This window comes from Dreissena polymorpha, chromosome 3, assembly GCF_020536995.1.
Source record: "Dreissena polymorpha isolate Duluth1 chromosome 3, UMN_Dpol_1.0, whole genome shotgun sequence".
NCBI classification, from domain to species: domain Eukaryota; kingdom Metazoa; phylum Mollusca; class Bivalvia; order Myida; family Dreissenidae; genus Dreissena; species Dreissena polymorpha.
In genome coordinates, this window is record NC_068357.1 from 89,780,282 (window position 1) to 89,852,370 (window position 72,089).

At 34.2% G+C, this 72,089-nt stretch overlaps 5 protein-coding genes across 6 annotated transcripts in view; 3 read left to right on the top strand and 2 right to left on the bottom strand.

Moving 5' to 3' along the window:
• The first annotated feature begins 11,629 nt into the window (after window positions 1-11,629).
• On the top strand, window positions 11,630-14,507 carry LOC127873286 (uncharacterized). Its single transcript, XM_052417067.1, has one exon. The coding sequence runs from the start codon at window positions 12,353-12,355 to the stop codon at window positions 13,058-13,060; it is 708 nt and encodes a 235-aa protein (XP_052273027.1). The 5' UTR covers window positions 11,630-12,352; the 3' UTR covers window positions 13,061-14,507.
• An 18,273-nt stretch (window positions 14,508-32,780) lies between these two features.
• Window positions 32,781-34,227, top strand: LOC127873511 (uncharacterized). Its single transcript, XM_052417393.1, has one exon. It carries the CDS (start codon window positions 33,348-33,350, stop codon window positions 34,050-34,052), a length of 705 nt encoding a protein of 234 aa, XP_052273353.1. The 5' UTR covers window positions 32,781-33,347; the 3' UTR covers window positions 34,053-34,227.
• A 5,717-nt stretch (window positions 34,228-39,944) lies between these two features.
• On the bottom strand, window positions 39,945-51,752 carry LOC127872395 (golgin subfamily A member 6-like protein 7). The gene is made up of 4 exons (XM_052415725.1): window positions 51,624-51,752; window positions 45,284-45,546; window positions 44,541-44,575; window positions 39,945-41,626 (listed from the first exon to the last, which is right to left on the bottom strand). Exons 1-4 carry the CDS (start codon window positions 51,722-51,724, stop codon window positions 40,652-40,654), a joined length of 1,374 nt encoding a protein of 457 aa, XP_052271685.1. The 5' UTR covers window positions 51,725-51,752; the 3' UTR covers window positions 39,945-40,651.
• Window positions 51,753-60,844: 9,092 nt separating this feature from the next.
• On the bottom strand, window positions 60,845-66,473 carry LOC127873639 (uncharacterized). The gene is made up of 4 exons (XM_052417527.1): window positions 65,933-66,473; window positions 65,134-65,251; window positions 63,961-64,010; window positions 60,845-63,039 (listed from the first exon to the last, which is right to left on the bottom strand). The coding sequence occupies exons 1-4, from the start codon at window positions 66,122-66,124 to the stop codon at window positions 62,056-62,058; spliced, it is 1,344 nt and encodes a 447-aa protein (XP_052273487.1). The 5' UTR covers window positions 66,125-66,473; the 3' UTR covers window positions 60,845-62,055.
• A 4,209-nt stretch (window positions 66,474-70,682) lies between these two features.
• LOC127875219 (uncharacterized) overlaps window positions 70,683-72,089 on the top strand; it is a 6,579-nt gene continuing 5,172 nt past the window's right edge. Inside the window, exons 1-2 of one of the 2 annotated variants that reach the window (XM_052420081.1) lie at window positions 70,683-70,917; window positions 71,721-71,873. In XM_052420081.1, the coding sequence (XP_052276041.1) occupies window positions 71,780-71,873 (94 nt within the window). In that variant the 5' untranslated portion in view covers window positions 70,683-70,917; window positions 71,721-71,779. Of the gene's footprint in view, window positions 70,918-71,124; window positions 71,454-71,720; window positions 71,874-72,089 lie in introns of those variants that run through there. The other variant, XM_052420080.1, reaches the window with a different exon arrangement.

The following is a 72,089-nucleotide window of genomic DNA, read 5'->3' on the forward strand; positions in this document are numbered from 1 at the left end:
AATTTGTTTAGCTAAAAGTAGTAATTTTATTGATTGTCATGTTTCCTGTCGCGTCATTTAGTCTACACGATATCAGATAAAGTGCACACTCGAATCGAATTAAGTATTCCATACTTCGCTTTCAATGATCAGGGAAGCTTCGAAACATATTAAAGGGATATATGCTTATTAAAATATATTTGTATTTCCTTCACAATGTTTATGAATCTCACTTGATAAACGAGGAAGCTTCCAGTCTGAAGTAATCTCTCAAAGGTTATGATTGGCGCAGTGTGATTTATGAGGTTTGCTGAATTGTTGCGTGCTTTCTTTTGTTATGCGTATCTTTTCTGAATACATATACAAATATCTGATAACAAGGCACGATTATTTTGTCATTGGGTTTCTAAAAACGGATCTATAATTCTCAAAATTATTTTATAGAAATTTTGATACACTGAGTATTTAAATTTCGGTAGTTTAATACGCGCGTATACAGTTAAAACATATGACAGTTTTTATTGAGATATAGCTTAAAAAAGGAACGCAAGTTATTGTCCTAACAGTCCTTACATAGAAATGCGACAACACCATGTTGCACTCTGTATTTTAGTATGTACGTGATATATACTATCGTAATTTATAAAGATTCGCATTTTAAGACAAACATTATACGATTAAGTGATATAAGACAGTTGTTGTTCTCATCTTAAGTTGTTAAACTTAATTTACTAAATATTATGCGTTGGTCAACATATTATGCAATATGACGAGAAACGCCTTCCATATTGACATGTGGGCCAACTGCAAACAAATATCACAAACAATAAACCATTTTCATGGTAAAATATATCTGACCTTTGAAATCTCGTAAAATAGAAAAAAAAAAGGACATGCATACTCGTTTAAGGCTTAAAACGATTCATATCAAAGTTTCTATAATTTTTAGCAATCACAGCATATTTTTTCCGGCTTCAGACGGGCATACGGCAGGAAAGACAGACGGCTAACCTACACTCACAACAGACGAAACAATAGTATGATAACGTTAAACTATTATGAATTCAACACGAAAACATGGGACATAACATTTATAACTAATACTAATATATTATGAAACGTTTTCTGCATCAGCAGAGGAAAACCCTTATAGCTAATGATACTTTTTATAGCAAGGAACCAAAAGCCAAACATCGAGACACAAATCAAATATATTAGATGTAATATACAAGATAAGTATTGATGCAAAGCATCAAAGAAATTTCAGTGCAAAAGGCACTCAATGAAGTTACATGGAACGATTTTTCTTCTACTGTAAATATTAATATATTGGTCGATTATTTTAAACAAAATAGAAAAAGATACTGGTATAACCATTATCAATGATTGTGTGTTATAACCCCCAATTAACCATTATCTATGATGTTGTGTTATAACCCCCAAATAACCATAATCTATGATTTTGTGTTGTAACCGCCGAATATTTCATAGTTCATTTTATTATACATGGGTTTCCTTTTTTTACTGGCATCCGTGTGAAGTTTTCATTAATGAGACAGAACTGTGTAGGTTTTAAAAAAATCTGCTTCATCTTGTAAGCGTAATTTCATATTTTTCTCAACTTCAAGGGGAGATGATTCTGAACTTATTCCTACGCTGCTCATTTACGATAGGGGTTGAGTACTCATTGATATGAAAACACTGTAAAAGTTTTAATGTGTTTACGATCCCCCCCCCCCACCATCTCACACATATATTACATGGGCATAATAAAAACAAAAAATGGTAACAATAAAACAATAATAAAAATCCTAATACTAATAGTACTCTTATCAACATATTTATTTAAACTAAAATGTCTACATCAAAACAAAAATTAACATAGAACACAAATAAAATAATTTGATAATGTGATTCTACTGGGGCTCGAACCCTGGACATCTCACATGTGATGCCAGCGTGTAACCACTACACTACGGAACCGCTTGAAAAATCACCTTCTAACTAAGATATAAAGGTAGTGGGAGCCTAATGGGTACTTTTCCAGAAACACTCTTTGTTATTATTTCCACATATTAAATTGTATATCACGACTTATTGCAAAATTTTAAAACTTTTTACCAGCCGGTTAACTTTTTATACTTGGTTGAATACAACTACCCCTTGACTCGATTGGGCGTTTTCTATGGATTTACCCTATATCCAAAATATATAGTTTTTTTGTAATGGGATGTACATATATTTGACAATTAACTTAATAAACGTGCTCGACTGGATTTTGTTAGTAGATACCGAATTGAAAAAAGTGTCATTGAAAGAGAATTGTGCCTTTGATGTCCAATAATATATGCACTTATATGGATAAAATGGCAAAAACGACAACAAATGGTTCAGTGACAAGAAACTTAAATTACGTTTTATTTCACTTGTAGTGTGATGAAATGCATATATTGTACATATTTATTTAACACAACATATTTTCTACACACTGAATGAATTTCAGGAAGTTTTACCGTTCCTATCTCAAGAAATTTTACTTTGAGTATGCCTACCCCAATTCATTTTCACGCAATGAATTTAAGTATAAATTTGTATATCACTTCTTTTTGGGTGCTTTCTAGTTGCTTATTAAAAACTACAGTTACAAACCATGACATGTGAAGAAATTTAGCTAACTTTGAATTAATATTTATATAATAATACATTAACAAGAGCACCACATAACGGGTGCCACGCTCGGCTGCGAAAGCTTGTCAGAATATTTTTTTTCGAGGTCACCGTGTCCTTGACCTTTGACCTAGTGTCCCAAAATGGGTGTGGCGTGTAGAACTCATCAAGGTGCATCTACATATGAAGTTTCAAAGTTGTAGGTGGAAGTACTGTGATGTTAGAGGCAAAGTTAAAGTTTTATGTAAGAGGTCACAGTGACCTTGACCTTTGACCTAGTGACCCAAAAATGGATGTGGTGTGTAGAACTCATCAAGGTGCTTGTACATATAAAGTTTCAAAGTTGTAGGTGGAAGCACTATGATGTTCGAGTCAAAGTTAAAGTTTTAAATTAGAGGTCACAGTGACCTTGACCTTTGGCCTAGTGACCCAAAAATGGGAGTGGCGTGTAGAACTTATCAAGGTGCATGTACATATGAAGTTTCAAAGTTGTAGGTGGAAGCACTGTGATGTTAGAGGCAAAGTTAAAGTTTTATATTAGAGGTCGCAGTGACCTTGACCTTTGACCTAGTGACCCAAAAATGGATGTGGCATGTAGATCTCATCAAGGTGCATGTACATGTGAAGTTTCAAAATTGTAGGTGGAAGTACTATGATGTTAGAAGCAACGTTAAAGTTTTATATTATAGGTCACAGTGACCTTGACCTTTAACCTAGTGACCCAAAAATGGGTGTGGCGTATACAACTCATCAAGGTGCATGTACATATGAAGTTTCAAAGTTGTAGGTGGAAGCACTTTAATTTTAGAGCCAATGTAAAGGTTTTAGCACGACGGCGGACGACGAAAACAGCCGAGCTAATAATACAATCTTAAGGTCACCTAAAGTCAAAAGGAAAAGTATGAATACAGACGCAGTTCACCACAAAATGTCAAAGTTGTCTCAATATTACGTAGCATAAAGATGTATAAGTTATCATGTTTCTTTAAACATGTTGCACAATAATATACAACTTATATTTTAATAAAAACAGCCAGATTAATAACAACTAGATGTACATAATTTAGTATCAGTATAAAGCCATTGCGTGATTTTGACTGGCCTTGTGTCATTTGAAAGCCATATTACCTCGTTCCGTCACTTTTCGTCACTGAAAAACTGACCGATTTTAGGGACCACTTGAGATAAAATATGTTTTTGCGTTTGTTACTTTTGGTAGTCCCTCATTGTTTTTAGCAATGAAAGTATCTCTAAAGTCATCCTCTCCTGAACTAGATAATATGGCTTTCAAATGACACAAGGCCAGTCCATATTCCGCAATGTTTTCAGCTGTTGGTCGCTTTAGAGTTCCTCTATGCACAGCACGTCTAGCAATCTAATTTTCTTTGCCTTTAAGGCTTTTCATGACTTAAACAAACTGAATTATGGATTGCAATAACAGTAAAGATGTGGGCCATATTGTCAGTAATTTTACATGTTTTAAGCAAAGATCCCAGTGCTTCAACATCATCAGGAGCAATGTGGGCGTTGCAGGTTGCCTGGAGAACACGTTCACTAGATCTTCCTGTTTGTGTGACTGTTCAGGAAACGATTTTTGAAAACCGGCAAGGAGTCAGCAAAACCGCTTACATAATTACAAAACGTTTCAAAACAGTGTGTGTTCAGCAATGCACTAACCAAAACCGGCAAATCAAACCTGCGCCCATTATGAGCAACAAAAATGGCTCTGGGAAACTTTGCAAGCCACATCATACAATTATGTAGAGAAGTTTTAATTGATACACTATCAACACTTTCACCAATTACACGCATTAGGCCATGATCATCAACAGAGATGCCAATCACTTTCTGAGCTTCGGAAGAAATTGGCACTGTTGTCTTCACATATGTCGAGTACTTAAAACCCGTCTTCAGATGCACAGCAGCAATCTGAGTAATATCAGGCATTACTGTACCTCGAACTGAAATACAAAATTAAATTCACACAATGCTTATTTCATGAATTTTATAATTCCCCTTTAAGTTTCATTCTGACGCCTTATATGATCGTTGGTTATAAGAAAAATCAATTTTCAGCACATTACATATTGACAAGTCGTTGAACTCAACTTATCGCTTGTGAAAAAAATTCACCATTTATATGAATAGCTCAGAATTTTAATATACCTATGCTCCTTCATAAGATTTATTACTGAATTTATTTTAAAAAATTGTAATATTTGGAATAACTTTTAATATTTATAATAGCAATCACAAATATTTTTAATAATGTGCCTGCCCTGGGGTTCTAACCAAAAATCTTTAAAAAAATGTAATTTTACCAAACTATGAACACAGTATCTTTAATAAAACAATTATTATTAATATGTTTCATGTTCATCTGGAATAGGAAATAAGAAGACAGTTGATGAGAAAAAATACTAAATTTTGGCACCAGAATAGTCAATAACATTGTATTAAAAGTTAGTTTTTGCACTTACTCCATTTCTTTCTCATAAGCAGCAATGGCAGCCTTGTTAGACGACGAAGTTGAGATTTTGTTGATGGCCTCCCCAGCACGAGCCTCCATCTTTTAAAGATTTGTATTTGCAATAAGCGTTATGTTTAGAGTGGTTAAGAAGTTATTAACCTTCACCGGCCTGCCCAAACTGACTTTCATTGCTGAAAAGAGAATTGAAAATGATAAGAACATGAAAACGAAATAAGGCCGTAGTTACTTAATAATGACGTTACAATGTATTTTCATAGAATCCATTCGTATCATCATTACATTATTAAATAACATTAATGAGCAATCAATTGAATTTAACAACACAAATGCGAAACTAAATTTCAAAACTGGATATGATGGACACCGGAATGTTTCCTTATTTATTACACGATAAACAAATATTAACTGGAAATGACACTTGGAATTTTAATGGGTCTAAAAATGTGTAAGAAGTCCAAAGATCAATGGCAATTGTACAATGATTAAACATTCATAGAAATGGCAGGTTGAAAAATGAAGACATTCATACCTGTTCCAAGCTTGTTATTTACGTCAAAGCATGGCATTCCCCTGATCTTGAGATGGTGCTGCTTTCCATAAGCAACACTGTTGACTTTTTTACAGTCAGGGTTTTCACAAACAACGTACAAATAACCACTGAGCTCATTTTGTAGTTCGCCAACAATGTTATATATTGTCAAAGGAATGGGACACAGATTACAAAACTGACCATACTGTAATTTGTTTAACAAAACCTCCAGCTCAACGAGTCAAACATCCCCCACCCACTTTTGCTTACTCTTTTCATGCCATTTAGCAAATGCGATTAGTTTTTACGTGAGTCATTTTCACACAAATCGCCATCGCAGAGCTCGGTAAATGAATAATTGTTATCGAACACAACGTTGTCAATCGGTGTTTGCTTCTTTTTCGATTTTGCAAATCGCTCAATTTTATTTCGCACTTTCATTTTGCTAAGAAAATGACAGCAACCGTGACGTCATAAACACAAATATTTTATGAAACGAATTAATTTAATTTATATGTATATTGTATAGTAATTAAATCTTAAAGAGATAAGCAAATTTAACTCTAAAATAAAAAATACAAATTTATTTCGTGTATATAGTATAATTTCCGGACTTTACCGTAGATATCGCTTATAGCCGAAACGCTTTCCGAATACGGCGATATCGACCGACTATTCCCGATCTCACTAGGTACCTACTGCCTTAATAAGTGACTGTAGTGAAACGGTTATCAATAAAGCAATAAACCGTGTAATCGCGGTCGTCTTGTAAAATTGAAGAAAATACGCGTTAACCCAAACTTAAACAGCAAAAGTCTGCGCTATTGTTAGAAAAACCACACAATAAATATATTTTGATTATGTTTTGTTTTTATACAAAATCAGATTTTTTTCGCGTATTTGCCCAGTCCCTGTGATCTTTCCCCTGTGATCAGTTATTAATTAAAACAATTAGCTTTGCATTGTTGGCAATAAATGTTGTAATAAATGTAATAGGCACAAATGCAGTACTTATTTACACTAATTTACACAAAAAATCACCACTATGTAATATATTCTTAACACAAAAATATTTACATTGATCCGTAAAATAACTTCTCCTGCCATAAACGAAAAAAAAATCGCATTACATACTAGTCGCCGCACTTCAGTGCGACGCCAATAAATACAATACAAAAAATACCCACAAATAAAAAAAGCATGGGTCAACGCCTGGACTAGTGAAAGAAAAGCAGTGAGGAAATAAACCGGTTTTAAGGAGCTTCGATCCTTTCACGTGGACCAAAGTAGGTCACAATACATTATATTGAATATGACAATTACCATTAAAGTCATTTAGATTAAATAGTAATTAAAGAGCATATATTTTAATATTATAACCATTTCACTCCATAGTTGGTTGCAAACAAAAGCAACATGATTGTTATGGAAGGGAATAACCGCCAATAGTATTTATCACCAGAAATGTTGCACGTGTTGAGTATTCAGCTGATATGTCGATAGGGGTATTTCGATAGTTTTACTCTTGTAAAAATCGTCACTGAACGTTCGGTCAGACGAAAGCTGACTTAGCCTTTCTAGGTTCAAGAATTGTTTTATTGTAGTTTGTTGGCAAGTAGCCGTTCATGGTCATTTTTCGCCACGAGGCAACCTTTCCCAACAAAATGGTACATAGTTTACGAAAATCGACCGCCATTAAGGCACATAATGACTTTAAAATGTTGATGCAGGTGATTTTCCTGTGACAAGAGATGCCTTCTTTGTACATGTATATCATATGATATTTTTTTTTGTAAAACTGATGAAAAATGTTGTTTTATGCCATATTGATAGTGTTAAAGTGACTTGGCCACGCGGCCAACACCTGTGGTTACTACAATTTGTAACTCAAACACCGGTTGACTTGAAAATGGGTTGTAAAATGTTGAATTGTGACTCGTCAACATGTATTCTGTACAATTGTATAGCGTACACTTGTTAGATGCTGACTTGTAGCAGATTACTAAAACCGATCGTACAACTTATAAAATATTCAACATGCTAATGTAGTTTGTCATCAACTTACTTTCAGATGGATCTATTATATTTTATTTATTATTATGAGTCATGACTACAATATAAGGTATATGAAGATGTAGACTTTATATATGCACTTTCTTCATTTTCAGATCTGTAGTTTAAGAAGTTACATGTTTTTTTTAAACATTTAAACATTTCGTAGAATCGGAACATACACCATTTTACACTTTACAATTGTACAAAACAGATATTAAAATGTTGCATTTTAAAAATTCTTTGTTAAGCAAATGAGCTGAATATTCAACACGTGCAACATTTCTGGTGATGAATAATATTGGCGGTCTTTCCCTTCCATAGATTGTAACCTTGTAAGGCACGATGCAATAAAACAAAACCATGTATAAACTACATCTCGTCTAAAAGGCTTTAGCGACATAAAATTATAAATTCTAATCATCTGATCATTGTGTCGCAATCATAGACCTAGATCTAAAATCTAAAGCTGTAATTAGTTTTATGCCACTTTCTAGAATATTGCAAGCTATCCAGACCGTGCTTGCTTGGGCCTCGTTTATTAAATGTATGCCGATGCTAAGTTCATGTCTGTTTCGGTACGGGGAAGGCATAGGTAAATACAAGGTATGGTCTAATTTATCGGCAGCATTGTTTGTTTTATGTTTGATTAAAATTTACTGCACAATATATTAAGTTTTAACGTCAGATCAAAATACAAGTCATAGAAAACGTAAATTCTATCGACCAAAAGACAAAGACATGCAAACAAGCTTAATGGTTCCCTTTACAAGAACAAATGGAAGAAAAGGGCAATGCTCTCTATATATGAATTGAATGAATGGTCCCTTTCAAAGTTAATAACAGTTTTCAATGTCAATAAACGCTAAAAACATCTGAACCGTCATGTTCATATAATTATTGGATTGTCAACTTGCAAAGCATTCCATCTTTAATGCGGTTGAAGTTTGGTGTCGCTGAAGCGTTATATTAGAATTCCGTATACTACTTCAAGGTCAAAGCTTTACACAAACACACCGCTAAACATAACCAAATAGACATATCGGCATAAAAAAACAAAACATTCACGTTTCAGCGAATGTCAGTCACTACGTAAATGTCAGTCATAGAGGTTTCTTACTATTGTTTTATAACACTGTGTCACGGTCGCATAATTTTTATTTCAAGGAATACACAAAGGAATATCAAATTCCACAGATGGCATTATTTTTAACCTGGATTCATTGTTATATTTTCATTTGCAATTCAATAATACTCACGGTTGAAATTCATACAATTTGCCATTGAAAGTGCAAATGTCAGTTATAAGTGTTTGATTGGCGGATCGCTTACACGATAACTATACACCGGTAATTCATTTCGTATGCTATTCATTCTAGTTTGATGGGTTTAATGTATGCTATGCATTAAAATTCGATCAGTTTTATCCGTATGTGTGTGTTTTTTGTGCATTTGAGTGGCTCGGCTACTTCGTTTGTTTTGTGGCAAGGTTTGGGTCTTGGTTCATTGCAATCAATACAAGACAGCGGGGTATAATAAGTCTCCTCTCTTGTTGATGCAACTGAAGGTTCACTTAGTGTACATGTCTATGCTATTCTCGGGTTAGATTCTTAAATTGTAAAGCTAATTTCAAATACATGTACTCAACATACTATTGATATCGCATCATAATCGCTAAAACACAACCGCTTATAGCATACGATGGGCTATTGGTGAATTACTTTAATGAAGGAATACGCAGTGATGACAATACGGATTGCCTACTGATTGAACTTGAGACAACTTTTGTAAGTCCACTGCGGTTGGCGGAGTATAGGAATGTCCTTCTCCGCCACTCCGTCCGTCAGTAAGTCCGTCATGGAAGGCCTATAACAATTAACAGATTGGTGTTTTGTTAAGTCAAAACCGGTTTAATATTTATAAACACCAATTTGTTAAGGCATAATTTGTTAATGAAACCGTTTAAAGCCACACACCTTGAATTGAAGTACATGTTAATCAATACATATGGATACAATTTGAAAGTGTGCAAAATTGTCATTAATTATATAGCCTAGTTAGCGAGTAATTTATTTTAAGAAAAATAATATTAAAACCGAAAGTAGGATTTCTATACTTATACGTCCATTTCGGCAAACGCGATTTTTTTTTTTAAGTTTTAAAGCGCAAAAAAGATAGATTTCTACCTAGATAAAATTTAATCTATAGCCTAGTTAGCATGTAATTTTTTTTTCAAACGGTACCGCATTTAAAACCGAAAGTAGGATTTCTAGACGTATACGTCCATTTCGACACATACGCGATTATTTAATAAGTTTTAGAGCGCATAAGAGACGGATTTCTACCTAGTTACCACCAGATAATTCTAATTGGCATAGATAAAATATGTTTCTTATTTATACTTTAATTTACTATGCCATGTACTTTATTTCAAGGCTTTAAGCCGCAAATATAACACCGCGAACTTGAGACGGTCATATTCTTGATTTAAGATGTACATTGACGCCATGTTTATTTATTATAAATGCGCAAACTATTTGCACATACCAGTTAAAAGCACACTTATCAATAAAGAAAGAGTGCGCAAACCATGTTATGACATTCCTATACAGTAATAAATAAACCATAAATATAAAAAGAGTAACGAGTATTCGTTGGTTTTACTTATTTAATTATTAAATACTCCTGTTCACATAGAATATCAATACTTCGAGTTTCTTTTCTTTTAACATGGCAGTCTCGCGTTTGGTTCTTACAAAGTTGCCATGCAAAAATCTTGAGTAATCTTATAGCGTTCATTTTTCACAATAACCATACTCCTTTTACTAAGATGTAATGTGCCGTTTGTTTCGAGAAGTGATTTGAGTTTACTTACACACTATTTTCGCTTGATTATACGTTCAGGTTAATAAGAATAATCATTAGGACCATGTCATAGTGTCACGTTGAAAAGGCTGGTTTTAGTACTGTATACCTCTTTGTATGTTTGGTAATTGTATTAGTATTTAAGTGGTATATGTTATTGAATGGTAGTAAAGGTAACGTGCAAGTAGCTTGTAAGTAAATGAATCTTTATTTTAGTGTATGTTCTTAAAAACGAATACAATGAGAAATTTTTCTTTAACGTTATATTTTTATTCTGTTCTGTCAGGGTGTTGTAAATTTATGTTACGTTTCCCCTTTATGTACTACGTATTGCTCTTTATATCAGATCTAATCAGACAGTCGTTTACGATGAATAAGACCGCGTATTAACTTTTACTTTTTTATTTGTTTATATTAGAATACACTTACTTCAAGACGCGACATAAGCTTAAATAATAAATTCCCTGCATAAATTTATAGGCTTCTCATGTCTTTACTTTCGGTCAATTTCTCTACAAACTTTCGTATAAAGTGGGTACTTCAATGGAATTAAATGTTCAATATTTCACTTTTAATGATTAAGCACGGTTTGGTACATACTTTAAGGGATTTTCCCATTACATATATATGTGATTTTCGTTTACATTATTTAAGAATCTATGATAAACAAGACAGCGTCGGTCCGAAGAATTTTTGCTGCAACGTTAATTGTGGACTTATTTGAAGAACCGGTTTGAGTTTTTCTCAAGTACTCTGTTGATCTTTCTACTGTGATTTTATTCACTATTTAACGGACCGAAACCTTGAAAATATGTTAACGCTCTTTTTTGTTAATATAGTTGAATGACCAAAATTATTACAAATAGGTAGAAAAATATTTGATTGCTCTATCAAGGCGCTTAGCGGAAATTAGGATCATTTAAACTTCAGGTAGAAATATACGTTATTGTCGTGATTTGATATTTGTTTTACTAATCAATAAATTAATTATCGTTTTATGTCTGTGCCGATTTTAAATACTATGTACAAATAATTCACTGGAATGGAATACTGAAGGTGTGTTTTTTCTTCATTTACCAGTCGGATGGTAACCGTTGGGTGTATTTCTTTTGGCCTTATTGGTCGGCGTCTGAACATCGTCGATCGGAAGTATATAAAGCCCGATACGGTTATCACAGAGACATTGCAGTCCTTTTGAAAGAAGTCAGCTTTAAGTATTCTAGTGAATGTCGCTGCGTGAGGAAAATTAAAAGTGAATGCATCCGTGTTTGTGATGCTAATGTTATCCAGTGTAGACACGTGAAATGTAAATGGCTAGTAGATGTTCAATACAAATGTTTAACTGCTTGGTATTTAATACGGATGTGGTGGACGATGTAGCTGCATGTAGGATAGTATTAGTCACGAAATCAGTGAGTGTATTACTTTTAAGAAATGGATTGAAATTAATGTGCATTTTATGTAAATTAAAATATAAAAAAAAACATGACTTAACATACCGGATTTCTTATTAACACCGTGCAGCAACCAAGGATTGATTTACAAGGAATCTGTAATTTGTGACGTATACTTTAATTTTGGATTGTACGTGTATTATAAAACAAATCGCCATGACTTAAAACCCCATAACTAATTTGACTGAACGCGCGATGAAAATGTTTACTTATAGATTATCACGGGCTGTCTTCTGAATTAAGAAATATTCCTCACAGCAAGAATGCGTTCAATCGAATTTGTTTGAACATTGGTTGAACAATTATAAAAAGCGTATGGCAATCGGAAATACGTTGTCCGTCAGTGTGGGTTTCCTCCCGGAGGGTCGGAATGACGTTCCTCCGCCCACAAACATGGCCTGTATGCCGGACATCTTCAACAAGTTGGACGCCGATACAATCGAGAAGACGCGAGTACTCAACTCGCAACTGGAAATGCGCCTGAGGGTCCAGGAAAGGGTGCTGAGCAAGCACCGGTGCGCTGTCGAGCAGAGATACGTCAGAGAGAGGGACCGGCTGCGAGTGGATCTTACAAACATAGCGCGGCGTCTGCCGAATTATTCGTCATTGTCGCAGCTTGAGAATAAAGTTAAGAGCATCATAAATAAACGGAATCTAGGTTTCAAGAAGCACGATTGTGTTTTCACAACGGAGCCCCTGGACATGGGTGGATTAGCGGATGAGAAGACTGATAAGCCTTTCTGTGATAGGTTTCTTACGCATCATTTACCGACTAAATCCAAGTTTTACAAGGACGCACTGCCTTCCGTTAAGAAAGGCTACGACGGAGCAACGCGTCAGGGGCCGGCGTTACGTTCGCACAGAAAGGAATCGTTACGTCAGGGGAACGTTATTTTAAAAGCTCTATACGATTTTGACGTCAAGTTACGTCGGAGGAACGTTATGTTAAAGTCTTTGGACGATTCTTACGTCAAGTTAAAATTACACGTGAATAATGAAGATGACGACACGAAAACTGTTTGATAGTGGTGGTTTTATTTTTTATTTTGCTGTTTGTGTTTTTGTATTTGTTTTATTTACAGCAAACCGTTTTCTACATTTCATCTTCTGTAACTTATTCTTCGTTGTAAGCTGTCAACATAAAATTAACAGTATTTTTATAAAGTTTAGAATCGAATTAAATTCGCTAAAACCTTTTTCAAAGCACCAACTGTTTTGTTTCAGCGCGCAATTTATGCAGAAATGTGTACGAAAGTGTGATTTTAATCTGTCTTAATTTGATCAAATACGTGTTTTAGTTCTATAGCATAGTTAACGTTGTATGAAATAAACATTTAAGGGGCTTGCTTGATTTGAAATCGTGTATTCAAGACTTTGTCCGTTTAAAATTGGTATCCCGCAAACACTCTGCACACACCGTAGAGCATTGACATTTAATAAATTGACTTCGCGGTCTAATTCGCACACGATAAAATACAAATTCAATTAAAGTGGTTGTTTTTGTTATAAATCATCACCGAAATAAATTGTGTTTCGAGTTATCGCTTGGGACAGATATACGATGCAATTATCAATATTGACTTGTGTGTTTTATACAATTATGAATTATCCATGATCCTGTTTGCGGACGGATGAATTCCATCAGCATGAAAACGAATTGAATCGATAAAACGCTGCTTTTCAAACCTAAGGGACTTCGCAGTTGAATTTTAATCAGGGAATCATCAATCTGAAACAACAAACGGCTTTGGAAAATAACTAGGATAATACGTCAAGAAAATGGATATCCAAAATGTACACACATTGGATCAGAGGTCATATACACGATGCTTTTATATATTGAATATGGGTCTTGCTCTGTAATAAAGAGGATTTAATGCATGTGCGTAAAGTGCCGTCCCAGATTAGCCTGTGTTGTCCACACAGGCTAATCAGCGACTACACTTTCCGTTTTCATGATATTGTTTCGTTTAAAGAAATGGCGTCGATGTAAAAAAAAGAAGCATATAAAAAGGATATTTGAATATCTAAAAATGCTTAGAGCTTGTGCATGATGGATCCTCAAGACTGTTGCAGACGATCACACGCGAATGCATTCCAGAATGCAGAAACCGCCCCATTGAAGCAAAGCGTTTTAATATCATAGCGTATATTTGTACGAATACATTAAATAAAACACAAATATTTACATAGCACTTTTATAGCTTCAAAAAGTTTAAAGACATATGATAAAACAATTATGATTCCAAAACAATGCACTCAACATTTGAAAAAAACGTGAAGAACGTTAATAGAATCTACGAAGAAGATTGTAAATTATTTCTGATGTGTATGATCATAAACGTTTTTAAATGACGTTATAAGCATTGCGTGCTTTAAAAATTAAAATTAACCCAAAATCTGTTGGGATGTCGTAACAGATCAGATAAGGAGTACTGATCTCTGATTTGAAATAAACGATAAATTCGCCCAGCCTTGTTATATTGCTTTCCTTGGGTTCAATTCCCCACGCCATAGCAAGTTTTTCGAGTTCTCCAGCTTCTTCTCTGTGTTGAACAGCTTGTTCAAGTTGAGATCACGTGACATGTAGGCAATACAGCGAATGCATCGGCTGTCTCGCCGGCGTGCATGTATTTGAGCCTTGTTCTGATAAAACTGGGCTTAATGCATGTGCGTAAAGTGGCATCCCAGATTAGCCTGTGCAGTGCAGTAATCAGGGACGACACTTTCCGCCTATACTTGATTTTCGGTAAGGAGGGACTTCCTTGAAACTAAAATGTCATAAAAGCGGAAAGACACTTTACGCACATGCATTCTGCCCAGCTTTCTCAGAACTCATTTAAGATCGATGACAGTCTCTCTGCCGATCATAATTGAAACATAATTGTTCTAGTGGCAGTATTTGACTGTACAAGCATGGCGGGTAGTGTAAAAATATTACACTTTACGTATCAACAGAGACATGTATTTGTTTGCACTTCTTAAGTTATTTACTAGAAACTGTGCAAGACAACAATTAGACGTGTGTTATTATATAAAATACGTACTGATGTTGTTTTAATTATAGTCAGTATAACCATATAAAACGATTATTAAAGCACGGGACATGTCCGCATGGGGATTGCAAGAAAATGTACCTTATTACGTTTTGCGCTTTTCTTGCGATTAACCACCAAACCAGTATATCGTTATATTAAATTGTTTATATTTGATATTATAAGCTTTAATTAACTGTAATGCAATATTTGTAAACATGGAATATTAATAAATAAAAAAATCAGACTTAATTTCCCGATGAGGACCAAGTATTAAAATTATTGTTAATGAAATTATAATCATAAATCGAAAATCAGTATAAAAAAAACAGTGGAAATGCTAATGAGAACATCTGTAGTTGATTTTACATGCAACAAAAAAGAATTGATTCGATTCATAAACGAATATAAGTAACACACATAATTGCTACCATTGAATCTGCAATCGACTTAACATTATCAGTGGGTTCTATTTCAATGCAACGTACTGTATAAAAATCTTAATATAAGTGTTTCTTAAAATCAAGACCGAACATATTAGTTATCGCACAGGGTGTACGCTGAAAGCAAGTGTGATTGATAACTTTCCTTTTAAATATCAACACAATTATCAAAATGAATGTCTTCGGTTAAGACAAAGCAAGCCATATTAGTCATATTCGAAATTGTTCAAACAATACTTACTTAATATTTAACCCATTTATGTCTAGCGTCTAGAAAAAAAAGGCCTTGGCAAACAGTGTAGACCCAGATGAGACGCCGCATAATGCGGCGTCTCATCAGGGTCTGCACTGTTTGCTTAAAGAAATTTCTGTAAGAAATATTCTAAATATAGAAATAAATATACTAGATATCCCTATTTATTTTAATAAATTGATCCAATTTAGAAGGATGAGAGAGTCCACTAGGCATAAATTGGTTAATAGGACCCACTCATGCTCAAACGCTTTGCACACAAGAGTTCCGTCTTAAAAAAAGTATAGTTCAGGTTGGTTCACTTTAATAATGTATAACATAATAAACGCAATGCGTGCTATAGATTTGATACAACTGCAGGGATGTGTTGACTTACAATAAAGTTTTATTGTTTTAATTGATTACTTTAATTTACAAAACCTATTAGATGAAATACGTGTCAATTGATACGACTTAATACAATTATTGACTCAGGAAATACTTTCATCTTAATTAATGGCTTGAATTTACATGTAAGTAAGTGATCGTGGCCATTTGTAGCCGAAGGAAGTAATCAAAACCGTTTGTGATAATGAAAGGATTCGCTAATTGTTTCTGTAATGTATGCGATTAAAGTTGAAAAGAACGCAAACTTTAATTTATTATTGGAGAATTTATATTGAAAACCTGAACGATTGCATAGAAATCAATTGCAATCAAATGAATTTAGATGACAGCCATACATGCACATAAATATGGGCCTTTCGATATCAACTCTATCTGACAACAAATATAGCATTGATGTGAAGAAAACATTAAATCTTCAATCTAATACTACGCTGTTAACTCTTTTCGTGCTTCGTCATCACTATTAAAATGAAGACAAAAATAAAGAAAAATGAATCCGTATTTTACACTCCACCAACACAGTCCTTATTAAACTGCATTTCAGAGATGGGAGAATATAACGAACGCGCATGGGTAATATTGTTTAACTAAAACGAAACTAAGTGAACTGAACGGTAATGTTGACAATTCTTTTATTTGTCAAACTATCGTGTTGTTTACATACATTTTATCAAACAATTATTGGCGCCGTTTAGATAACACGTACACATTTTATTTATAAATCTTAAAAAAATATAAATAACTCTTAAAAATCGAGTAAAATAACATGATAAGAATCACATTTTTTATTTAATTTTTATTTCTATTTCGCATTAACTTGAGTTGCTAGTTCTGCCTGTTAATCTTATTTCAGACCATAAGCCCTCCTAATTATACAATTGTCTTATTTTAACCTATGTTATATTGTTATAGTGGTGAAATATGATGCTGTATGTTCAAATATGCCAACACATTAAATATGCCCTGCCCCGAAATTTGTTTACATGAGGTTCTTTTTTATTCTAATTCTTAAATGCTTATACTGCTAGTTGTTATTAAGCTAAGGTACGTCCTACCGGTGTCATTGAAGTATATAAGAATGCTCGCATCTCGAACAATTATACAAAGGATACGGCTGCTTAAAATTGTATGTACAATGCAAGATATTTTAACACTGACCGACCAAATATAAAGTGCATTGAAGGTTGACGTGAAGCCAACAAACTTCATGATAAGAGTTTCCGGGCAATTTTCTTGAAAATAAAATATCTTCTGAACATATTCACACTTTTTGAAAGTGTGTCATCACCAAGTGTAGATTAAAATGCGCATATTACACGCGCATGTTTTAACACTATGTATTGTTATTACAGCCTAAATTAATCTTTAAGCTTTAATCAGGAAGACGGATATTATCCGGTTGCAAATGAGCTGCTTATACAATCAATGTAACCGCGAAATGTCTGGCCTACGATGGGCGTTCATTGAACTGCAAGTTATGCTCTGTAACAGAAAAACGATTTCATGAGTACAACATCCGATCGAAAGTAGACGGATTTATTGAAACTGTCCACATTCATAATTTACTCGTGGTTTGTATTTATTTGCGTTTCAGCTTCATGGGTATTTATTTCAAGTAAAAATGTGTTTATTACATGTTAATAGTGAGTGTGTGGTGGGGGCTCATGCGTAACAAAGTACATGGGTGTGTTTATTTTATTGCTGACGTTGACGAATAAAGTCACGTGACGGAAAGGCCTGTACAGAGGCAATAATAGCCATTTTACAAACGGAACAAACATGTAATATTAAAAGATATGAAATTAAATAACGTTTACGATGATTTGACACACAACTTATAATACATTTGTTCACAATTAATATATTTATATTAAAATATTTAAACTCACGAAGTTAGTAAAAATAAGGGGCCCACATGTAGGATTAAATTCTTGATTTCGATTGGACATAATAAATGTTGCATCCGCCTTCATGGGTGAACGCACAGTGGGGAGAGGACAAAATTCCCACAGAGAGTAAATGTATATTATATGAAATGGGAGATACATGCGTCTACATTCCTGCAAACCGAACTTAAACGCCGTTTATTTGCATGCAAGTATTAGTGTAGTGATAAGATTTGAAAGAAAAAAGGGCATCAACACATATTTGTCTTTTATTTGAACCAAAGTGCAATACAAGCTACATCATAGTACATGTATTAATAACGTGGAATTTTATGTTTCTGTAAAAAGGTAATTCAATGATACTAGTACGAATGGTGGTTGATGCAACTATATTCGTTTTGTTCTGTCAAGCATACTTGTATGCACCTTTATATTTCACCATTTTCTTTAGATCCATTACATCTTCTATAACTGCGTTCCTGAATAATGGTCTTTCATCTGACTGGAATTTTCAGGTCTGCTATTTAGGGATAATATTTCTCGGGCACGCCAAGCAACATTTCTGTTAAAAATTAATAACTAACTAGCACTTACAATTCGATGAATGTTTAACTGAAATATGATATGCTGTCATGTTTATAAGGATTCTTAAAGACTTTGATAGAATACTAGAGCTATAAATTGATTTGTAATCTTATTTACAGTTGTCATGATACGATGTGTGAATTCAAACTCATATTGTATATAAAATAATCATGTTTCCATTAGCTATTGTTCCTAATGATTTCGTTGTTTAAACTACTGTACGTTGATTAAGTTACCAACATAATGTGCAGTGAGGAACATATGCTTTTAATTGACGCTACTTAGGTTGATGTATACTAAAATCTATTATTGAACAATTTAGGTATTGAATACAGTTTAACAAAAGTGAAATGCATGGCATCCTACTTGGTGGCTGGTGGTGTGTTTTCAAATAGAAAAGTTTAGTTGTTATGATTGATGCAACACCAAGCCAAAACAGATTGAACTTATCAACGTCTTTGTTTGTTTAAAGGGACTGTCCAACAGATTAAAGCGTCGTTCGACGCGAATCGATATTTTGGGAAACTACGAGGATTGCTGATATAGCTAAAAATACCTCCGCATTTGACGTGAGCGTGGATGGTCGAGTGGTAAAGTCGGGAGACATTTTACTCCAAGCTTCCATGTGGTTCGAGCCCTGTGGAGGTTAACGTTTTTTTTCTTCTTTTTTTAAATTGTATTCTTATTTCTTTTACTGGAGATTTTTAGTAACAATGTTTAAATTTATCAATATAAAGCATTTTAAGCAGTTAATGACAAGCTTTAGTACATGCGAAAATCTGTAGGACGGCCCCTTTAAGAACTGTACATCAGCAAGACACTTAAAATAGTGCTGCGTAAATTGAATTCATGTACCGTTTCGTGCCATTGTAACTCGCTGAAATACAATAGTTGTTAAATCTTACAAAAGAAATCAGCAGAGGTTTTTAAAATAACTGTCATTCGTGCAACTGTCGCTAATTCAAGCGGTTTTATAAGATTATCCAGAGAATATATCACGAACTTTATTGTTTCAATATCCTACTTTTGCCATAAGTATTTTATATTTTAATTTATTTGTCGCTTTGCGTACGAAAACAATGGTGTGTCTATTAACATGACATACATTTAAGATCTAATGGTTCATGCAATAGTTCTTTCACATTTTCGCATCAGTTTTTATTAACGATTTCGTATTTCCGGTTGTCTGAACATTTAAGATAAGCATGCTGTGCATATCACATCTACACTTTTTGCAAAACTTCATGTTTTTACCGTATTCAGTACTTCAAAATCTATATATGTATAGCATAACAACGTAATTCAACGTGCAACAAATAAATAGTAATACAATTGGGAATTACCATATCGTAAGGTTTTTATTTAAATCGAATCATAAATTAACATTAATCTAGGAATAGTGTTTATCTGTTCTATTTAAGACGAATATCTCTTCAAGAAACGCATGTATTTGTTTGAAAACAATTTAACCTTTCTAAATGTATTAACAAATTAACAAATGCCTCGTCATTCAGTGTCAAGATAGACTTCAGACCTTACTATAATGTTATGTGCGATATTTTTTAAACAGACGTGTGAAAAGATCATATGCGCGCCAACAAATATCATTTGTATCATTAAACCTTTCAGCGAACCCAGAGTATGGTTCAACACACCTTATCATTTATCATACGGTAACAAATACGATATCCCATTAAATTACCACTTGTTTCAGGAAACATCGCCGACTGTTATGAAAAATATGAATCCCATTACATGTTATGGCTGGTGCAGGTTGAATGGCTGCTGCCTGTATTATCAGGGTTCATTAAGTATTTCACAAAGTATACTTGCGTCGAGGCAACTTGCGTCGGTATACCAGACATTTGCAAACAACAGAAGCACATGTATAAATGTGCAATGTTTTAAAGTTTAATTTTTTAACATTACTTTCATCACATCACATTCAAAACAACCTTTTTGTTTTTTGTTATTTTTTTCTAAAAAAATTACATACACAGGTCTGTGCAACCAGTACTATGTATGAATTAAGACAATGTCAACTTACTTCAAAGTAACTCTGTAGACAAAGAATCAAAAATTACAATTATTCATTATATGAATATATTTTAATGAACGCTGCTCACGTGTTTATTCAGCCTGTTTTCATTAACAGGCATCAGCATACGTTTTGTAACAAAAGCATTATTTTCAGAAAAATATGCGATTTAAAACAACATTCTGACTGTGATTTTACAGCTTCAAAACATATTTTAAAACAAACCTTTTGCCTTCCGGATAAAGTTATGACGATATCAAAGCAAAAGACGTAATATTGGCGTTAATTGATGGAATGTGTTCTTTCTAAAGAATTAAGTTTTTTAATTGTTTGGTAGAATCTTAATATCATGAACTTTTGGCAAGCAGCAATAGGGTGACAGTATGTATATGTTGTAACACAGATGATACCAACCATTATGATACCACGCTTACTATAATAAAAACGTGTAGATCTAGCAAAAGATCAATTATTATTCAAAGAAAAATTGTCAATTTATAAAAGATATTAAACAATTAAGTTATCGATGCATCCACAACATATTGTCTAAATAACTAGGTGCAAGAAAGATCGATCGTAAATATGTGTCATACACATACAATTATAGCACTACTGATGAGAGCCAGTGCAGATTGAAATATGACAGCATTAAAAATGTACCATCAACTTATTTGAAAAGGTGAAGGTACCATTTTGATGAATGCTATTTGATTGTTGAACTCAAAGTTGTTGTCATTAAACTATTAAATTTAACCTACACACATTGCAGTATATCAGAGGATGGTGGAATTTATTGGATATATATTAAAAAGGGTATGCTTAACCATAATGCAATAAGAGTGGTGTGGGTGTAAGGTATTCACCGGCTGCAATTATCATTAATTATGTATTATGCTTAAATTTTAGAAATTAAGTCGAGCATAATGTCACTGCAGACTATTTAATATCGAATAAGTTTTAAGGTGAAAAAAAACCGCATGCATTTGTAATTTAAGTAATTATCTTTTACCACCTACATATATTATGTAATGCAATTCGTTCGCGTTGGCGGTCACTGCTAAACACAAAGATTTATTTTTATATTTCAATAAACTTTTTATTGAATTTATCGTATCACTTTTCATAATTATAAAACATGTTTTGTGCATTAAGTATAAATACATGTTTGTTGTAAGCTCGTAGATTGCTTGTTCAAATACAAAACTTAAACACAAAACATAATGTCCGTTCTTTTAAAAGGTATGTTAGAGAAAATGGCTTGAAATCTATGTGCTCTTTGACACCATAAACTTTGTTCAATTTCTATTTCTATCTTTAAGGTGCATGAGCGATTGAACGTTTGTTGTTTATTGGTCGTAACTGCATTTAAACAGGTTTTTTTTTCAGTTATTAACGTAGCTATAAATTTAAATATTTTAAATAGAATCCAAATATTACATAGTGCATTGATAATAAAGCAAATATCAATTTGTTATGTATTACACATGGCATCAGCAGTCTTATCCTCAATGTTCAATATTTCCTCAAATTATATAATCGACTCATCTGCACACATTTGTATATTCGAATTGATTACAAATGAATAATTTGGAGGGTATTGGTCTTAATCATACACAATATGGCCCCGTTTTCATAATACATGTTCAGATGTATATTTAATTTCAGTGTCTTGGGCGATGAAAGGTTTACATGTTGACATAAACGGATTGCCACGAGTGATCAAATCAAATACATTTCGCAAAACAAAAATATATTTCATTGAAATATTAAAAGATGTTGGTATAAATGTTGTGTCAAAGGGTTCGGCTTTTAATTAACTTAATTAATGTGTTTGGTTTCATTCGGTTTCATATTACACAAGACAATCACAAAGTCTTTTCTTTGATATATCATGCGCTTTTATGGTTTACAATCACGTTGGCGTGTTACCGATGTCCGGAATTACCGGCATTATGATCCGAATCAATGGCTTTATGCCATCATCAAAGACCTTTTCTGAACAATCAGTTGCGCTTATTTGCATTTTATGGAACTAGTTTTACGTATGTATACGTGAAGTATACCCTTGTGTATTCGCTTTAATGGATTGGTACTCAAAAGAAATCAATTAAGTTGTAGTATAGCATATTAGCTTATATTGTTATATATATAAGTTCGATATTTACGTTTAAGCTCAATAATTGGAAGAAGGAATATGTAAAGAAAGACTGACAAACAAGCAAGCTGTCATGTTACGTAGATCCAGATCTCGCATACTTAATGTGACACATGACACATGCAGACGTACGGACATACTTACATATGTTAACACAAAATTTACCAGCATCAAGTTTAATCGTACATGATCTTTATTTAAAATCTCGTTCATATCAAATAATATATAAAATACTAAAAAAATGGTTTGACCGTGGTCTATAAATATTTAAATAACACAAGTGATTATCAATATAAATTATACCAATTTTTTCATTTGTACATAAAAGTATACACTCAAAACTGTATAACTGTTGTGCGCAATAAAAAAAAGAAAAGTCAGTCTTTTGCTATAATGAATATACCATGTGTTTGTTTCCCGCACATGTCCTCGCCTCATCGAGAGATTAAGGGTAACCAAAGCAAACTGCTATATCAAACATAATGACGCAAATCCGCGATCTAGGAATAAAAATAAAATCAATGGCTTTGTGTTGAAATTTCTTCTTTTATGAGCCCTTTCATAATATTGAGGATAAAAATAGAAATTGCATACAAAACAATTACGGGTATTATCCGCATTTTTTAATATCAATAAATAATAAAAATGGAAGTCTTTGGTAAATAATAAATGAATATTCTATTATGTACATTATTGATAGATATGTATATACTATTATATTATTCGGATAAGTATAGCTTCAGTAGTTTAGTATTTGACAAAACTGCACCTTTCTACAAGAGAACTTTAGCCCTCAGGAAGTACTATGAAGGCTTATTAAAAATCTGTGTGAATTACCCATAGTCGCATTTAGCAATCAAACTTGACCTACATAATCACAGTATGGTCTATGTGTCTTTGGATACAATTAGACACACATATTAATATAATTTGTATAATGGTTTACATCAACGCCATGAGTTTGAACACATTTAAAGTCGGTATAGGCACTGTACTGTATGTACTCTTTCTTCGATAAGGCGTTGTACTTGTTGTAGGAAAAGCAACGCTGTGTACACAAAATAATTGTTTCAGTTGAAGATTCGATATACATGTATATGATGCGAGCTTGATTTTGCCAGACATACCTTCAACTGGAGAGTAGCCGGTAAAATATTAAAATTGTAAAATATTGTTCGTAACCAGTTCTTTCTTAAATTCTAGATGACCAACCTCGTTATTGTTTAAATCAATCCAGCTTGAAATGCTCTTTGAACAATATGTCTCTATGCGTAAATTTTGGCGTGTCATTTGTGCGACATATGTTGCTTTTACACTCAATTTGTAAAGGAAATCTTTAAGTGTTGTTGACCTTAATATTGAGAGACGTTACGTTAAATATCAAGAAGGATATAATTAAAAAACGTTTAACGTTTCAAACGTGATAAGTTCAAATTTATGAAGCCAATAAAATGTTTGGACAATTTGAGTCCTCCAAACTACATAATAAGAATGAGCCATCATCCCTTAGGCTAAACACATTATAATTACAAAGGCATCTCTTGATTCAAAAGAAAAACAGTCAGAACAAAACAGAACAGAACAGAACAGTACGTTATTTCTCCCAGGTTTACATATACAACATGGGGGACATATAATATACATGTTACAAAATGCATATCATGTTTCCGGTTCAAGTGTGGTACATTTTGGTGTAGGGGGAAGTCATGTAAGCAATGTAAATCACTTAGCAGTTTAAATAGATGCTTTGAGATTTTATGGTCTTTAATTCGCAATACGGTAAATATGAAATCAGCATATATTTACAGAAAGAATGTTTGATATAATGGTAAGAATAGTAATAATAAGTCGATGTATCCCTATAAATAATTATATGTGTTATGGAAATTATACTTGTTCAAAAGTGATAAATATTGTATAGAAATAAAAATCATAGAAACACTAAATGATTTTCGCATAAGGCTTATTTCAATTACATTTGGATCTCATAAGAAGGAATTGCGTTCGTTATGTATGCAATAGTGTGTCAACTAGCATTAATTAGATCTGGAGTTTGGTGAACAAACCCATTATAGCAGGCTATTTGTTTTGGTTTGATAAAATATGCATAATAAACACTTATACATAAAATAAAATGCACTAACAAAAGCGCATGTACCAACGTGGATTAAATTGACGCAATACACATGTTCTACCATCTTGTTATTGTATTTCATATTGAAATAACATTGATTGAACGATTACATATAATGGAAGACTATAAGGCACTGAGGCATTTTTTATTTAAAGAGACGATACTGAAAGAAAAGTCATCGACGGATCGCCAACGGGCGTCTGCAGCACATACTTGCTTGTTCCGGCATGCTGTCGTTGTCTCTCTTTTTTATATTAATTCTCCAAGAGTGTATTATTTCGTTCAATAAAGTAACTTGCTGTTTGACATTCTTGACTTAAGTTCTGAGTTTATGACAAGTGAATGAATTTGTATAAAAAATAAACGACGATGTTTAAATGTTGCAGTTTAGAGAGAGTAAATCTAAGGTATGTCATACGATACAAAATTCGATGTTTCGATATTTATGTAACATTATTATACAGTAGGCATATCTTCTATAAAGTCAGGTTTATATGATACAATCTTATATACGTTGAAAAAAATTCATATGTATATAATTAGGATTTAAATTATATTTTGTAATGTATATTACACTTATATATACTAACATATATTAAATTTTCTTTAGAAATATGTTTATGCTCAACAATTATGAGTATGTTAATGAATATGCGTATAAAAATTCCTTTTTATGTTAGGTATTTTTGTGGAGAACAAGGCGTTTTGTCAATAAATCATGTGACAAAATCTATAGATTGATATGTCATTGTGTTTTGTCAGGGAACTCTTAGTTTCGCAATTTCAAAACCTGCAGTAAAAGTGTAAGAATACGATACAACGCGAAGGAGCTAAATCACGAATTTGTTACATTAATTTGCAAGATCAAAAAAAATAATACCGCAATCTTATACTTTAATTTCGTGCCCCCCCCCCCCCCCTCCCCTATTTGTGTTTTCGGCAGTTCAAAAAGACGGTGCAAGCTTGCCCGGACAAGTAATATGGGAACAATAATAGTTGAAATTTCTCATTGCATATCATAATGATTATTTATTATTTTTAAATCATTCTTATTTAATACAAACATATTTTTTCCTTGGAAATGTTATTATGTTGATGTTCGCAAGCGCAAACTTTGGTGCGAATTGATAATAATGAAAACACGATGCGAGTGCACTGATAAGAACGCGAGATCGTGTTATTAGATTATATGATTTTGAATCTCATTATTACTCGACGATTGTGATCTTACGAATTCAGATGTCGCGTTCTCGAGCTTGTAATGATAGCGCATCACTGAAACACAGCAACCAAAATAGTTAAAAATTGTTAAAAATATATTATATAATACGAACCATAGAACCCGCATATCAAAATTTTACCACAAAGAAATGAAAATGCTGCATACAAAATGTTTTTACCACTTAAACGTTGCATTTTCCAATAACAAAAAGTTTTTTTTAAATATTCATCAGTATATACCATGTAAATACATATTTTACAAAACGAATATCAACTTGTGTAACCTAGAAGAAGCATTAAACCACATAAATATTTCAATTTGCTATACAAATATTACTTGTAAACCCCCAAAACATGGACATATGGGATTTTGCAACGTTTGACACGTTTTTTATGTTTGAATGTAACTGCGAATAGAATGCATTTTCACAAAAGCCTGTGTATTGCATTGTCAAAATATACGGTCACATGTGTTTGTTCAACTTAAATGCATTAAAAAAGTAATTGTCTTTTTTGAACATGATAAATGCTTTCTTAAAAAGTTAGAATGTATAGTGTTGTTTATTTGAATAAATCAACACATTTATTTATTAAAAACATTTACACTCAGGCATTTGCCATCTCATAACTCATTTCAATTTGATTGATTGTTTTAATAAAATAAAGAATTATTTGGTTTAAGTTTGAACTCAAATAACATCGAAGACGAATTATATAAGCAAAAAGTAATTGTATTGATTGAAATGTTTCCTGTCGCGTCAATTATTCTACAAACTATCAAATAAAGAGGGCACTCGAATCAAATTAAGTATTCAATACTTTACTTTCAAAGATAAGATAAGCTTCGGTATATACTTAAAGGAATTCGCTCATCAAAATATATCTGAATTCCCTGACAATATTTACGAATCTCGTATGATAAACAAGGCATCTTCCCGTCTTAAATAATTTCTTAAAGCGGGACTGCACGATTTTTATATGTTTTAAATTGTAATATATTGATAAAAATATGTAACAATAACACAAAATATGCAAGAAAAATTATACATTGAAGACGAAGTTCATAAAATGCAGCAAAGACAAATTAGCGCCCCGAGCCGATTGTGACGAAGATATTTTGTACATATTTTCCTACAATAACCGAAGCATTCGTCTTTTTATTAGCATCGGAGTTAGTGTTCGTGTGTCGTATGAATAGATATAGTTGCAGGAAATTAAAAAGACCCGTAAAACTAAATTTAGATTCACATCGTACATGCATGATATACATGCTGGCGAATTCGACTGTACAGACATTTTCGATTTCAGAATAAAACATCTGGCTTATTTTGCATTTTTCGACACATGTTCTTCTTAACTTTTATTTTAATTTATTTTGAAATATATGTATAATAAGTTTTTTACACAGTTTATATAAATTCATAAATATTTGACAAAATCGTGCAGTCCCGCTTTAAAAATAATAATCAGGGCAGTTAAGTTTGCCGAAATGTTTCGCGTATCTTTCTATTGTTATGTGTATCTTCAATGAATATAAACGTTAATCTGCGATAACACGAAACGATTGTTTGGTCATTGTGTTTCTAAATCTGCTTCTATACAATATCAAAAATATCAAATAAATAAATGTTTATTTTATTAAAATTTTGACAGTTGTATACACGCGTTAAAAATAAAACATTATTACAGCTTTCTTTTGATGTAGCTAAACAACGGAAGAACTTCTATCGCCCTTACATAACCACGCTAAAAACAAACTGTTGTACTCGTAATCTTAAAATGCTATAAAATATGGTATTTTTTAAATAAAGATTAGTATTTTAAAGCAAACATCATACGATTAAGTGGCGTTAACTAAATGACTGTGACTAATGGTGTTCTTCACTGAAGTAATGAAACAGAATTTACTTAAAATAATTCGGTAGAAAACATATTTCAACTTATGACATCGCATCTGATAAATAAAAATAAAAAGCATCTTATGGTTATATGTACAGATCATTTTGTCACGCCTTTTTATGTAGATCCTCAATAATTTTTATGAAGCTGTCAGTATTTGGTCGTGCTAATTTAGCGATTTCGAGTGTATCACGTCTCACCCATTCATGCTGAGGCCTCGTTCTCAAAATGTATTCCGAGTGTACTTTGATGTCAGTTCCAGTCTGCGGTTGGTAAAGAATATACCAGGTAAGCACTGATTGATCGACAGAATTGTTTGTTTTATGTTCGATTGAATGATAACGCACAACATTTGGAGTTTTAACATCAAATAAAAAAAGTTATAATAGAAAAAGTAAATTACATTGTACAAGTGGCAATGCCATGCAAACAAGCTTTATAATGGTTCCTTTAAAAAGAACATTTGGAAGAAATGGACAATGCCCTCTCTATATAAATTCATCGAAAGGTCCCATTTAAGGCAAATAATAGTTTGCCTTCATAATAAACGCTAAAAACCGTATTGTCTATTATGTTTATGATTGCAAACATCGCTAAGCATGCCCTTTTTAATTCCCTTTAAATTCCGGTTGAGGTTCGATGTCACGGATGCGTGATATATTAGAATTTATTTTACTACTTCAAGGTCCAAGCTTTACAGAAACACACCGCTCATCCGAATAAGCACATTGTCATTAATGACAAACATACATGTTTAAGCAGATGTCTATGCTATGGCATTGACAGTAACAGAGGTTTTTTTCTATAGTTGTGTAACAATGTGTATTTATCGCATGTTTTTTTTTAAGGAATACACAAAGGAATATCAAATTCCAAGCTTCTATGGTTACTCAAACGCTTTATCAAGTGTACAGTCACTTGCTATGTCGTTTATTTCAAGTTAACGCGTTCTTAGAGTTAAATCAATAGCTTCAGGAAATAATCACATACTTAATCTCAATTATGTGTTGCGGATCTGTGACTTAAACTGTTAATTTTCATTTTTCAATTTAGAAAGAATGTGTGTACAATACCAGTAAACGAATATTTAAAAGCTATTCAAATCCAATTTTGAACCCGATGATATTAAAGGCATAATTTGAGTACTGATATTTTACGGCGTGTGTTTTGATGCACTATAAGAAATTATTGCAAAAATATTTATGCAAATGAAATTAAACAAACCTTTAAACTGAACTAGAGCTTTCCTTACTTTGGAATCAAAATGTATTTAAACATACGTTTAAAAAAATCGAAATGTTTCGCGGTAAATATTTTAGAATAATAGTATGGTTCAAGTTTGTAGTAAGAGATTTCTTACTTGAAAATAACATACAGTGAGACATTGAAAACAAATTGAAAAACAATTTCTCGAAATAAAAGCGGTAGGATAACCAAGCAAGATGTCCATAGATAACCGGGCTATGACCATATTCATTAACTATGCAACAAATGCTTTTAACAACGTTTCATCAAAACTTTCATCGATTAGCTGTAAATGTGAAATCGTACACTTGATTTTGATATCATGTTGCACATAATAATTTTAGCAGATTATGAAGAATGGAGTCAATTCATTTACAAAAGTTATGCTTTCTACTTTTGTTATATAATCGGCTATCATTTTTTTTATTTATTAACATTCTATTGTATTCATTACAGCGATCTTGATAAAATCCAGAGTATGACGCATGTGCCTTTCTTCATCAAAAGGGATAACAAATCAAGATCAAAGAGTTGGGGTATTGTACCTACGTACAGTTGGTATTAAAAAGTAGATGTTTGTTGAGCATTTTAATTGTCAAATACCATTTGTGAATATTAACCATTGATCAGGTATATTGAATGGATTGATAATAAATGACAGGTGTTTGCCGTCGGATTATTATCTAATACATCTATTGCACATAGTGATTTTTAAAAGAATATGTCAAATCGTTCAGTTATCACATGTTTTTCTCACTCAGAAGTAAAACAACACTGAACAACGTAAGTATTTAATTGCAAGAAAACATTTATTTTAAAGTCCTAATACATAAATGTCAATACACGCTACTCTTAATAATTCTCCATGACAATTTTACGACTTTCGCTGTTGACTGTAGTTGCTTTCCGACGATTCCTGTCGCTTACATCATCATCGATCAAAATAAACCTAAACAGCACACTATGGGGGCAACGGGTGAATTGTCTTTAACCCATTTAAGGCTTGTGGACTCTCCCATCCTTCTAAATTGGATCAATTTATTTCCTAAGTTAGGGATGTCTAGTATATTTATTTCTATATTTATAATATCTCTTACAGAAATTCCTATTAAGCAAATAGCGCAGACCCTGATGAGACGCCGCACCATGCGGCGACTCATCTGGGTCTACGCTGTTTGCCAAGGCCTTTTTGTAGACGCTAAGCATAAATGGGTTAATGAAGGAATACGAAGTGATGACTATAAGGATTGCCTCCTAATTGAAGTTGAGTTCAACTTGGTGAGGCCACATCGGAAAGCGGTCGGCGGATTATATGAATGTCCTTATTGGTGTATATTGGTGTATATTGGTGTGTGTATATTGGTGTGTGTATATATATGTGCATATATATATATATATATATATATATATATATATATATATATATATATATATATATATATATATATATATATATATATATATATATATATATATATTCACACATATGGCCAGTTACGGGGTCTCTGATTTAGAAATAGGTTATGGGGTTCCCACTTTAAATACATGTATCTCCATACCCTTTTTTATCCGATATAAACACGAATTAAGGTATATAGGGGTACCTACTATTATTATTGTATATAAATACGTCATTTATTTAACGTCTTATACAAGGAAATATATAGCGAACTTATTTGCGAGGTATATACAATTTCAATTTCAGACCTGATTGTGGTTTTCGATTTAAGACCTTATTGTGAGATTTGATTGCATTACCTCCCCTACACCCCCCTCATAGTAATTAAAGGAGCCTAGATTGCGGGGTTGTATATAGACCCCGTTTTTTATATTGACCTCGTAAGTACAGTCTGAAAACTACAGAGACCGCGTAACTGGCACTATGTATTGGTATATATATATATATATATATATATATATATATATATATATATATATATATATACCAATTTGTCAATATAGAAAGAGCGCGCAAGCCATTTTATGACATTCTTTTACAGTAATAAATACCATCACAATAAACATACAAACAGTCCGCGTTCTGTTCTTACAAGTTCCCTTGTAAAAATGTGAGTAATCTGATTGCATTCATTTCAGGTCGTTTCACAATAACGAAACTTCTTTTACTAAGATGTTAGGTAATGTACCATTTTGTTTCGAGACGTTATTTGAATTTACTTACACACTATTTTTAAATGCTTCGCTTGATTATAAGTTGACATAAGAAATAATTTTTCTGGGACCGTGTCAACGTGTCACGTTGTAAAGGCTCGTTTTAGTATTTGTACCACTTTATACTTAGGTATATTTGGTAATTAAATAAGTACTTTATACTTAGGTATATTTGGTAATTAAATAAGTACTTTATACTAAGGTATATTTGGTAATTAAATAAGTATATTATATTCAATGGTAGTAAAGGATACATGCAAGAAGCTTGTAATTCACTGAATCTTTATTTTAGTGTATTTATTGTAACGAATACAATGAACTATGTGCATTTTTTAATAAACGCTATATTTTGTTATGTTCTTTAACGATGTCGTAAATTTATATAACGTTTTCCCTTTATGTATTTCGGAATGCGCTTTAAATCAGATATAATCAGGTAATCGTTAACGATGGGTAAGACCGCGTATCAACTTAACCTTTACTTTTTTACTTGAAGCAGAATGCACTTACTTCAATGAGGAGACATAAGCTAAAAGAATACGTTCACTGCATTGATGTATATACTTTCCATTTCTTTACTTTCGGTCAATTACTCTACAAACTTTCGGATAAAGTTGGTACTCGAATCTAATTAAACGTTCAATATTTCTCTTTCAAGGATTAGGGACGCTTTTTGTACATACTTAAAGGGATTGGTCAATCAAAATATATTTGTATTTCCTTTACACTATTTATGAATCTCTTTTGATAAATGAGACAGCTTCTGCTCGAAGAATTATTGCTGTCAACGTTAATTGTGGAGCGATGTGATGTATGAGTTGTGCTGAATTACTCTGTTGATCTTTCTATTGTGATTGTGTATCTTCTTCTATTCACTATTTAATGGAGTGAAGCCTTGAAAATATGCAAACGTTCTGTTTGTTAATATATTCGACTGATGAAATACCAAAATTATTAGATGATTGAAAATATTGGATTCCTCCATCCAGGCGAAAGCATAAAATGAGATCATGGACATTTTAGATAAAAAAAATATACGTAAACAGTGTGAATTGATTTTTCCCCTCATTTTCAATAAATAGCTATCACATAACATCATTGTCAAATGTTTAAATCTGTACAAATAATGCATAGGATTTGAGTACGGGAGGTGGGTAATTACAACATTAACCAATCGGATGGTAACCGTGAGGTGTATTTCTTTTGGCCTTATTGGTCGGCGTCTGAACATCGTTGATCGGATGTATATAAACCCCGATACGGTTATCGTCGAGACATTGCAGTCCTTTTGAAAGAAGTCAGCTTTAAGTATTCTAGTGAATGTCGCTGCGTGTGGAAAATTGAAAGTGAATTCATCCGTGTTTCTGATTCCAATGCAATCCAATGTGTCTACAAATGTAAATGCCTAGTACACATGTTCAATACGAATGTTTAACTGCCTGGTATTAAATACGGATGTGGTGAACGATAAAGCTGCATGTGGGAAATTATTAGTAACGGATTCAGTGAGTGTTTTATTTTTTTGGAAATGGAAGGAAATTAATATCAATTAAATAAAAATTAATATCCAAACCCCAAGAATACTTAACATAACGGATCTCTATTAATACCGTTCAGTCAACGGGGAATGGCTCAACTGGAATATGTTATTTGTAACGTATAATTCAATTTTGGATTGGATTGTATTATATCTAATCTATTGGGTGTGACTTAACAAAAAATAATATAACTGAACGTGCAATTATAATGGTGATAAAGAAATTATTGCGTGTATTCGTCCTATGTATCAATATGTTTTTGATAAATAATGTGCTTAATAGAATTCGTTTTATCATTTGTTGAACATATAAAAAGCGTATGGCAATCGGAAATACGTTGTCAGTCAGTGTGGGATTTCTCCCGGAGGGTCGGAATGACGTCCCTCCTCCCACGAACATGGCCTGTATGCCGGACATCTTCAACAAGTTGGACGCCGATACAATCGAGAAGACGCGAGTACTAAACTCGCAACTGGACATGCGCCTGAGGGTCCAGGAAAGGGTGCTGAGCAAGCACCGGTGCGCTGTCGAGCAGAGATACGTCAGAGAGAGGGACCGGCTGCGAGTGGATCTTACAAACATTTCCCGGCGTCTGCCGAATTATTCGGCATTGTCGCAGCTTGAGAATAAAGTCAAGACCATCATAAATAAACGGAATCGAGGCTTCAAGAAGCACGATTGCGTGTTCACAACGGAGCCTCTAGACATGGGTGGATTAGCGGATGATAAATTAGATAAGCCTTTCTGTGATAGGTTTCTCACGCATCATTTGCCGACTAAATCAAAGTTTTACAAGGACGTACTGATTTCCGTTAAGAAAGGCAGCGACGGTGCGACGCGAAATGGGCCGACGGCATTACGTTCGCTCAGAATGGAATCGTTACGTAAAGGGAGCGTTACGTTAAATGGTATCGACGATTCTTATGTCAATTTACGTCAGGGGATCGTTAAGTCTCTGGACGATTCTTACGTTAAGTTAAGATTAAACGCGCATAATGAAGATGACGACTCGAAAACTGTTTGATAATGGTGGTTTTAATTTACTTTCGTTGTTTGATTTTATGTATTTATATTATGCCATTAACAGTAATGTTCCTTTTTACTTTTATTTCTTCTGGTTATTCTTCATTGTTAACTGAATTATTAAATGAACAGTATTTTACACTGTTTGGAACCAAATAAAATTCGTTTAAACCTTTTTCAAAGCTAAAATGTTTTCTTTTACAAGCTATAAATGCAGACAATTGTGCGAAAATGTAACTTTCATCTATCTACATTTTACCGAGTACAAAGTGTAGTTCTATAATAAATTGACAATTGTTAAAATAAAACATTAAAGTAACTTGCTTTATTTGAAATCGTGTATTAAAAATATATCCGTTGAATATTAGTACATTTGTATCCCGTAAACACTATGCACAAGTCATAGAGCATGTACATACATTGAATTGATCTAATTGAAATGCAAATTGCACATGATCCATTAGAAATCCAATTAAAGTGGTTGATTGTAATATAATACATTAGCCAAATGAATTTCGATTGTTCGGGTACTACAGTTATACCTGGCAATATTAAATATTTACTTAGGTGTGTGTTTTATACAATTATGAATAATCCGCGATGCTGTATGCGGACGGATGAATACCATCAGCGCGAAAATAAATTGAATCGATAATTCAGTTACTGTCAAACGATACTTTTCAAACAATAAGGGACTTCACTGCTGATTTATTTTAAATCAGGGAATCAATAGTCTGAAACAACAAACGGATAGGTAAAAGGATGTTATATAACATCAAGAAAACGTATATATATACAATGTTAAAACTTTTGATTTTAAAACACAAATCTACGAAAATGTTCCCTCGACCTATAAACGCGTAATTTCTAAAATTACATTAAAATATATTTGGCATTTATGATCAAAAATATTATTGAGGACCAAAATTACGATTTTTACTTGTATTATTGCATAAACGCTATTTATAATGCCCTCTGGCGGGGTGCAGAAACTTGGTAAACTGAGGGCTTGAACGGGAAAAATCATGTATTAACAAGGCGATTTACGTGCCGTTCAAGCCCTGTTATGTGTTTTTCATATCCATAAACTGGTCCACTACGACGACTTTCCAAGCATAAATGGGGAATTTAATTAGCACCAGTTTCATCATGCATGCAGGGATAAAGGCAATAAATATTTTAATCCACTTTTCAAATTATACCATATGCACTCCCTTGACAACAGCTTTATTGTATTGGCAACGTTAATGAAGTTTAGGTTATTTAATCAACGAAATATTTACTCTGTGAAAACAATGACTCATTCTGACGATATATTAATCCGTCACGACCAGTAAATTCCAAAATAATTCCTCATTTCTTACTTTGCGCGGCTGCATTTCAAATTTTTATTAATCCACTGTTTAAACACATTTGAGATCGAAAACTGACTAACGAAGGTTAAGCCTCGTCATTTCTGATGATGACCGAGCGAGGCATATGTAAAACACAACCTTGAACTGTATAACGTCATATGAAATAATCGAATTATTTTGTCGATGTCAAATGAACAAGCCTCATTGTTTTCAATGTTATTTTAATGATTTTGCTATATGTGATTTGTTTATGCAATAATAGCGAAAATACACATTTTCTCGGACATGATCATCTGCGGGCGCTCTCAAAAGATTTTTCGAGCGCCTGCAGATGATCATGCCCTCGAAAACGTGTATTATCCCTCCCTATTCAGATACGTGTGAACGCATTATTGTAAAAAGTATGAACGTATACATAAAATGCATGTCAATCATCCTAACTTAGAGTCTATTTATGCTGGACCCTTTTTGAATAGCAAACCATAAATTTGACCAAAATTATTTAAAAAGTTATTCAGAATCATGTTTGGATTTCTGATTTTCATATTCTTCAAATTGTTCAATGTGTCAATTGACATCATAATTTTCATACGTGTTTAAAGAGGATTTTAGACAAATCTTATCTGGATGTATTTTAAAACCTTAACTCGAATCGTTTTGCGTTGTAGCTCAAACACTATTGAGTAATACCAAATTCTAAATAGGATTTGAAGGACTAATTCACTTTGAGTTATTCACATTCGTATTGAGCTTGTTGATAATCGCAATATCTTGACCAAAATAGCAGATTAGTTCTCAACCCGTTTTCATGAGGGATGTTATGTAAAAAAAAATCGGATTAAGAATGCTCGTTCCATGAATTTTTACTACGGATAAACGGCAAGGTGTGAGTGATTGAAGAATCCGTTTTTATTAATATAAAGTTTTTAAGCATAACACCTATGGGATGGTGATTGGTGTATAGCGTGTTAAGCAATTTCAAATGTGTGTTGTATTATTTTTAAGCGCTGAAATACGAAGATTGTAAAAAACACGACCATTTAGTTATTTTGATGACAAAAAACACTGTGAACTTCTGCAAACAATGTTCGTGCGATTGTAACGTTTGGTGGATTGGATGGAAAAAAAGTTATTTAAATAGACTTAATAACAAAAATAGTATCGTGTTGTGTAATATGTGAGGGTAAAACCAAACCATATATTAAAAACAACTCACTATACGTGAAACATGAATGTGTTTAATGGTAATTGCTTAATCCCATAATATAAGCGTTATTATTCGTGGTTATTAGTGTGAACGGGTGTATCTATCAATACCCGTAATGATTGGTATATTTGTGTCGGTTTATTTTCTTCATGACAATTTTCATTCTTATTAAATCCATAGTGATTGTGCACTTCAAATCGCAATCGTGGAGCCTGCAGATCGCCTTTCATTGAAGGTGGGGTTTATCCCCGTGAGTCGGAGCGACACACCACCACCCGCTAACCCTGCCTGCTTGCCCAACATCTTCAACAAGATAGACGCGAAGACGGTCGAGAAGAAACGGGTGATGAATGCCCAACTGGATTTAAGATTTAAATTGCAAGAACGAATGTTAAATAAATATAGATACGCAGCAGAACGCGCATATTTTCAAGATTTGGTCAGGCTGCGCGCGGATCTTAGAAACGTGAGACGGTGTTTGCCCCGTGCTTTGGACATGCCGCTTTTCAAAACTCGATTGAAGAACAAAAAGAGAAATAAACGTAGTCGAGAGGCTAAGGAACATGAAAATGTGGTCACTACTGAGCCCCTTAATATGAACCATCTCGCAGAGGAAAGCGATCAGCTTTCAGAAGAAATAAAATTGCTAAATATTTGAGTAATGCGAATATGCATGCTGCTTCAATGAAAACTGCTGTTTCGGCCTTTCAAAAGTTGGTCAGGTCATTTGAAGAATTGTGGGAAAACATCGGAAATAGCAAAGGCAGCGGTCGCTCAGTAACAAAAAGTCAAGAGCTTCTGAATAAAGATAGGCTTGTCATAATACGAGATCAGAACACATGCTAAGAGGTTGAACATGGTGGTTTTCCAAGACTGTAACAGAAGATCACAAGCGAGTTCTTTTCAGCATTAAATGCGTCAATATCAGATATTGATTGATATTCTCATATTGAGCACCGTTTGCGGACGGCTAATACAATGAGGCGGATTAAGAGTGATCTCATTAGCGACCATAAGATATTCAGTTTACGTGGACGTCAACAAGTCAATACAGCTTTCAATTAAGACGATTTGAAACGCGGATTAATTGCAAGTCATTATCACAGTTTTTTTTAGTATATCATGGTTTGTTTGTTTTCTCGTTTGTCTCTGTCTATTGAGCTAACTTGTAATGTAAAGCAAATTTGTGATGTATTTAATTTCATAAAAATAAATTGATGTATGGTTACATAATATCGATTCCAATCTTTATCATCGCACAACAAAAACAAGCAAAAACAATATTATTCCGAAAAAAACAACAGCATCCACTTCAATGTGTGGTTGTTCCAAATTAAACTAATTTTATCAGCCAGTGCTTTTAATAAGAAAGGTGCGCGTGTAATTGTTTGTAAACTCTTTAGAATATTGGGGAAAAAATCATTTCACTCCATTAAGATGTTCATCAATATAACCTATTAAAGGCAATCGAGGATTTACATGATCATTCCACAAATCTACTTATATCCTGTTTGCATAACTAAAGGGAAAGGACCATGTAGCAAAACACTAATATCTTTGGATTGAAATGTTTTATTTGTATTCGCTATCTTTCAATTAATGTGAAGTGTCTCTTCTACGAATACAAACAACCAAAGTTTAATATGCAATAATTCACTTAGTATGATCAAGCGCTCGTTTGCACAGTTTTAAAAGATCTCTTCGATGAAATATGTTTTATCAAAGTTGCAGTCTCCCCTGATTTCTTGAGCGTTTCCTTATATGCGTCTTGTATTTTTTTTCATGAATTAATGAGGTGCTTTCGCGCCCGAGAATACATTATGGAACAAACCTGAGTGTGTCCCAGCACTGCTACCTTGCTATCTTACTTGACTCGCGAAAGGTTGGACAAATTGTGATTTAAAGCTTCGATTTCTTTCAAATTCGGTTTTACTAAGATATATTCAATTTACGTGTGGTCTTGTGCTATAGGGGTAGGCTAGCCGGACTTTCCGACTATCCGATGGAAACCCCATCTGCCCAGTATGGCACCACTTTCACGTGGCTCAGGGAACGAAGATTGAACTCGGGTCGCCTAGGTGAGAAGTACGTGTACCAGCCACTGCGCTAACCTGGCAGCCAGCGTTATCTTATTCTTAGAAGTCTATCTTTATATTACCATTGATACTACATGATTTATGAGTTCTCATGGCAACTTCTATTTCTGCTTCCAATAGAAGTATCAGCTGATGACGTGAAGACTTAGAAAGAGTGCCACACCTTCTTCTGCGAAATATTGCACACGATTTTATTGAATGTTGACTCAAGCGTGCAAGTTATTCGGTGAAGATGTATTTTAACAATTTATGCCTAGTGGACTCTCCCGTCCTTCTAAATTGGATAAATTTATTTCCAAAATTAGGGATGTCTAGTATATTTATTTCTATATTGAGAATATTTTATACAGAAATTCCTTTAAGCAAACAGCGCAGACATCATGCGGCGTCTCATCTGGTTCTGCGCTTTTTGCAAAGGCCTTTTTTCTAGACGCCAGGGATATATGGGTTAATATGTATACCAATATACTCGGATGATTTCGCCCTTTTTCTACCAAAAACAAATAATTTAACAGATTTAGATATTACACAATGAATCAATATATCAATCGCGCGTGTGCGAAACTTGTTCACTAGCTGATTGAATTAAAAGTATACATATTCGTAGAAAACGTTCGCGGTAAAACGATTATCTCCATAGATGATGTCATAACCCTGTGAAATAGTGCGCACGCGAGTATAATAGAACGGGAATTTTACCAATATTATATTCAATGAATATACCCGTGTATACCAATGTTCTTATCATAATAAAGCTTGTTGAAACGTAAATAAACTGTTACATGAAGAAGTCTTAACGACTATATCAAACTTGAACAAGTTGTCATATTGATATACATCTTGTTGACATTTCTCGATCTGCATACACGGTCATGTATGTATGTAAATTTATATTAAAGATAAAACAGCATTGGCGTCGGTATTGTTTGAATCAGCGGATTACAGATCTTTGTTTTCGGACACATCAAATTTAGCATAATATGATGAAATAGCGCTTTATCGATGCCTATTGTTTATAGTTCATGTTAGTATACCAGCGCATATGTTATTGCAATGTTGGTTGTTTGATGTCGTGGAATGTCTAGTGTGTTGACGGTTAAAATCTATCAACAGTCGAAATCAACCAACCCATTTAATAAGACTATTTATTTCATAACTTTATTTAAAAGAATATATTGAATAAAACATAAATAAGCAGAAATTTTTGCAAACATACTTTGTATAGTTAACGTGTATAGTAACATAGCATTTTTTTTTATTTTGCAAAAAATAACTACAATGATTAAACAATTATCGTTCAAGAAAAAATGTATTTCACATTTGACATGAACGTTAATCAGAAGCTTACTTGTAGATATTTCGGCCGCGTTTGAAAATGCCGGTGTAAGCGTAAATTTCATATGCTTTAAACAAATGTGCGGTTTGTAAATTAATCGAAGAACAATCATGCGACCACTATTTAATGATATGGATGATGCGCATGGTATTGATTTTAAAACCGGACTGTCATAAGTTTATGTTTGGTTTGGTTTGTGTAATAAAAGAAAGATTATAACTAGCCAAATATGTATGTATCAGTCTCTTATGATTTCAAGCTGCCCATTGTAATAAAATCACGTTGTTACAGTCGCTTTATATTACCTCCCTGTTACTATTTTTCCATCCATGTTCTAGTTACCTCCCTTATTTCATTTTGAGCAACGGTATCGATTGGTTTAAACTAATACCAATGACTCAGCCTTAAAAACAATCACCAATGATGATAGGTGAATAAAGGAATAACTATTGCTATACCATGATTTAGTTTCAATGACGGTGAAAAGAAAATTATCACTTAAAATCGAAGCAGTGAAGATGAAAGGAAATCATTTGTGATAAGATTACAAAATGATGTTGAGTAAAGATTTATCATATGAAATGAATATAACTTCCCACAGCCTTGCTATTTTCCCTTCTTCGGGTTCAATTCCCCACGCCATAGCAAGTTTTTCGAGTTCTCCAGCTTCCCCTGTGTGTTGAAAGGCTTGTTCAAGTTGAGACCACGTGATAGGGAGGCGATATAGCGGCTGCCGCGACTGTCCGTCCCCGGCGTGCTTGGATGTGAGATCGGAGGTAGGCTCTCTGCACGCGATGAAGTGCCACCAAACGTGCCTCCCAGCGCACCGGAAGCGCCCCCAAAGTTGCTCTCAAGCCGCTGCATCTGTTCCTGCAGCATCACAATCTGCGCGTGCTGAAAGTTCAACTGCCGCTGCTGAGCCGCCATTTGATGGGCGGCTTCCGCTTTCTCCTCCGACAACCGCTCTATTTCATTTGCCTGCAGCGACATCTTCTGTGTCAGCTTCTCCTGGCCGTCGATCAGTCCCCTGTGCTCAGTCACTACACGTTCAATCATCGCGAGCTTTTTCACTATTTGCTCCTCCTGCGTTTTCATCTTCTCCTCTTGTTCACTAAGTTCCTCTTTCAACTTAACGATCTCCGTATTGCGAGCTTTCAACTCGTTCTCGATATCGTTCCTTTCTCTGACACCTTTTCTCAGCTGCTCGTTCTCTATCTGTAGCTTTGTGACTTTTTCGTGGTACTTATTATTCGTCTCACGCAAACTGGACATTGCCTTCTGCAATTCCAGATATTTCCGCTGCACTCCGACCAATTCCTCGTCACGGCTTTTCAGTTGCTCTCTAAGACTGAGTTTTTCCTGTCGTTCGCGAATAAGCATGTCCTTCGCGGTGTCCAGAGATTTCATCACCTGGACCAGCTGTTTCTCCAGTTCCTGTTGCCTCTCGACGATTATCGAGAATTCTCGTTGGGAGGCTTTGGCTTCACGTGATATGGCGCTCAGGGCCATTTTCTTCCCCTTGACACTGAAGCCGTCCGGCACGATAGAGTCCCGCTGGGACCAGTGCTGTTGTTGCAACACCTGCAAGGACAATGGAAAGTAAAGATGAATATATTCGATTTTGCGTTTTGTTTCCGTTAAATTCAGAGCATCTTCTACACTGAAAATTGATTTTCGGATAATGAACGCAGACTATAAACGACGAAAGATTTATCCTAAATGGTCAAATATAGTCTCTTCAAAACGACTGTATGTGTTTGGTCTATAGAAATATCAATATCTGCCGCGCAAGGATATGTAAGTTACATGTCTACCAGACAATAAGATAGTCCGCCAGACAAGTAATCCACCTATCAATCAATCGATAAATCTATCAATTGCATGATCCGCAAGCTTTAAACAAAGTAATCCAGTGAAATCAACCTTTCGAGATCTGTGCGCAAATATGCAATCAGATTCTGCATTTTCATACTTGCACGAAATATTAAAAACATTTAATAGAATATTAGCCAAATAGTTCAGTGGTAAATATAGCAAATAAACATATTAACGCAAAGAAAGTGCATGCATTAGAAACGGCCTCTAAGAGGCAAGTCAATACAAAATGAGTTCAATACCATTTGCAAGTTTTTAACACAAAACAAAACTTACATCCAACACACTTAAATCCAAAAGTCCAAAAATGTCTATCCTCCTGCCTCAAAAAACACAACAGTGTATTTTATTCGCAGATTGTTTTGTTGTTGTTGTTTTGTATTTATTTATTGTTGACGACTTTTAAAGCCACACACTTTGCCTCTGACCATAAAATGAAATACATGATAATCAATACATATAGATGCAATTTGAAAGTGTGCACAATGGTCATTAAATCTATAGCCTAGTTAGCAAGTAATTTATTATTTTTCAAACGGTACCGCTTTTAAAACCGCAAGTATGATTTCTATACGTATACGTCCATTTCTACAAATGCGATTATTTTTAAGTTTTAAAGCGCAAAAAGACGAATTTCTTCCTTGTTACCACCAGACATATTTTAATTGGCATAGATAAAATACGTTTCTTATTTATACTTAAATTTACTATGCCAAATAAAGTGTGCGGCTTCAATAGTTCAAATACTCATACCAATGTGTGAAAAAGAAATTAATATGGTAACATATAAACACTTCAAGTACACAAAAGACACAACATGTAAACATTTATTTGAAAACCAAATAGTGTAAACACTTACACAGCACCGGTAAACCTTCAGCTTCTACCTTGTTTACCAAAATGATTTTTAAATGGCACAAAACACTCGTGGCATCAAGTAATCAAACATTCTTATATATGTTTTAACTGTAAAGTCGGGATGAATAATGGTTTTTGATTGTTTAAACATTGTTCTTCTTTTCGGGGTCAAGTCTGATATTGACTGCATGCCTTTTGTTTGAAGGGAATAAATAAATATCAAATGACCATGTTATCTATGGTTTATCAAATACTCGAAGTTTAAACTAAGTAAGTACACTAATAAAGTAGTTATGCGCCTTCTAGCATCGCAATTAGCCCTCAATTTATTTACAAAATGAGGCAACTGAGTGACTTCTTGAAATGCCGATCTAATCGGGGATTTTTTTATATAGGCTCAGCTATTGTAAACCCTTTGCATGCTGGGAAATTTGTCGTCTGCTAAAATGTCGTCTGCTGAATTTCTAAAATTAGCATTATCTTCGATTTTTTTCAAAGAATACTATCACAATAGCAAACAATTTGGATCCAGATGAGACGCCACGTTCTGTGGCGTCTCATCTGGATCCAAACTGTTTGCAAAGGCCTTCAAAATTCGTTTCCCGCACTGAAAGAGTTACAAAACCTGTCATGAAGCTTACGCTTTGGTTGTAAATTGTGATGTACTACTAGTTTTAACAGTTCTACATGTGGTTTAATATGTTTCTGCAAGTGACTTGTACCATAAACTTGTACTCTGTAGCCGGAATAATAGTGCATAACACTTTGTATTGTTTTGATCACTCTAACGATAGCGTATAAAATACGATATCATGACATCCTGGCCTACAATTAATATATACATATCAATTATGGCTTGTATTTATGTGCTTAAGCTAAATATATTGCAAATTGTTTGGCCATAGCTTTCAAGCTTAGATGTAAATCATCTAGCTGCCGTATATCTGCATGTTTACACACATAACTTTATTAAATAGTCTTACATATTATTTGTAACGATTGTCATATTTGCTTATTTTTAAATCGTTATATTGTATTATTCCATGCCTTGGCCATATTTATTTTGTATTTTTGTACTTGGCTAAAGGCAGAGTGCCGGATCGCTAATACACTTTGATGCTGCTGCTGATGTTTTGATTATTTGTAATCTTGTTTATTTATAGTTGATAACAACCCGATTTCATGTTACATTCTATCACATTGCAAACAGTGTAACGACCATTTTCTAACTCATAAAAGTATGAATCGAAGTCGGGTTTTGAGCCTCGCATTAGTTGCAACATTAAGGCATCTTGTGCTAACAGTAACAAGCGCATTGAAATAGATGCCTAGTGTACTCTCCCATCCTTCTAAATTGGATAAATTTCTTTCCAAGATTAGGGATGCCTAGTATATTTATTTCTATATTTAGAATATTTCTTACAGAAATTCCTTTAAGCAAACAGCGCAGACCCTGATGAGACGCCGCATCATGCCGCTGTTTGCCAAGGCATTTTTTCTAGACGCTAGACATAAATGGGTTAAAGTAATATGCAAACGTGTTATGACATGAAACGAGACAGAAAATGCTTGCAAAGTGACACATGTTTTGTGAGTGTTTTTGTTGTTGATTTTTTGTTGATGTTCAAACTCCCGATTACAATTCACATTATTTACAAACATTTAAATTAGTTTAATGTTGTTACGTGAGTTTGATATCAAGAATGATATAACCTTATTTGCATGGGAAATGACAAGTATTGGTATTACTTTTTTCACTGACCCTTGGTGTGATGTTTCCAGAAACATCCGAAAGTTCTGAAATAGAAGAAAGATCTTCGTCAGGTGGCTAAAAACTTAAACAAGCAGTTAAGATAACAGTCCGTTATGTTAGGAAAGAAATCAATTCTATTTAAGTAGCAACGCGCTTACAAAACTTAATTACAATAATTTGAGCATTACTATACGGTACTATGAACGAAGAAAAGGTTACAAGTAATTTACTTAAGTATCTAAACCCAACAGTTAGCGACCTTTAGCACAATATCAATTCAAACAAACACCAAACCATTTTTTCAACGTAAGATTCTCGTATGATATTTTGTTGTGTTTATAAATACGATCAAAAAAATATGCGCTTGTTATGAATATGTTATGATATAAGGCCACTGCAAATTAGTTGAACAATACTGATTGACCCGCACTACGGGTTTGTGACGTTCTTCGAGGATCAAAAACAGTATTTGCAATTCATTTTTAAATTTAAAAAAATGTGGAAGAAACGAACAAATTAAAGTATGTTGTCTTTGCAGTAAGAACCTGATAATAGTTCCAAGTGTTTATTTTATGCAAGTTTAGCATTACATGTGTATGCATTAACACATATTTAGTAAGATTTCGCAGGTATATATTTATTACGTTTACGCACTTCTAAGAAATTAGTCAACAAATATGCCAGGCAAAAATGGAGGAGACACAAGAGAAGGTAAAAATTATGGCGGTCCTTTTGCAACTCTACGAACTCACCGGGCATGAGCGCACCGACACTGCCTTCGCCCCTGAGCGCTTCGACGATGTTATTGTATCCCTGCTCTTGGAGTGTCTCACAGAGCGTCGTATATGCTGGTGCCCCGCCTTTCATTACTTCATGAACACACAGCTCTATCTGAGCCCGGGAGTTCCCCTGGCGCATGACGTCAGTTCCGGCGTCCGCGCTTATTATCCCCTTCTGAACCAAAGCGTCCACGACGCTACTGACGTTGAATTCTTCGCGTAACGTCAACAGGTACCTAGTCGCAATACAAAAATTTCGAAGAAAATATTGCACGCACGATTTCAAGCACTTCGTTGCGTTTTCTTTTTCTATGATGCACCCTAAGTTTCAGCCTGGGGATTTTTTAAATAAAGAAAGAAAATAAATAAAATACATCATATTTACATTATTTTATCTTTTCCACAAGAACTTAAGTCATTTTTGCTAGTGCATTTGTGCCGAGACATTTTCTGCATTTTTATATACGGGTAGCAATCATTGTATCTGTTATGAATGTACCGTCCACCAATTCATTACTAATAACCTATATAGATGGTGTGCTAGAATAAACTCCAGCTTTTAACACTAGCTTAACAGACAAGAGTAAAGGCTAGTTTAACAAAATGCATAGTGCTTTATATTTTATTTCATGTATTTATATATAATTTATTATTTTCATAACTGATAAGTTTTCATTACATAAAAATATGACATAATTTTAATAACATAAAACAGTCAACAGACTTTAACTAAGTGATTAATTACTTGTTTTATCAAATTGTCTGTTTTGAAGCTTGTTGTTGATAGAGAGCGGACAGTTAAGATCGTAAAGACAATACATGAACAAATATTTTACAGTTCACATTAATATGAATGAAGTTTGAGTAACTTGTGAATGTTTTAAAAATATATAGGTTATGCCTACGTCTATTATGCGCACTGACTTTTAACAGACATAAAGACGGACAGATAGTTTATTCAGACTTATACAAATGTACATCAACTTCATGCTAAAATACACACATTATTCTCTGTCATGTGTCTAGTCATGTATCTAGGCAACATTCCGGTAACATTTAATAACAAATAATAGTCATAAAGAATACAAATACAAATTAAATACAATCGATGATAAGAACACGTAGGTTCTATCAAAGCGGTACTGAAGTTTATTGAACAGTATTATTAAGACTTGTATTTCTTTTAACAAAATCTTCTTTAATTAATAAAACACCCATTATAAATTATGGATTTTTCACATGAAACAAATGACTTGTGGAATTTATATACTGCACCCGATTATATAAACGCTGGTTTAAGTTACCGCTCGGTAACATTTAAACCTTGGTAAGTTTGCGGTTATTCAGGTTTAGTAACCTTCAAGGTAACTCGATTGTATAAACACGATATACTACAAAGTAACCTAACCGCGCATAGTGGAATTTAACCACCGGTAACTTTAACCAAAACATTCCTACAATGCATTTTCTAATGAGGTAATTTTCGCGCGAAGTGTCACGCTAATAAACAGCGACATGTATTATTTTTTATCAAATTCATTTACAAATGAATTCACAATAAAATAAAGTGTACATTTTAACCATGAGTTCATCAAAATTACCAGGGACTAATTGATAATGATGTCGGGATTTGCATCATTTAGCGGAATCCCTGGTGCTTCCAAACTGCAAGAGAGTGCTTGCAAAGACGTCTATTCTTCTAGTTGTTCTAGATGTAACATAAAAAGTATACATGGTCGTCGTAACATGCTAGCCTATTCTTCTAATTTGTCTTATATCCCGTTTTCATGACTGCGTTATAAAATTATACGGGAAATAATATCTTTCGCAAAATAACGGTTTTTACACGTTCAAGGCACAAGCCGAGTATATCATTAACTTAAAATTACATCAGAAAATCACTCTGTCTGTAGTCCAATATTGCATATTGCAGTTGCGAAAAATGCGAGTCTTTTTGACGATTTATTATAAACGCGACTTATTTCACATGTAAATGTACTGCATAACGATATTTGAATTGTCAATATATCACATTTTCCTTATTTCATTTAATGTGCATTGTTTATAATCCGTGGATATACTTTTGACATTTTAGAATGTGCAACAAGCCATATAAATATCGCACAATTCATAAATAATCTGCACTGTTTGCTTTCCGATTTAATTCACGTTAGGCATAGAGATGTGTAAAGTATAAGATGTTAAAAATAGCACCACACTGGAATTCGGAATGTCCCATTTTGTACACGGGTATAATGCATTCATTTATCGGTTGTGTAATGGGATGTTTTCCATTCTTTGTTTATTAAAATATTAAATTATTTTCTTGTACAATAAGAGAAATTACCATAGACAAATTAAACATTGTTCAAGTTTAAATATATCTTTGTAGGCAGAAATCTGCAAATGCAACTGAGTTCACCAACGGCTATTTTTTGAGCCGCGTTCTGAGAAATCTTGGCTTAATGCTTGTGCGTAAAGTGTCGTCCCAGATTAGTCTGTGCAGTCCACACAGGCTATTCAGGGACGACACATTCCGCTGTTCTGATATTTTAAGTTTCAAGGAAGTCCCTCCTTACCGAAAATCAAGTTTCGGCGGAAAGTAGGCGGAAAGTGTCGTCCCTGATTAGCCTGTGCGGACGGCACAGGCTAATATGGGATGACACTTTACGCACATGCATTAAGCCCAATTTTCTCAGAACAAGGCTCATTTGATAAACTGCTCCGGTTCATTTTAACAGCAGTAATGTACATAGAGTACATGACGTAGCGTGTGACGAAGAAGAAAGTTTATTGAGTTATTAAACTTATTTGAATAAAGTGATAGGATGGCATAAGGGTCTTTATTTAACTATGCTAAAATAATTATTAAAGACCCTAGATGCAAAATCGTCAATTATTGAATTAAATGGATTATTTATGAATTTTAAAGGATAATTAAAGGTAAGATACTAGTTCGAACGTGTTTTGCTTTGTGTTTGTACTTTTGTCGTTCCCTGTTCTCGGAGAAATTATTTTAACATTGGCGCCATTGATGCATCGGATCACACACGGCATACCCATAACAGAATATAAAAAACACGTTCTGTGCGTCCTTAAATTCGTCGTCCGAAGTCGGAAATCGTATTGCCCTGTAAATTAAGTCAAATAAAGTGTCAGTCGCTGCAATTTGTTGTTTACTCGTCGAAATTGTGAAGGTCGTCGATGGTTAGCTTTTATAATGTCGCGCGCCGCGGCCATTTTGTGTAGGTTACCTCTCGGTTACTTGAAACCTAGGGAAGCAGGGTATGTTTTAACTGGGTTTTAACCGATCGGTATAACTAACCAAATTTTATACAAACGCTTACCGACCAGTAACCAACAAGTTACCGACTTTTAACCGCCGGTATGTGTTTAACCGCCGGTTTAACTGTTTATGCAATTGGGTGCTGCAGATGGCTTGATATAAAATGTACGGCTTATATATGTTTTCTAAAACATATAAATTGGTATTTATCTTGTAAATCAAAATCATTACAACATAGACAATAACGTTCTTTTTGTTGAATGTTATATTGAGCGTATCTGCCAGTGTGTATTCTCAATGGGTGTGCAGAGACTCTAAATCTTACAAATCAAAGCGCTGAAGGCACTGAAGTTCTTCGCTATTGCATAATCTTAGACGCAACTCAGTTTTAACAATTATGTTATAGCTTTTTATATCGCAAGTTTGAAATGAATATACCCCATTCAAATTTATAAAGAGTGTGTCTTAAAGCACAGGTTGAGATGTGCTTTTTTCAAATCATTAATAAAAAATATAATTTAAGCTTCATTTTGGGAAAACAGGGCTTAATGCACATGCATTAATTGTCATCCCAGTACCAGAGACTGTCTTTAAACGAAAATCACCATACAATCAGAAAGTTTTGTCCTTGATTAGCTTGTGCGCATTGCACAGGCTAATCAGTGTGCACAGGCTAATCTTATTTGACATGCATTAAGCCCGTTTTCCCTGAAATCAGCCAATATGTACGGATTTCAATGATAAACACTAGACTGGCCAATGTCGTCTTACAAGCTGCACCCGATTGTATAAACGCTGGTTAAAGTTACCGCTCGGTAACATTCAAACCTTGGTAAGTTTGCGGTTATTCAGGTATAGTAACCTTCAAGGTAACTCGATTGTATAAACACGATATACCGCAAAGTAACCTAACCGCGCATAGTGGAATTTAACCACCGGTAACTTTAACCAAAACATTCCCACAATGCATTTTCTAATGACGTAATTTTCGCGCGAAGTGTCACGCTAATAAACAGCGACATGTATTATTTTTTATCAAATTCATTTACAAATGAATTCACAATAAAATAAAGTGTCAATTTTAACTATGCGTTCATCAAAATGACCAGGGACAAATTGATAATGATGTCGGTATTTGCATCATTTAGCGGAATCCCTGGTGCTTCCAAACTGCAAGAGAGTGCTTACAAAGACGTCTATTCGTCAAGTTGTTCTAGATGTAACATAAAAATTATATAGACTATTCTTCTAATTTGGCTTATGTTTACAATAAACCTACTTACTTTCTTGTACAATAAGGGAATTTACCATAGACATATAAAACATTGTTCAAGTTTAAATATATCTTTGTATGCAGAAATCTGCAAATGCAACCGAGTTCACCAACGGCTATTATTTGTTTCGTGTTCTGAGAAAACTGGGCATAATGCATGTGCGTAAAGTGTCGTCCCAGATTAGCTTGTTAAGTTCGCACAGGCTAATCAGGGACGACACTTTCCGCCAAAAATTGATTTTTGCTAAGAAGGGACTTCATTTTATCAAAAAAATCATAACAGCGGAAAGTGTCGTCCCTGATTAGCCTGTGCGAACTGCACAGGCTAATATGGGACGACACTTTAAGCACATGCATTATGCCCATTTTGCTCAGAACACAACACATTTGATAAACTGCTCCGGTACATTTTAACAGCAGTAATGTACATAGAGTACATTACGTAGCGTGTGACGAAGAAGAAAGTTTATTGAGTTCTCATTTGAATATAATGATATGATGGCATAAGGGTCTTTATTTAACTATGCTAAAATAATTATCAAAGACCCTAGCTGCAAACTCGTCAATTATTGAATTAAATGGATTATTTATGGATTTTAAAGGATTGTTAAAGGTAAGATACTAGTTCGAACGTGTTTTGTTTTTGTTTCTACTTTTGTTGTTCCATGTTCTCGGAGAAATGATTTTAACATGGGCGCCATTGATGCATCGGATCACACACGGCATACCCATAACAGAATATAAGAAACACGTTTGTGCGTCCTTAAATTCGTCGTCCGAAGTCGGAAATCGTATTGCCCTGTTAATTAAGTCAAATAAAGTGTCAGTCGCTGCAATTTGTTGTTTACTTGTCGAAATTGTGAAGGTCGTCGATGGTTAGCTTTTATAATGTTGCGCGCCGCGGCCATTTTGTGTAAGTTACCTCTCGGTTACTTGTACTTACACACCTAGGGAAGCAGGGTATGTTTTAACTGGGTTTTAACCGATCGGTATAACTAACCAAATTTTATACAAACGCTGACCGACCAGTAACCAACATGTTACCGACTTTAAACCGCCGGTATGTGGTTAACCGCCGGTTTAACTGTTTATACAATCGGGTGCTGGTAAACACTATTGATTTAATACACTCACTGCACCTAGCAGTAGTAGAGCAGACGCTCCTAGCATTCTAGCATTCGTCGTCTGCATAATTTTACTGAGGTAGTGCAGACATGCAGTGGTTATCCTTCCTAGCGTAGTAGACTTGCAGTTACCGTTCCTAGCGAAGCTAAAGCATACTGACGTGCAAAAACACTCACAACCTTAGTCCTTCGCAAGCGAAGAAATAAAAATGAGCGCAGTCGTCTATTAAGTAAATCTAAATTTTCTTAATATTCCAAAAGGGTTTTGAAAACTGCATACATATCTTATACAGAATTATAATTCATATTACCATACCATTCTTGTTTAAAGTTGTCAATGAGTCTACATTTAAACTCGCTAATAAAACCATTACCTTGGAGTAAAACAGAATATGCATTGCATGTTTTGATTAACATTGGTTTATGGTACCCACTGGTTAATAGTACTCGAATGATTTTGAAAAAAAAAAGAGTTGTTTATTAACATCCAAATAAACGTTCATCCTTTACTAATGACAATACCAATATGCCTCCGCGTGTGTCATTAATCAAACACCATGTATATGTATACACAACATTCAGTGCAACAATATGGTAACTTAATGTAAGATAAGGAATCTAGTTTCTTACTTCAAAAAGTCCCATTGCCCCTCCACAGCATCTTCGTCGTTTCTCGGGTCATCGTCCACGGAAAACCGCACCCTTTTCACCTCGGCTGACGGGGTTGCCATAGTTACACAAAGGTCACATGATCTTGATAACGACTCTTAAACGGAAGTCCTGAAAAAGGCGGGCGGTATAACAACGCTATTGTTTTTCGGCAAAACAGTGTTGCATTTGAATGAAACAACGTTATTAAAATGCTCAACATCAATTGTTTAATTAGTGGATAATTAAACACGAACAATTTCAATATTTATTTTTGAAGTATTATACTATCTACTTTCCAGCAGCAAGTTATATTAACAGTTTCTTACATTATCACAGTACTAACAAAACAGTTTATGGTACTCAAGTATGTTGTAGAATCGCGGAAACAGATAATATATACCAGCTCATGACATGACACGGATTAAAGCCAATATCTGTGTCCAACTGGCGCCTTACGGTATTGTAATGCACATCAACAACGTAATCCGTTTTGGCAAAATATCACAATTAAATTATGCAAAATAAAATAAAGGTGTGGAATGTAGATCAACACTGAATTGTTGAAATATAGATCATATTTATTTGAATATGCATGTAAGTCACATGTCATGTGACCATAGTTACACAAAGGTCACATGATCTTGATAACGACTCTTAAACGGAAGTCCTGAAAAAGGCGGGCGGTATAACAACGCTATTGTTTTTCGGCAAAACAGTGTTGCATTTGAATGAAACAACGTTATTAAAATGCTCAACATCAATTGTTTAATTAGTGGATAATTAAAAACGAACAATTTCAATATTTATTTTTGAAGTATTATACTATCTACTTTCCAGCAGCAAGTTATATTAACAGTTTCTTACATTATCACAGTACTAACAAAACAGTTTATGGTACTCAAGTATGTTGTAGAATCGCGGAAACAGATAATATATACCAGCTCATGACATGACACGGATTATAGCCAATATCTGTGTCCAACTGGCGCCTTACGGTATTGTAATGCACATCAACAACGTAATCCGTTTTGGCAAAATATCACAATTAAATTATGCAAAATAAAATAAAGGTGTGGAATGTAGATCAACACTGAATTTTTGAAATATAGATCATATTTATTTGAATATGCATGTAAGTGCACCAGTTAGTGCATGGTATTGTATATGATAACTCAAATCAACTGATTAATCTTCAGGCCTAAGATGTTGAAGTGTGATATAATTTTGTGCCGTTGCCAGTTTGTAAATGCACTGTCCAAACATAAAGTTGCCAACGCAAGCTGACCAGTTTATCCAAGACACGATCGTTAGATATGGGTGCCAAGTATACATAAGCCTCGTTATGTTATGAAAAAACTGACCTTTTCACGTTTTTCACGTTTCACGTTTTGATAAATTGACAAAAATGAATAGCAAAATGTTTCAGATTTGCACATTTTCATATTTTCGTTGTAGTTTTGTTTTTGCAAGGAAACAGTAACACTGCACATTTACCATGCTCCCAAATATTCATTATATGCATCTTTTCGCAATTAAAAACCGGAAAATTATAGAACGTTACAAACGAGAAACGATTGTATAATTTGGAAAGTTCTGTTTTTATCGTTATATTTTGTGACATTACAAGATTGCTTATACAAATTAAAAATACATTAATTTTCTTGTTAGCACGTATGGCCGAGTGGTTAAAGCGCTATACTTTTACTTCAATGTTTATTGGTTCGAACCCAGGTGTGGATAACTATTTTTTAATTATATTTGTGTTGTATACTGACACTCTTTAGTTAACAAGTTTACATTTGTAAATTTAAAGCATAAATGACAAACTTCAAAATATTCCAAAATCTATGAAAAAGTATGAAAAGGTCCCTTTAATGCATGTGCTAATCCCTGATTAGGCTAGTATTCCATCTATCCGTATCCGCATCCGCATCCGCATATCCGCATCCGCAAAAAAATAGAACGAGTTGAAATGCACTGTGCTTATTCCATTCATCCGAATCCGCATCCGCATATCCGCACGCGCAATAGCCGTCCGAAAAGAACGCTCATGTGGGCATTCTAATGCGGATGCGGACAAGATACGGACGGCATTTTGCACGATAAGGGAAGCTGTCATCTCAAAAATCAACTGAAAAACTAGTCAAATTCGTGAAAAAATTACCCGGAATTATACAACCAACGCAGTTCTGCATATCGGGACTCTGATTTCACTTCAAATGTTAGGAAAAGCATAGCCAAGGCACTAGAAGAAGATGTTTCAGGTATTTACCATTTGTATTCTTTTACAAACAGAATGATGATTTGTACCTTATATCTACTTAAATTCACACTTGTCCTTCATAATAATCATCTCAATTATATTTTTTCAGTTTTATCCATATAATAAAAGAAAGATACGTTCGACGAATGCGGATAAATGGAATATAGCCTCCTTATTATGATTTTGAGGATACGGAAGCGGATACGGACGCGGATACGGATGCGGATACGGATGCGTATACGGATGCGGAAAGATGGAATACTAGCCTTAGCCTATTCAGTCCGCGAAGGCTAATCGTGTACAACGTAGTCCGCGTATTCGTATGAACAAGAAAACGTTCGCAAATTGACTGCATTTTTTATATTTGGTGCTCGGCTTATTCCTGATTAGATATTGTAAATATCTCAGTAGATCAAATAATAAAGTGGAAAATGCTATGGTCTTTAAATTGTGAAAGCCAAAGAATGTACCTTTCGAAGTGATCTTCTTATTCTAACACACACAGTAGTGCCCATGGTTGACTGGTTGCAATGTTTTATACTTGCAGGTTTGCGGAAAGTACTGTTCAGTAATTTCCTTTATGTTGCAACTAATTGTTTTAAAACATTTAGAAACTTACATAAACTGCATATATATTAAATACCATATATCCATCGAATTTGATCTAGAATAAACGATGACATAACTATGTTGTTGTGGTTGTTATTTATCACATTTTCGAAACCTGTTAAGCTAGTTGAGTGGTTCAGAACACAATGACTAAGAAATACAGCAACTTCAGATAAAGCCCAATAATGAGAAATAACAATCTTACCGTATTAACTTTTCCTGTTTAAAGCGCTGATACGATTTCACATCATCTTTAAAAAATCCTAATTTGGCAATGATGTTTAATTTTTGCGACACATTTAATTTAGTCTAAATCAATAATGCCTTTTTATGATCCAGAAAAAGATAATATTATTATGCTATTCAATTTCAAAACAAAGGACCATCTTGTTAGTATTGATAGCACGAAACTACCAAATGTACCTGCAGAATGGGGTTTTATCCCGGTGTCAATTAATGTTTTGGCACTGATCATCCCCGCTATAGAGAAAGAAAATGATTTGTCATGCAGGTTAAAAAAGTACATGGACGGCACAAGAAGATGTGTAACAAGAAGATTTGTGAAAAATTTATATATGAGCCTTGCTCTGTGAAAAGGGGGTTGAATGCATGTGCGTAGGGGCCTCCCAGATTAGCCTGTGTCGTCCGCACCATTTTCCGCCTAGGCTGGATTTTGGCTAAGGAGAGACTTTCTGAAAACGAAAAATACCATATAAGTGGAAAGTGTCGTCCCTGATTAGCTTGTATGTACAACACAGGCTTATCTGGAACGACACTTTACGCACATACATTCATCTTTTCACAGAGCACGGCCCATATATACTCGAATCTCTTATTAAATATATATTTAATATAATTAAGCTGTCATAGCAATAGATAGATGTACAACATTGACCGGACAATAATACTTTTGACATAATTAAATATAGATTTATAACATTATAGGATATCGTCATTTAAAGTGAACAGTTTCTTTACATTTTATTTCCTTAAACATAGTGTTCTGAACTTGCAATGCCATATAAACACGAAATTGTACGAGTATACCGTTATTGTATTACCTCTTTTGACTAATTGTTGCGTGATTTTGGTATCAATCGGCAAACAAAAGCATCAATGTACACTCGGAGCGTTCAAGCCTTTGCAAGGAGGTAACTCTAATTTAGAATCGAATTGAGCACTGATAGGTTACGAACCTTGTCATATATGCTAATTTTGAAGAATACTGAATCTTTGAACGAATCGAATCGAATCGATATTGCCCCCAACATACTGATATTAATTAATTGATTGATATTATACACCTTGCAAAAATGCTAAGGCAAATATGAATTTTGATAACTAATTCTGCAAATGTTTATAGTGAAATGACATTGATTATTGCGTGTTTTATTTGTAGCGGCATTTCCGCGCAATTAGGCACAAATATATGAGCACATTTGAATAACGTGCGAAATTATAAAAAAAAACACGCAATAAACTGATTTGGCTGGATAAAGCTAATATTTATATTGGCTCGAGATATGTGCATTAAATTATGTACTTCTGCTTGATATTTGGTTTCTTTGGGTTTGCGAAATCGAATGTACAACAGGACTCAATGTCGGTCCGCCATTTACATATTATGACATATTATACCGTCATTTCACCTATATTTGATATGATTCCAAACTGGCATAATTGACTTCTTCTGAAAATGTGTAATGTCAATAACAATTAGGATTTTAAAGGGGCCTTTTCACGTTTTAGTAAATTGACAAAAAAAATCAGATTCGCAAATTTTCGTTGTAGTTATGATATTTGTGAGGAAACAGTGATATTGAACATTTACCATCCTCTAAAACAGACATTATATGCATCTTTTGAAGATTTAAAACCCTGACAATTATAAAGCGTTGCAACGCGAAACGATTGAATAATTTGGAGAGTTCTAGCTGTTGTTGTCGTTATATCTTGTGATACTACGAGGATTACTTACATAAAGTAAAAATATCTTTACTGATTGTGTGAGCATGGATGGCACAGTGGTCTAAGCGGTAGACTTTTACTCAAGTGGTCAGTGGTTCGAGCCCAGTTGAGATTTTTTTCTGTCATTAATTTTATTCTTGTTCTATTACTTCAATGTTTACATGTATCAATATAAAGCATTTAATGTCAAACTTCAATACATGCCAAAATCTGTGAAAAGGCCCCTTTAAAGCTGCCGTCCACTTTACTCCCGAAGACTGAACCTACGCGCAAAGATTTGACGGGAACAAGCATTGCTAAATCAAATTGTATGTGAGTGCAAGGAACGACAACTCTGCGTGGAAAATTGCAGAAGACTGATTAAAAGCGGATTTGATAACATCGGGATGTTATTGTTTGTTGTTGCTGTTGTTGTTGTTGTTGGGGGGGGGGTCCAGACGATCTGGGACCGTTTTGTTTAGGATAGCAACGCTTCCGATACAATCTCGGATGATCAGCAAACCATTAGAAACCTTCATGGACTTTCTAGAACACATAGCTACTGGTTCATAAACCATTCTGCAAGGATTATAAATGTTAAATAATCTCCGAGATAATCCTGAATGATGCGGAATTTCCAAAACAACAGTTCATGAAGATTTTGAGTGAAAGAGTTCTTTCACAGATAGAAAGTACGAATTTATGCCGATCATATAATGATAGATTCGGAATCGTCTCAAAAATCACAAATTGTCAACAAAGAGATTGCCAAGCCAGATGCGACGCCGGCTGTTTACCGATAGTTTACTTAGTGACACACATTGCAACTTTCCAAAACAGGCGAACCTTTTCATAAAAAGGGGTATAAATCGTGTTCAGACGTACAAATATGAGTTCGCATTAGATGAACATTCTTATCTAAAAGCTCAAGAGAGTGTGAAACAATATAGTGACTAACCAGCGTATCCCACGCTGCTATGTTTTAGTACATGTTTGCACGATTTGTACTTATTCGGGCTCATTCCGAGTTCCATTAGGCTCATTCTATTTAGTTTAGTGGTGTTTATCACTATCTTTTCTACCCGACTGTGAGGATAACATGTAGATGCCAAAGACGCGTGTTGGCCAAGCTGCGTTCATTTCATCCCGAAAGGTCCGTAAAAGTATTACTTATTTTATATGCAACCCCTACGAAGGTAACTTAGTGAAAGACAGTGATATTATTAATCCGCCCATGAATTACATAATGACATCTGAAGTGTGAGGTTAAATATCTGTACTGTCGAGGACCATCGCTATTTAATTGTTTCTTCTGTGTTTCCTCATATTATATATTCATACTATAATATGCACTAATCATTTGTTTGATATCATTATCAATAATATTGTTTTGGTAAAAACATGCTGAAATAGTAAGAAAGTATACAGTTGTTATAGCCAACTTTACATATTGTGTAGATAAAGTCAATGTTTAGAAACGACATAGTTCTATTATAACAACGTCTGAAGTAACGAACACGACACTATACTATTTGCGTGAAAGTATACAGTGGTTACAAACGGTAACTGTAGTATCTTAAGTACTGAGGCAATCTACTTGAAAACATGACTCTATAAATCAATTCATTCAAAACTTATGTTGGTTACCTCCCATCAACTGAACGCATTTCAGTCAATGATTTAAACTCGTGCAATATGAAGAAGTTATTTCAACGTCTATACTTCTCTTGGCCATTTAGTGTTGGACTAGCTTCAAACATGTTTTGGGTCTTACTTCTCGATATGTAAGTTTAAGGCAGATGCGTTGAAATCTTTGGCGTCAGATGTTTGTGAAGAATCAAACCTATTAGGTAAAGTAAGAGAAGTTCTTACGTAGTGGTGGTCGATTTTTAAATTGCAATTCGTCGAAAACGTGATTCGAACCAGCCTAATCTTTTTCTTATGTATAACGTCGCTGACAATTCAAAATTTCATTGTTGTTACCTTCTTCTTCTGTGTAAAGGTTTAAATTGTGTGTAATTTTAACCATTAATTTTCTGTTGGTGCATTCCAAAACAACTAATTAATAATGGCATCCAAAATGATAAATAACGTCGTACGCTTTATTTCCAAATGAAACATTTCATTTTCAATATGCTTTTATCGTTCAGTATCTTTTTATCTTGTTTGTTGAATATTCGAGTCGCGTTCTGAAAAAAACTGAGCATAATGCATGTGCGTAAAGTGTCGTCCCAGATTAGCCTGTGCAGTCTGCGCAGACTCATCAGGGACGACACTTTGCGTTTTTATGACATTTTTCGTTTAAATGAAGTCTCTTCTTACTAAAAATCCAATTAAGGCGGAAAGTGTCGTCCCTGATTAGCCTGTGCGGACTGCACAGGCTAATCTGGGAGGACACTTTACGCACATGCATTATACCCAGTTTTCTCAGAACACGACTCGAATATTCTTAACTGCGCGTAAAACAATACCGACCCCATAACGAAACTACCGTTTCCCGACATTCCGTATGTTTTGTGTATTCAGTATTGCATTAAACATTGTTTCCGCAATCCATGACTTCAATAACCATTACAAATTAAATTTAAATTGCTTGTGTTTGTTAACTTGCTGTTCAAAGTGCAAAACTTGTTGAGTCGACTCCACCATGTGAGTGAATTGATATAGAATCATTTATATTTCAAATCCGTATCCAACTTACCTTTTGTTGATAATGATAATGAGAATCTGGTACTTGTAGAGCTGAATAAATGTATACATGCAGATTCTTATATGCCTTTATTGTGAAGTTGGTTAATTTTGTTTAAGTAATGTATTATTTAATCACACGACTTGATATAATATGCGTTCACGTTTATTTAACATGCAATCTTCAGCATGATGGAGATTCAACTTTCAACTGCTTTCATATCAAAGTGTTTCTATTCCCAGGCAATTAGAATGGTTTACCCGAGTAACAAACTAATTTATATTACATAAGAATAAATGCCTATTCAAACATATATATAAAGATTGTTTTCAAGAATAATATATTTTAGGGCAACATTGTATTTGGTTAATGGTATTTGTGATAGATACGTTTTAAAGACGTTGCACTATGAATAAACAATATGTGAAACCATGGAAAGAGTTATATAATTGCTCATTTAGCAAAAAAGCTAATATACTACAAAACAATTGGACTAACGTTTCGTCTAAAAAGATCTTATAAGAAATATTTAGGCCTCGTGGGTATCCGTTGCACTATTGCAGTTGCGTAATAAATATAACAAACTTAACCTACCGAACATAAACATTAAATGTGTAAGCGTTTATTTTGCAGTCATTTTACAATTTATTTTTATTTAAGAAATAATTCGTGTACGTTAAAGTTTGTTGTCGAATAACCCACGGCCGGAAGTTTAGATGCGTTGGGAATAAATCACGAGTGCAAAGTGCAAATAAACTCAATCATTATTTAATTTCTTCTTCAAAGTTATGCTTTGAAAACACGCATCGCACCATCTATGTTGAATGCGCAGGCTCCACTAACGATGCAGGCAGGTTACATCCTTCTTCTCTTCATCATTTATCAGATTAAGCCCGCTTCGATTACTATCCAATAATCTAAATGGCAAAGTTTACAGTTACTTGTTTACGCAAATAGGTTTTCTTCTGATTGTTAATAACCCATCTAAATGAAGTTCTTTTTGTATAAAGTTCTCTTACACATTTTAATTTCAAAAAACGTACATAATTGGTGTAACTTCGCTTTTTAGGTCTATTGAGACCGTACTTATCAGACCTTTAGCTTTATTTTAGCTTTTGTGTGCAAACACATAAACTCTCATAAAAATAATGTAGACATAATATACCGCAAAAAGAAACATTCTCTATAATATCGAACACTTGTATTTGTTCATGATTTCCTATCACAATAAAGTCATACAAATAAATAGACGTAATGTGTATTTCTTATACGGAATTCTCATTACGGAAGAGGCAAGATAGTGGCGGCAGTAGTGGCCTTTCAAACACTAGCGTTTAAACGTTTACAATTCACCACGGAATGTAAGATTGAGCCCCGCTCTGAAAAAGTGGGTCTAAATGCATATGCATAAAGTGTCGTCCCAGATTAGCCTCTGCAGCCCGCACAGGCTTAACGGGGACGGCAAGTCCCGCCTTAAGTGCATTTTCGCTAATAAGAGACAACCTTTAAACGAAAATCACCGTTTAAGCAGAAAACGACACTTGACGCCAATCCCGGTTTTCCCAGACTGAGACTCAATTATATACACATGTACATGCATAATACATGATAACATCATACAAGGATATAGATAATCCTCATAAGCAGAGCCAGATTGCTGCAGTAAAATTGAATCAAACAACACATGATGCTCAGTTTTTATTCTAACAACCCAATAACAATAATAGATAAATCATTATAAATATACATTGCAAAAAAAGTTACTAAAAAGCAACGACATGGCATTAAACTAGTCACGAATAAGAGCATTTTTGTTTTCCCCTTGATGTTTTTGTTATAAAAATCAGGTATTAATTGTTCTCATAGTATTCACGTACTTGGTGGTGGTGGGTGTATTTAACATTACAAGTTGTTACAAACAGACGGCTTTTATTGAATATTATGAAGCTATTCCAACAGGCATTATGTTTACAATTATAATTTCGAGAAGGTACCAGAATTCAACTTCAAGTTTACATTAAGTATTGAAATAAACAGATTACGTCAAGCACGATATTTGTTAAGATTTAAAATTTAAAAACTTGAGTGTCAATAAGTCAAAATACCATGGCGTGTTGTCCTCTAATTAATATACAATCTTGATTACATACGACTGATTCAAAATCAATGAGGCATTGTGCATATAAACAATGAAACCGTAGGAGATGGATCGATTGATAACATGATACGGTACACGCAATTCATCTATCTGGATACCTTTCAAGCCAAACCCTGGAGGAGTAGAAACTACATGCATGTCGTGCATTTCTATGTTGATCTGACTATGCCTTTTTACACTGACTTGACGTATATTTTGTTAAATCCTTGAAAACTCGTTTTTAATCGCATTAGTTTCCTCATATAAAAAGTAAACACACGTATGTGTTCGTTTAGCATATTTATGGATTTTACATTGATCAAACAGATTTCTGTTTCTAATATATCCATCGCATTCCAAAAAGACAGGTGGAACCTGATGATTCTTAAATAAATTAATACAGAATAACAATTCGTGACGTCAACAAAGGGTTTTGTTAACAACTTAGCCTAGTAGAATATCGATTACCGAGGAGGGTAATTCATCAGTACATTTATAAACATTCAATACATTCATTACCAAATAACAGTCGATCAACCTTATCCATCAATAATGTTATGAATTAAAAACGTACATTGCTTGTAAAGAAAAAGAATCGCGTCATCGATCCAACTGAAAATAATATCAGCGGATGGACATCTAAATCGATAATAAATTGGAAATACGACACTTGTCCGCTTGACGTAAGAAACAAGTTTTTTTCACAATTCGAAACTACCTCTTAGCCATAGCGTTAAACAAATTATAATGTGATGGAGATATTTCATCAAACATTCCATCCCTTGCCTCCCTTCCCGCCTATGTTTGATGAAGAAAAATCTGTCGGAAACTGTGGCTGAAGTTTAACTTGGGCATGATGAGATTTCTCCATCATGCCATTCATCCACGGTCTCGAGGGACCATAGTACCTCGGCCGGGTTTTGTTCTTCTGGTTACTTCTCTGTTCCAGCATAATAAGCCTCTCCTCCAGCCTCTGTAAGATCTGCTCGCTCATCTTTTGCTTTTCCTCAAGCACTTCTATTTGTCCTTTCTGTTGATCTTTTTCCTTTTGTAGCTCTTCAATCTGGTACTGTTGATCCTCATACTCTCTCAGTCCCTCCTCGTGAAGTTGCTCCAAACTAGCCAGTTTCAACTTCTGCTCTTCATTGTCTATTATTACCATTTGCAGTTTTTCTAATTGCATGTCGAGTTCACGCTCTTTTTCTTCCAATAAATGCTTTTGCTCGATAAGTTTCTCCTTAAGTTTGTCGAGCTCAGAAGACTTTTCGTCGAGTTGCGTCTGCTTTGTTTTCTCGTTGTCATTGAATTCCCTGAGCTTCTTGTTTTCTAACTGAAGCTGAATAATCTTCTGCTGGAAAGAGTTCAACTTCTCCACCAGACTTCTGTTAGTCTTCCTGAGCCTATCATTATCTTCTCGAATTTTTTTCAACTCCTCCTCGCTCGTTGCAACTACGGTTGTCGTCTGCGTATGAATTTTCGAAAACAAGTCAGCAATAGTTGGTGCGATTTTGACAAGTTCTTTCTCCAGCGTTACCATGTCGAGATTACCGCTTGTCGCATCGCTTGCTTTCTGCACTGCTGCATGGACTGCCTCGGCCGGTGTTCCTGGTCGATCTTCGTCCGTTTCGTCTGGGTGGTAAAGGTCGTCTGCTCTCCATGGCGCTCGCGCAGAAACCATGCGTTCGTTCCGGTCTCCAGATGGATTCTCAGCGCACGCACCAACGTTCAGGCTCATTGAACTTGTGGTACTCTGTAGTTTAATACATATTTACAATAACGTGGTTTAGCTCACCATGAGTTTAAATCAACTCAACATATTCACTTCTGATGAATATAAAAGTAACAATTCATAACAGTTCATAAAGGAGGCAATAACTGAATCAGAGAAAACGCGCGAATTCATTGATGAAAATTGACAAAATCATGCTTTCACAAGTAATGACACTAAATTATGAGATGCTTTTGTTGATAATGATGTTAATCATAATACCATGGAAGATAATACCAATGAGGGTTATGAAAAGGATTCTGTTAATAAGTATAATGGTAGGTCTGCTGCTTCAGCTGTAGTGCTATTACTGTTGTTGTTGTTGTTGTTGTTGTTGATGTTGATGATGATGATGAGGAGGAGGATTCTGTTAATAAGTATAATGGTAGGTCTGCTGCTTCAGCTGTAGTGCTATTACTGTTTTTGTTGTTGTTGTTGTTGATGTTGATGATGATGATGAGGAGGATGATGATGATGATGATGAGGATGAGGATGAAGAAGAAGAAAAAGAAGAAGAAGAAGAAGAAGATGATGATGATGATGATGATGATGATGATGATGATGATGATGATGATGATGATGATGATGATGATGATGATGATGATGATGGTGATGATGATGGTGGTGGTGGTGGTGGTGATGATGATGAGGAGGAGGAGGATGAAGATGAAGAAGAAGATGATGATGGTGATGATGATGGTGATTATGATGATATTGGTGGTGGTGGTGGTGGTGGTGGCAATGATGATGATGATGATGATGATGATGATGATGATGATGATGATGATGATGATGATGATGATGATGATGATGATGATGATGATGATAATGATGATAATGATGATGATGATGATGAAAAGTATGTGTATGACTATAATTTAGACATGATAAGAGTATACTCACTATTGATGACAGTGTCGTTGATTGTCTTGGGGATCCCATGTAAGAGACTCCTAAAAGACAACAAAACCAGAGTGGTCGAGAAATGTATTATTGTATTGGGTTGGTAAGCTGTATTTTAACATAAAATCTAAACAAATCGATGCAAACATTATGCGATAAAAATCTATATGGGTATGGCAATATAACATGAAGACACGCAGACAATTTAAATAAAAGTGTGTGCATTTGTAGAACCATGTTTATTAGCATCGAATTTCAATATTAGCACAACATCATGACATTTCCAAGATTATTGTGCCGGAAATTTAAAAGGATTTACATATTGACTGTTTCTTCTTCGATTCCACAACAATATATATTTACATACAAAATATACATACATAAAAACATATACATAACGCTCCTGACAGAGCAATGTTTTCCAAGTTGACATTTTCAAATACTGAATGCAATAAACATTTTTGTTAAAATATCCCTCAAAGGAACTACTCTTATTTTTGCATAAATATATTTTATATCATACACAAAACAGTTCCAGCGTATATTACTAATGAACTGTTTGGCAATACGGTATTTCGAACTCAAAGCTATGATAATAGGATTGGTCTGTGACTTTATGAAATTAAATGTCATCATTTATTAATACCTGCATGATCAGTAGTAAACAGACACAAAGAAATATATGATGCCGCTAACATAACACCAAGTTTGCTCGTTACTTAAGGAATAAATTTCAGTCTGTACCGTAAGGTTTGGGAATAGCTTTAGAAATCTAGCAAAAGTAATCGCAGTCTACTTTGTACGGTTGGCTGTAGCTTTAGTGATCTAGCGAAAGAAATCTTAGTGTGTGTCTTAAAGTTTGGCTGTTACATTAGAAAAGTAGCTACAGAGATCGGAGTCTGTGTCGTAAGGTTTGGCCATGGCTTCAGGAATCTAGCGAAATAAACATCAGTCCGCGTGTAGGGTTTCACCTTATCTTCAGGAATCTAGCGAAATAAATCTAGTCTGTATCGTAAATATTAAGGAATCTGGCGAAGGCAATGTCAGTATGTGCCGTACGGTTTGGTCGCAGTGCTTGGAATCTACAAAAATAAAAACTCATTATGCGCCGTTAGGTCGACGCTTTAGCAATCTACGATAAACAATTCAGGAAAAAAGTTCTTTCCAACAAACCTGAGTCGGGTGAGACAGAATGTTGAATGCTGAGTGCCTTGATGAGGGTCTCATATCTCGGGTTAGTTTTGCTTTCTCGGAGGATGTTGCAGAACGTCTGGTAGCACTTGGAGCCGCTCTATAATATAGAGTTTTCCGCATATGAACCTCATTATTTCAAAATTGAGCAGTCCCCGTAGGCTTATCAGGGACGACACTTTCCGCTTTTATGGATTTGTTTTGTTTAAAGGATGTCTCTTCTAAATGAAAATCCAGTTTAGGAGAAAAGTTTTGTACCCGATAAGCCTTTGCCGACCGAAACGACACTTTACGCACATGTATTAAGACTAGTTTTCGCAGAACGATGCATTTAATGATACTGAGTGAAAAGTTGAGAACGTGAAACGTGAGACTTTTTAAAATAATACAACGTTTAAATCCTTTAAAACAGCATGTGAAGTCACGAAAAATCCCGTTCACCGCTTTTCATTCAATTTTGCTTATATAATAACAGTGTGATCCAAAAAAGACAGAAACGACAGGCTATGTTCGAAGAGGTCCCGTATACTTTTGTATTCATTATGAACGAGAATTTGTATATAAAAAGTAACATGAACAGCATATATGTGGTTGTCAAACTCATTTCATCAATTAATTAAACACTGATGCTGCCCTCTTTTTTTCAAATGTCGCTGTTTGTTCGTTTGTTTCTTTTTTGTTGTTTTTTTTTTTTTTTTTTTAATCGCATATATGGGTAATGCACATAATTTCGCTTATCGTATTACTTAACCATTTTCAAGATGCAAATAAACAAACATACCTTCACAACTGTTTCCAAGAATCGTTGGCCTTTTGAATCCCTGTCGAGCGGAGCGGAGTTAAGGACAAAATCGCTTTGATGTGGGCTCCATACGCCGGCTTTTACGAGCTTGCCGACAAATTCCTCGATGTTAAGCTCCTGTTTGAGCAGTTCCCAGTTGTCGCGAATAGCGTGCTCGTCGTGTGGATTCATCTTAACAAACACGGGATCCTAGCCCATTTGAAACAGAAAAAGTCTTTTGAGGTGTTGTGTTTTTGTCACTTGAGAAATAAAGCGCATAGGCGATATGAAATCTCGAAAACAATCCGGAATGAAGAAGACATGTGGTATATAAACCTTGATGTTGAATTCCCTTAATGTATTTAACGGCACTAAAAGAAAAAAAACATTTATTTTATTTTGTCTTGGAAGAAATATTAAGAAATTAAACTGAATGTTAAGTCCCGTATTTTGTTTAGCACATGTGTTGATGAAAAGAACACCCGAAACACCAAAAGAGCCACTGATGTTTCATAAAAGGCATACTTAACCCAAATACTTTGCGGGTATACCAATATCCATCAATCTCTTTTGTTGCAATGCCAAACTTGAAGCAATGCCCCATTGAAACCATTCAAATTGTATTACATTGATTATTTCTTACAGCCTTTGATATCTTTTGGGTCTGTTAATGTAAAACAGCGGGCGATGGTCTTTTGTTTTTGACCGGTTATAATGACATAGATAAGTAGAGATCGTTTGCACAAATAATACCTACCTGACTGCAAGAGTTCTAGTATTATGTTGGAATCGGTTAGAGAAAAAAAGGGCGCTCCATGCAGCGATGGTTTTTACATAAATAATTGTTAAAGCTATTTATTCCAAGCAAAGACCGATTGAAAGATTAGAGATAACTAATTATTTTTGGCATTGACTCTAATCTTCTGCTTTTGCAATACTGTGCGTTATATTTTGAATGTTCACAATTTTACAACAGTATAAACACAGTGCACATTAGCAATTTATGAATACAAAATATATAGAAATTATCGTGAATAAAAACTATGCCATGACCAATTTTTTCAGATACGTGTAACCGTAGATTGTGCAACCTTATAGCGTTATGCAGTTTCGGGTGCTTTTTTTATGGCAAGAATGGCGAGATGTTGACAATCATCTACAGAAGTCAAGGTTAGGCGGACGTCAGCATTTGTTAGTGATTTTCAAATGTAATCTGTACATATGACAATGAAGGATTCTTGTTAAAACAGCAAAATAATAAACCTATATAATCATAAACATACAAAACATGTTAGTGTCTTTGATTATTAGTATCGGCCTTTTGGGACATATTCTTACAAATAACAAAAAGTGACGGTAGTTTTTACCGTTTATATTTGTATACGTGTTAAGCGTAAACATTGACTGCATGGCTTATAAATGAGCATTTTACTACTTTTTCTGTATTCTATCCCTCATTTAATCTTCCGTATGCAGTAATTTCAGTCGTTTTAACAGTATGCGTGCAGCTTTAAACTTATCGCAGAATGCCGATCCCACCACGGTGTACATTCGTGAGGTTGAATGTTAATGACTGTGTAGTCATACGCCAATATGATACCCAATCTCCACGCAGAGATTTGACTTGAACCAGCATAGCTGGATCAAATCACCTACCTTCATAACCAACGAGGTGGCGATATCCGAGCCACGTGGTACAATGATTTCCCGTTGTTATTAAAAAAAAAATAATATAGGCAATGTATTGTTTTATTATGAACCTAAACGTATACACTATTTTCAAAATAGAAAAAGATACTACTTTTCATAATAAAGCATATAATAAAAAAAATCCTACCAAATCTGGTAGGATTTTCGTGTGATGGTAGATATGGTATGTGAGAGCATGGAATGACAACTCTTAGTAGAGATTGTATGATACCCTGGCGCATTACTCAATACCGAATCACGAAAAAATAGTTCAGGTCACGTTGTACTGTGTAATGCGACCGCGCCACGGAGACGGTTTATTTATAAACTTGAATGAACGGTATTTTAAAATGACATTTTCACGTTTTGGTAAATGATAATATTGCAAAAAAATATTTCATATTTGCACATTTTCGTTGTGGTTATGATATATGCTCGGAAACAATAATATTGAACATTTACTCTGCTAAAACTATCCATTATATACATCTTTTGACGATTTAAAGGGACTGTCAACCACGAATGACGAAATAAGAAAAGTTATAAAATACCCTATTTTTTACAATTGTTAGTTTATATTGATTAAAATATCACGACTGGTGTATTACATTACTTAAAAAAAGTTTATATTTTCAGTATATTCGGTTATAAAATTTTGCGATGTGAAATCGAAAGTAAATCGCGAAAATAGGTGACATAACGATTTACACACTACAAATAACGCAAGTAGATTGATCATTTTAAATATAAAATATATAAAATTCACTACTAATGCACAATTTGCATTTCTGGGTTTACCACGTGTCGATGATGATCAATCTACTGGCGTTATTTATAGTTAACTGGTAGTTACCTGGTAGACATACCCAGTAAAATTTATTACCAAATATACTGAAAATATGAAAACTTAACAACTTTTTTTCAAGTAATGTAATACTTAGTATACCAGTCGTGATAATTTAATCAATATAAACTAATAATTGAAAAAAAAAACGGTATTTTACAACTTTTCTTTTCTTCGTCGTCGTGGTTGACAGTCCCTTTAAAAAAACGGAACATTACAAAGCGTTACAAACGCGAAACGATTAAATAATTTGGAGAGTTCTGTTTTTTATCGTTATATTATGTGACATTACGAGGATTGCTTATATACAGTATCGAATACACCTTTGCTACATGAGCACGGATTTCGTGCGGTTGCAGTGATAAACTTGTACACCAATAGTCAGTGGTTCGAGCCCAGTTAAGGATTACATTTTTCTTTTCTTAATTACATGTATATTATTGTTTTCACTGGAGCAATTTAGTTTCAATGATAACATTATTCAATTTAATTCATTTGATGAAAAAGTTCAATACATGCAAAAATATGTGAAAGGGTCCATATCTTGAATGGGCGCAAAAGTAGATAAAGGTTTTGGTAGGTGAAACTTGTTTTATACATGGACCTTGTATATTATTGCAATTTACTTCGAAGCGTCCATTCATTCCATTCAATTTCTGCTTACTTGGTACTACCCCGGTACTCTAGTCCCTCGCCGGTCTTCAACATATCATAATGCACAATTTTTAAGTCTCTGTTATCCGAGGTGTCCGTAATCGGGAAAGAAAAGTGCCTACAACATAATTCATACCCCATATTAAACATGCTATATTTGCGTTCACATTTCAATAATTGCTATCAAAATTGCAGTATTTAGGAACAGGTATTACTCTCCATGCTGCAATAGCAAACACATTGGTAAATATAGTCACAATAAAATTAAACGCATTTCAAGTAGAAGATAAAACTCAAATATCAGAGTACCCAATATGTTGAGTCTCCGACGTGCTCTTAATAGGGAATTAAAGTGTCTACAACATCAAACATACCACATATAAAACGTGTTCTATCTTCGTTCATATTTAATTGAGTACTCTCAAAATTCAGTATTTGATACACAGTAATTACTCTACATGCTGAAATAGCACACACTTAATTTCATGATTTCCAAGTAAATCATTATTTTGAAGTGTGTACTGATCATCAAATGTATGCTGTTTTCCGATTAAATTTATCATTTTGGGGCAAAAATCTACCATTCCTCCTTGAATTTTTTCTTCACAATACAAAAGGATATACCATTTATCAACCCCACCTTGTACCGTGTCGCAAACACGAAAATTAAGGATATAACTTTTTTTAATGAGGAACTTACCTTTTGCGCGTGACTTTTTTTTTCTTTTATCGGAGTGTCATTGTTATCGACGTATCCGTATGACCAGTTTGACGAATATCTAAACAAAAAAAATGTCTAAAACTTTGTATATAGGTCTTTACACGCCTTTGTTTCATTTAATTGGTGTTTCTCTAAACAATCAATACGTAGTCAGTTTGGTTTTACGTCACTCAAATGAGTAACGGGTTTTATCAAATGTGTCTTGTTCTGTGAAATTGGGCAAAATGCATGTGCGTTAAGTGTCGTCCCAGATTAGCCTGTGCAGTCCGCGCAAGCTAATCAGGGACGACACTTTCCGCTTTAATGGTATTTTTCGTTTAAAGGAAGTCCTTTTTTACCGAAAATCTAGTTTAAGCGGAAAGTGTCGTCCCTGAATAGCCTGTGCGGACTGCACAGGCTAATCTGGGACGACACTTTACGCACATGCATTATGCCCAGTTTTCTCAGAACGCGTCTCAAATAAAAGAAGCGTTCAGTCACATACAACTTAAAGAAACTACCGGTAAATCAATTAATCAATAACAAACAAAATGGCATCCGACCGTTAGCAGAACCCAGCCGATATCGAGATAAAATTTGCCATCATATCAAAATGGAACTTTATTTATTCACATAAAGAATAAACTAACAACGAACCGATGTGGTTTCTTTTATTTATTACGATTACACAAATTTATTTGAAGACAAAGGCTTAATACACCGATACGCGGTATCACCAGGATAAATACAAGAAAATTACGGTATTTTCCAGTGTCTCATTTCCTCGAAAGATTGATGTCATTACATTCTTGTGACGCAATATTCCAGGTACTTGACAAAGTATTTATTTGTGGAGTGTTATTGTTGGTTTAGGTCGCTGATATTACGCGCGAGATGTTTGGAGAGACAAAAATAAAAAAAATGTTTACGAATCTTACAGACTACTGATGTCACGATGTTTTTGTTCGTGGATGATATACAGCGTAAACAAATATCGACCGAAGTGGAGACTGTGAGAGTTGACAGTGGCATATCCAGCTGGAATTACAGAAAAGAAGAGCGGGCAATGAGGGTTGATATGGCTTACGTTTCGGAACGGTATGTGCAAACTTTAACCCATTTATGCCTAGTGGACTCTCCCATCCTTCTAAATTGTATTAATTTATTTCCAAAATTAGGGATGTCTAGTATATTTTTTTCTATATTTAAAATATTTCTGTCAGAAATTCCTTCAAGCAAACAGCACAGACCCTGATGAGACGCCGCATCATGTTAGAAAGAAGTTTGAATGTTTCCGTCCAAACCTGCATGAAGTATTATTATTCCAAAAAGAAGCGGCCTATTTTGATTCTCAACCTTGGTTGACTGATTTATATAAATATAAGCACATGCGTTCAAATGGAGACTTTAAATGTACAACATATGCATATAGTTGTTAGAAGACTATACTAAAGAGGCGTCACGTCAAATTAAAAAGCCAAACGGCATTCTATTTTTCCTCGCGCATTAACGTCTCTAAGGGCAACGTCAAATAGAAGTCGTTATTCGCCGTTTTGTTGTTCTTGCAACACGACGTGAAAATACGCACGTACAAACAAAGATTAATTGTAAAACATTTGAGACAATGTCACACGGTAAAATATGCATTGTTTTAAATAAGCTTTGTCATCTTCATATAATTATAGAAGATTTATTAACATCTTAATCATTAATGTATTATGTTTGAATTAAAACCAATAATTAATTTTGATCAAGTAATGATCAAATTAAAATGTAAAACACGTTTGCTGCGCTTCAGTATATGACATTTGACCATACGTCTTCATCACATACAAATTATGTTCTTCTTATGAGTGTTTATTTTAATGTATACATGTTACATTAAATTACCCGTTTTGCAGCAAAAAGAAAAACGTCTCAGCATTTGGAAAGACGTAATGGCAGAAAACCACGCTTATGCATGGACATGAATGAGCACGTGGCCACTAAAAACACGTGCATTGGTGACACGTGCGAAAAGAAAGAAACTCATAAAGATAACGGAGAACATAAAGGTAACTGTGGTGCTATATGGCATGATCTCTAAGATATATTTATAAATCACCTTATACAAAAATACTATTTTTTACAAATATCTCAGATATATACACACCAGTTATAACGTATTAAATGGAAATTGGATTACAACTTGAGATGAATAGACGTGTTTTAAAGAGTTGTAAATGCATTTATTTATATAAAAAATATATGTAAAAACTTACAGGAATTTC

Coding starts and splice junctions, on each gene's coding strand:
- LOC127873286 (XM_052417067.1), top strand. CDS start 12,353: ATGGCAATCGGAAATACGTTGTCCGTCAGTGTGGGTTTCCTCCCGGAG.
- LOC127873511 (XM_052417393.1), top strand. CDS start 33,348: ATGGCAATCGGAAATACGTTGTCAGTCAGTGTGGGATTTCTCCCGGAG.
- LOC127872395 (XM_052415725.1), bottom strand. CDS start 51,724: ATGGCAACCCCGTCAGCCGAGGTGAAAAGGGTGCGGTTTTCCGTGGAC. Junction 44,576..45,283: donor TGTCGGTGCGCTCATGCCCG/GTGAGTTCGTAG, acceptor CTTCTATTTCAG/AACTTTCGGATGTTTCTGGA. Junction 41,627..44,540: donor CTGGAAACATCACACCAAGG/GTCAGTGAAAAA, acceptor TTGTCCTTGCAG/GTGTTGCAACAACAGCACTG.
- LOC127873639 (XM_052417527.1), bottom strand. CDS start 66,124: ATGAATCCACACGACGAGCACGCTATTCGCGACAACTGGGAACTGCTC. Junction 64,011..65,133: donor TTCTGTCTCACCCGACTCAG/GTTTGTTGGAAA, acceptor GTTGTCTTTTAG/GAGTCTCTTACATGGGATCC. Junction 63,040..63,960: donor CAACGACACTGTCATCAATA/GTGAGTATACTC, acceptor ATTAAACTACAG/AGTACCACAAGTTCAATGAG.